The following is a 72,089-nucleotide window of genomic DNA, read 5'->3' as shown; positions in this document are numbered from 1 at the left end:
CAGCACCAACATAACCTGGTGTTAATTCACTTAATCTATCCAAACTGACAGTTGGATCAATTCGTAAATGTTTACACATGAGACCTAACATTGCTCTGCGAGACTGTCTATCAGGGATACCAAGGCAGACTTCACGATCGAACCGGCCAGCTCGTCTTAGTGCTGGATCTAAACTGTCAGGGCGATTTGTAGCACCAATCACAATTACTTTGTCGTCATCTTTTAAATCTAAAATACAATTCATAAACAATTATAAATTATAATAATAATGATATAATAAATTAGTAATCTCACTATCTAAAGATGATAGTAATTGAGCAACAATTCTACGTTCCATATCGCGTGAGGTAGTTTCTCTGTGTGGAGAAATTGAGTCTACTTCATCAATGAACAGAACACAAGGTGCTGATTTAACAGCAGTTTCAAACAGTTTTCTTACTCGTTTTTCTGACTCTCCACTTATACCGACAACTAGTTGTGGAGCAGCAATACTTATTAATGGAATCTTTAGTTCCTAAAATAAAATTATTGTAATACAATAAAATATTAGTGAAAAATAAAATATAAATGTACATACTCCTGCCACTGCCTGAGCTAAGAGTGTTTTACCACATCCCGGTGGTCCGTGTAGTAAGAATCCTTTTGGAGGAGATACACCTAATGTCTTATAAACTTCTGGGTGTTTAATATGCATAATTAGTTGACATATTTCCTAAACAAAATAAAGTATAATAAAATATAGTAAAATTGATAAAACAATACAAGGATTATTATAATTGATTCGGTTTAATACCAATAACACGGAATCACAGCCAGCTAAATCATCAAATGTTAAAGACACTTCTTCTGTAGTACCTAATTGTTGGCAAACTTTTTTCAAAGGTGTTGGCATTCCATCAATAGTTTTGTCTAAATTATTTTTTCTTTTTACACTTTTTAATGGCATCTTGTCTACTATCCAACCAGGCTATAAATGATAAATTAAATAATAGTTTTAATTCTAAATATTAATACTTCATTAAAAAAAATACCATATTTTCAAAGTTGTTAGGAGGACAAATGGCTGACTTATTGCTACCACCGTTAGAAGTTATATCACAGGCAAAAGAATTTGAACCAACTCTAAAATTACATAATTACATTATCATAATATATTATAAATACTTTTAAACAAATTTATGTTCTGGGTTACATAAATAACAATTTAACATATTAAAATGAATTATTTTGTAAGATTATGGTCCCTTAAACATGATTTAGTGGCCTATTGAATTACATATTAGTGAATCGTTAAATTAATCAATTGTGTATGTAACCCTTCAAAATAAAATAAAATAGACATAATACTTACTCTTGAGCCATTTCAGAAGCTGAACTGTTTACATCGGTAATGTAATGGTTTGGATTTTCTGGAGGATCCAAATCGTTCGTTATGTCAATATGCTCATCTCCAGAAGACATTATGTCAATTGTTGAGCCTTCCGATGATACATCTTCTACCAGTTTTCCATCTTTTATAGTGTCGAGTACAGCTAACGCTAAGGGAAATACAATATTATGAGGAGTTAAGACTTTAAGTGCATGATTAACAAAGTACAAACCTCTAGCAATTAAATTTGACATAACACCCCAAGGTTTCCTATTATACTCTGGATATTCTGACCGTAAGGCATTAACAATTAGTTCTTTATCCAAAAATCTTCGTTTTCTTGAAGATTGCATAAAACGGTTCAAATACTAAAATAAATAAATATAATTTGATGAACTCAAATATGTATTTTATACAAATAAATTACCTCTTCAACGCGGGGTATGATAAATCTATCCGAGTATTGAACATCCTGCAATGATGTTTTAGTCAAATATTTTAAACTGAAATTTGTCTGCAGGTCGAAATGTTGCAAACGCAACATTTTGAGAACAATTTTAATCACGAAACGATGTTTATGTTTTAATAATTATTGATAGTAATTAAATCAATAATCCCACGCTTGTAAAACAAAAATTTGAAAATTGTTTGGAAAAAATTCGAAACGTGAAATGTCTAAACAAAAATATATGATAACGATAAGCGTTGCAACATGAACACATAACCTAACAAAACACACAAATACACAATAATATGTATTATCATTTTGTGTAACGACTATTCAATTTTGCATCGAGATAAAGAAAAATATAGTTTTCTTTTTTTATTGATCTTGAAAAAATAATATTGAATTATCGACATTCGACAACAGTCGCCAGTCAGCTGAGTCAGCATTGTCAGCAAGATCTATTAACATTGTCCTTTAGTAATGATGTGGTTTATGCTTTATTGCAATGGTAATTTGTCAATTTTTAATCATAAATCTTATTATGTTCTCTACTCCATACCTACTTATGTGTTGCGATTCTCCCCGGCCGTGTTTTTTTTTTTTCAAAATCGAACCACAGACATAAATTTCTAATTTAAACATATATCTGTTTTTCTCTAAATTAGAAAGCGTATAAGCACAGAATAGATAAAATATAAGCCTGGCATTTTGAATGGGTAGTGGTTCCTCTAATTCTGTTCACATATATTACTTCTTCAGCGGTGTACATACGATTTTTTTCTGGGGGGAAGGGTTTAAAATATATTTATGACACAAATTACAAGTTATTACAAGTTAAACTAAACGTCATTTTTATTTTGTTTCAAATTGGTATTAATTCCATAATCGAAAAATGCAAAAAAAAGATTACTTTGAAAATAATCAGTATCACAGAAGATAAAATACCAATATAAAAAGTTTTTACTTCCCCCCGGTCCCCCCGTAACTACGCCACTGTACTTCTTACATGGACTGTACTGGCTGTTGCTCATCGCCGTATCTATCTGACAACATGCTAAAACGTAGGATCGGGTAATACCTACCTAAACTTGTTTAATATTTAATTATATGTATTTACTATTTAAATTAATTAAATAGTTGTGAAATTAACAAAGAACAATTTTTTGACCTTTAATTTAACTTGCAAAACATTTAACACGTCCTCATGTATAATATTTTAAATTAGTTGGTTCGAAAATTTAATCAAATACAAAAAATAGGTAAAACTGTAAAACTATCTCCAAATAATAAAAACCTAAGAGTTATCTACTGCCGATATCTCTTGAACAGGTATAGGGTATAGCTTTCTTCATAATAATAATTAAACCTATTTTATTGAGGATGATATGCCCAAAATCTGTTGCAATCATCCGACATACATTTTGACATTTTCCATATGATGGCTCACGTTAACCTATGTCTTACAACATACTTGAAGCATTCTCTTAAAAAAAAATAATATACTGTTCAAAAAATATTTCATAACTTTAATCACTATACATTATGATTTTTATAATAATAATTTGTAATTTTAAATATATAAGTTTATGTAATATGTATGTAAAAATAGAAAAAAAAAAATGTATATATATACAGAGTGATTCTTTTAAGTGGGTACACTAATTTTTTTTTTTTTTTCCGTTTTAACCGACGACGCCGCGGGATCTGCTTTCGCATTGCTTCCGCGGCGCCGCCATCGTTTATTGACATTATCAAATATTAATTACATTACAAGTTTTACTTGACTTCTTCCTGTTCTTCTCGGTCTGATCGTAGTCCGCCGCCCTTGAATTCGCGTGCCTGTCATCCGATTGGCGAGCCGACCGGAGTCCACCACTCTGGATGTTTCGTTCTCCATCAGGGCGGTCGCACGTTCCCCTATGCCCTTCGCAAGGCCTCTTCCTCGCGTTCATCCTTTTCCTTGGTCGACGGAATCGTCTCGACCATGCGGATGAACTCCAGGTGATTAGTTTCGAACTGTTTAATAATTCTTCTTCGGGCTTGGGCGTCTTCTGGCAAGTCATGTGACAGGGGACCACACAGGATTTCCTCAACGTCACCCGCGTTCGGAGGTCGCCTCATAATCTCAGTCATCCGAACGTGGTCGTCAATCCATCTCGGGCAGGTAAAAACTGTGTGCTCAGCAGAGTCGTCGGGGTTGACGCAGTATACGCAATAACTGTCGTCCGCCCGATTAAACCTCTTCAGGTAGCTCCGGAAGCACCCGTGCCCCGAAAGCACCTGCGTCAGTCGGAAAGTCAGGGTTAGCGGTGGCTTTGTTAACCAGCGCCCAACGTCAGGGAAGAGCCGGTATGTCCATCTGCCTTTATCAGACCGGTCCCACCGAGCTTGCCAAGCTGCAATACTGATTGTTCTCTAAGTGGGTACACTAATTATCTCGAAAAGTATTTACTTTTTTCAAAATATTTTTTTACATGGTTTCAAGTTGTTAAAAAAACCAACGTTTTTATTAAAAAATTATTAAATATATTAAATATATTTAATTAAATATATTTTATCCTTATCATTTTTTAAGTTTTTTACTTTTTTGAATGAGAACATAGAGTTTTAATTTCATATTCCAAAGCAGAATATTTTTCTAAGTATTTTGATACGTAAAAATCGAATTTAAGACGAGTAGTTTATGAGTTATATGTATTTAAAGGATAGACAAGCGGAGTAGTGGACCCCGTACCACTCCACTCCGCTCATCAAAACTATAAATACCTATATATCGTAAGCTATTTGCCCTAAATTCAATTTTTATATAACAAATGACTTAGAAAAATATTCGGTTTTGGAATATCAAATTAAAACTACATGTTGTCATTCAAAAAAGTAAAATACTTAAAAAATTTTAAGGATAAAATAATGTTAAAAATATAATTTTTTAATAAAAACGTTGGTTTTTTAACAACTTGAAACCATGTAAAAAATATTTTGAAAAAAGTAAATACTTTTCAAGAGAATTAGTGTACTAACCCACTTAAAAGAATCACCCTGTATAACTTATTTTAGTGTGATTCAACATATTTCACAAAACAATAAACATACAGGTATATTAATAATTAATGTATTATTTTTTCAATGAAAATAAGATTTAAATAATAAATTATAGCATACATATTATATATTTTCCAATATTAATTATCTTATGACTTATATAATCCTGCACAGCTTTAATCTGTGAAAAATTAAATACCTGTGAATTTTCCTCTTAGATTTTATACCTCATTAAACTTAAGCTGCTCCGATTTTTACACAGATATATCAGTTGTTCTGATAAAAAATTTAATTAAAGTACAAAATTATACCAAAACAACTGAATACTATCAATACAATGATTCAAGATAAATTAATATGAAGGTGAGTAATAATTTGATAAAAATAAATAATTAATTAAATAATAATAATTAACCTCTTTTAAATAAAAAATTTTAAAAATTGAACTATACGCATTTATGCACTGATGCGCTCATAAAGACATTATGAAACACATGTTTCATGATATATAATAAAAAATGTGCAGTATTTCACCTGACAACAGTGCCAACCTGTGTTATACCTTTACTATTCACTTCGATTAACATATTTTTTGAGAAAAATCTTTTTTTTCATTAAAACCTTTCCGTGACACTTGTTGATACCAATATCAATTGAAATTTAACATTTACAGAATTTTGAGGTGGAAAAGATTTCGATATGTTTCCACACCTGTTATAGAAACTTAAAGCCTTCGCTAAGCTACATTTTGGTAATAAAATATTTGGAAAATATTCAAGTTGAACTAAGGTTTTGATCGAAAATAGTTTTTTATGTTACAATTATGTTTCTTGATATATAAAGTAGAATATGCGGTATTTCACCTGCCAAACGGTGTTATACCTTTACTATTCACTTCGATTAACATATTTTTTGAGAAAAAATCTTTTTTTTCATTAAAACCTTTCCGTGACACTTGTTGATACCAATATCAATTGAAATTTAACATTTATAGAATTTTGAGGTGGAAAAGATTTCGATATGTTTCCACACCTGTTATAGAAACTTAAAGCCTTCGCTAAGCTACATTTTGGTAATAAAATATTTGGAAAATATTCAAGTTGAACTAAGGTTTTGATCGAAAATAGTTTTTTATGTTACATTTATGTTTCCAAATTTGCTATACATAATTAAAACCTTCGCTAAGCTACATTTTGGTAATAAAAGAATTGGAAAAAATTCAAGTTGAACTAAGGTTTTGATCGAAAACAGTTTTTATGTTATAAATATGTTTCTTGATATATAATGTAGAATGTGCGGTATTTCACCTGCCAAACGGTGTTATACCTTTACTATACACTTCGAATTAACATATTTTTTAGCAAAAAAAAAATAATCTATTAACTTTTTCTTCATTAAAACCTTGCCGTGACACTTGTTGATACCAATATCAATAGAAGTTTAACATTTATAGAGTTTTGAGGTGGAAATGATTTCGATATGTTTCCACATTTGTTATACATAATTAAAGCCTTCGCTAAGCTACATTTTGGTAATAAAATATTTGGAAAATATTCAAGTTGAACTAAGGTTTTGATCGAAAACAGTTTTTTATGTTATAAATATGTTTCTTGATATATAATGTAGAATTTGCGGAATTTCACCTGCCAAACGGTGTAATACCTTTGTTCTTTACTATTCACTTCGATTAACATATTTTTTAGAAAAAAAAAATAATCTATTAACTTTTTCTTCAATAAAACCTTGCCGTGACACTTGTTGATATCAATATCAATAGAAATTTAACATTTATAGAATTTTGAGGTGGAAGAGATTTCGATATGTTTCCACATTTGTTATAGATAAATAAAGCCATCGCTAAGCTACATTTTGGTAATAAAATATTTGGAAAAAATTCAAGTTGAACTAAGGTTTTAATCGAAAATAGTTTTTTATGTTACAATTATGTTTCTTGATATATAATGTAGAATGTGCGGTATTTCACCTGCCAAACGGTGTTATACATTTACTATTCACTTCGATTAACATATTTTTGAGAAAAAAATAGTTTTTTTTCATTAAAACCTTGCCGGGACACTTGTTGATACCAATATCAATTGAAATTTAACATTTATAGAATTTTGAGGTGGAAAAGATTTCGATATGTTTCCACACCTGTTATAGAAACTATTAAAACCTTCGCTAAGCTACATTTTGGTAAAAAAATATTTGGAAAAAATTCAGTTTGAACTAAGGTTGTGATCGAAAATAGTATTTTAAGTTACAAATATGTTTCTTGATATATAATGTAGAATGTGCGGAATTTCACCTGCCAAACGGTGTTATACCTTTACTATTCACTTCGATTAACATATTTTTTAGAAAAAAAAAATAATCTATTAACTTTTTCTTCATTAAAACCTTGCTGTGACACTTGTTGATATCAATATCAATAGAAATTTAACATTTATAGAATTTTGAGGTGGAAAAGATTTCGATATGTTTCCACATTTGTTATAGATAAATAAAGTCATCGCTAAGCTACATTTTGGTAAAAAAATATTTGGAAAAAATTCAGTTTGAACTAAGGTTGTGATCGAAAATAGTTTTTTATGTTACAAATATGTTTCTTGATATATAATGTAGAATGTGTGGAATTTCACCTACCAAACGGTGTTATACCTTTACTATTCACTTCGATTAACATATTGATTAAAAAAAAACGATTAAATTATTAACTATTTTTCCTATAAATTCTTGCCGTGACACTTGTTGATACCAATATCAATAGAAGTTTAACATTTATAGAGTTTTGAGGTGGAAATGATTTCGATATGTTTCCACATTTGTTATAGATAATTAAAGCCTTCGCTAAGCTACATTTTGGTAATAAAATATTTGGAAAATATTCAAGTTGAACTAAGGTTTTGATCGAAAACAGTTTTTTATGTTATAAATATGTTTCTTGATATATAATGTAGAATTTGCGGAATTTCACCTGCCAAACGGTGTAATACCTTTGTCCTTTACTATTCACTTCGATTAACATATTTTTTAGAAAAAAAAAATAATCTATTAACCTTTTCTTCAATAAAACCTTGCCGTGACACTTGTTGATATCAATATCAATAGAAATTTAACATTTATAGAATTTTGAGGTGGAAGAGATTTCGATATGTTTCCACATTTGTTATAGATAAATAAAGCCATCGCTAAGCTACATTTTGGTAATAAAATATTTGGAAAAAATTTAAGTTGAACTAAGGTTTTAATCGAAAATAGTTTTTTATGTTACAATTATGTTTCTTGATATATAATGTAGAATGTGCGGTATTTCACCTGCCAAACGGTGTTATACCTTTACTATTCACTTCGATTAACATATTGATTAAAAAAAAAACGATTAAATTATTAACTATTTTTTCTATATATTCTTGCCGTGACATTTGTTGATACCAATATCAATAGAAATTTAACATTTATAGAATTTTGAGGTGGAAAAGATTTCGATATGTTTCCACATTTGTTATATATAAATAAAGCCTTCGCTAAGCTTCATTTTGGTAAAAAAATATTTGGAAAAATTTCAGTTTGAACTAAGGTTGTGATCGAAATCAGTTTTTTATGTTATAAATATGTTTCTTGATATATAATGTAGAATGTGCGGAATTTCACCTGCCAAACGGTGTTATACCTTTACTATTCACTTCGATTAACATATTTTTGAGAAAAAAAAAATAATCTATTAACTTTTTCTTCATTAAAACCTTGCTGTGACACTTGTTGATATCAATATCAATAAAAAATTTAACATTTATAGAATTTTGAGGTGGAAAAGATTTCGATATGTTTCCACATTTGTTATAGATAAATAAAGTCATCGCTAAGCTACATTTTGGTAAAAAAATATTTGGAAAAAATTCAGTTTGAACTAAGGTTGTGATCGAAAATAGTTTTTTATGTTACAAATATGTTTCTTGATATATAATGTAGAATTTGCGGAATTTCACCTACCAAACGGTGTTATACCTTTACTATTCACTTCGATTAACATATTTTTGAGAAAAAAAAAATAATCTATTAACTTTTTCTTCATTAAAACCTTGCTGTGACACTTGTTGATATCAATATCAATAAAAAATTTAACATTTATAGAATTTTGAGGTGGAAATGATTTCGATATGTTTCCACATTTGTTATAGATAATTAAAGCCTTCGCTAAGCTACATTTTGGTAATAAAATATTTGGAAAATATTCAAGTTGAACTAAGGTTTTGATCGAAAACAGTTTTTTATGTTATAAATATGTTTCTTGATATATAATGTAGAATTTGCGGAATTTCACCTGCCAAACGGTGTTATACCTTTGTCCTTTACTATTCACTTCGATTAATATATTTTTTAGAAAAAAAAAATAATCTATTAACTTTTTCTTCATTAAAACCTTGCCGTGACACTTGTTGATATCAATATCAATAGAAATTTAACATTTATAGAATTTTGAGGTGGAAGAGATTTCGATATGTTTCCACATTTGTTATAGATAAATAAAGCCATCGCTAAGCTACATTTTGGCAATAAAATATTTGGAAAAAATTCAAGTTGAACTAAGGTTTTAATCGAAAATAGTTTTTTATGTTACAATTATGTTTCTTGATATATAATGTAGAATATGCGGTATTTCACCTGCCAAACGGTGTTATACCTTTACTATTCACTTCGATTAACATATTGATTTAAAAAAAAACGATTAAATTATTATCTATTTTTTCTATAAATTCTTGCCGTGACACTTGTTGATACCAATATCAATAGAAATTTAACATTTATAGAATTTTGAGGTGGAAAAGATTTCGATATGTTTCCACATTTGTTATAGATAAATAAAGCCTTCGCTAAGCTTCATTTTGGTAAAAAAATATTTGGAAAAATTTCAGTTTGAACTAAGGTTGTGATCGAAATTAGTTTTTTATGTTACAAATATGTTTCTTAATTTATAATATAGAATCATCGGAATTTAAACTGCAAACCTCAGTAATACCTGTACTATTTACCTACTTCGATTATCATGTCGATGTTAGGTTAGGTGCCTAAATACTTACATGATGCTATCGCTCTAAATAACGATAAATCTCATGAATTTATAAATTTAATTTATTGACAATTATAATTTGTACAATTTAAGTCAACCTTGAAAAATATGACACTGGCTATACGACTTAGATGACGTTATGTTTATTAATTTGAAATTATGATTGTATCATTACCTATCCATAAATAATCGTATTCTTATTAAATTGGTAATTAATTATAAACTAATTTTTTGGTACCCTCTTTTGTAGATTCTAACGGAGTGATGAATGATTTTACAATGATGTGTGTGTTTATTTTTTTTGTTTTTGTGTCTGTGTAGAGCATAACTAGTCAAAATAATGCTTTAATTTCAAACTTTGGGGGTGGTTTCCGATGGAAAAGTGAATATCCTTGGTTCATTTTAGTGATAATAAGTAAACATTTTCCAACAGTTTTCAAAAAAATCGAGAAAAACAAAAAAAGTGACAGAAGAACGGGGTTTTTAGGCAAAACCAGTTTTCGACCAAGTCGATTTTTTTATATGGTTGTAATTCAAAAACTAATCACTGTAAATACATGAAATTTTCACCGAATTTTTAGATTAGTACCTATGTTCTATTCACCATGAAATTTTTAAAAAAATTTGACTTTAATTGAACTATTCATAGTGTTATGCAATTTTCAATCATTATTAGTTTTTTTTTAAATTAAAATCGATAAAAATTTATTTTTTGGGTAAAAAATCTTGAAAATTTAATACAAGGCTCTTAACATATTATTACAATAGCAGTTGTAAAATAAAATAAATTCATAGTTACAATTTTTTTTTATATGCATTCAAAGTTTGAATTTTGACAAAAAACGTAAAAATCACAACAATTCACAAATTATTTTAAGCTAGAAATTAATAAAAAATTTTCTTTTTTAAACTAAGATTTAAAAATTTAATATAAGATTCCTTACAAGTTTTTCAATCTTTATCACAAAAAACATGTCCACCGGAAATGCAAATTAAATTTTTATTAGCATTTGAATTTTAAATATTGACAAAAATTCGTCAAACCTTGAATATTTGCGAATTATTTTGTAGTTCAAAATTCATAATATTGTTTGTAATTTTATCTAAGGTTATAAAATTCAACACTAAGTTTTCCATAAGTTTTGCTTCAAATAGCTATAGAGAAAATTTGAAGCGTCATTATAGGAAAAATGTTTTGAGCGTTTGAGTTTTAAATTTTTATGAAATCGCGTAATGATAACGATTTATCCTCAAAAAGTCAAAACAGGTTAGGTGTATCTCTATGTATATCTATGATAATATAAGGTATTATGAATTATGATAACTACACTAATTGATTAACCATGCCTTATGCAAAATGCGTCTTATTTGAAAAATAAAATATTTGTTTCAAAATAGAATATATGACAATATTTAAATATAATATATCCTAGACTGACAAATCATCTCCGTTCAGAATCGTTTTTCGTATACAATGATACTTATCATTGCATTCAAATTTAATCCCATCCATTACAGTAACCTACTGTACAGCAGAGCGACATCCACGACTTACCCGCTTTTTTTTTTTTATAATTATCCCACGGCAACTAAGGCCATTGGGATGGGGGTAGTACTGTAGGTTCTTATGGAACTGTAGGTTCGTCTTACATGTGGGTGAGAGTTTTGGCAGAATTTCTATTGGGGCACCCGTAGGTTTCTGCCATGCCCCGGAGTGGGGGATGGCGGCACTTGTCCTCCGGACACCGTGACTTGCCCGGAGAAAAATGCCGCCCGATGGTCGAGGATCGAACCCGGTCTGGCTGAGCCACAGCCGACGCGGTAGACCACTCTGCCACCTCGTCACCCCTCTTTTTTTATTTACTTCATTATATATATACATAAGTCTAGCATAATATTAATATACCAATACCTTACAATTTATTTTAACAATGTCTCTCGTTTTTTGTCATCATAATACAACATATATTCTTTAATTCTTCTGAAAATTAGTCCAAATTATAAATTAATCACACAGATGCACAAAATTACTTGATAAATAGGTATTTATCATTTAATTATTTTAAGAAATATTACAACATAGTATTTCACCGTCATAGTTACCCAGTTGCAGTCCATAATATTATATACCAGTGTATGTTCTAGCTAGGTATATATATTTAATGGACACCTATAGTGATACCATTGAATTTAGGTGTATGGGACTATGCATTTTAGACGTGAATAATGTGTTATCAATTAACTGATAGTTTAAAATATTCTGTAAAAACACATTGTTTTTTTATTTGATTAGTCTTCGATTTCTTTGCAATAGTTGTTCAATAATATGCTATTATATTATAAGTCATAACTGTAAAATAAATATATATTTTATCAGCTTTTCTTTAAGCTGTGTGTATGTACGCGGTAAATTATTTTTTGTTTTAATAATATTTAAAGGTTAAATAAATTATATTAAGCCTGCTTACAACAAAATAATTTTTTTTTGTAAGTATCTTGTACAATATTGTATTTTGGAATTTTAGTAGTTTATTATTTTTAAAAATGTTTAAAAAAGCCAATATATTATCAACTATTTAAAAACTGAATTAATAGGCAATATTTAATTTTTTTTATAGTATCGCTAGGTATGATAATATTGTAAAAACTTATTTTTTTTTGTTAATTTTTCAAAAATGTCTTTTTATTTATTAAAATGATTATCTTCTGTACTTAAGTTGATAAATTGGTACATCATATATTATCGATAAATTTCTCATCATAATTTATTAGTGAAGTTGTTTGAAAAAATTTAATGTTACCTAAAGTTTGATGTCAAAAACCATTTAGATTAAGTTGAAAATGAATTTTTTATAACAGATGTTAAAATCGTCCTGCCTTATGCCATATGATGGTAATTTACTTTATACATATAAATATATATCATGTATGTATAATGTATATTATAGTTTATATATATAGTATACTCTATAGTTTACATTTTGATATCTTAATAGTTAATAGGTATTTATATGCATAAATGCTTAGATATGGCGGACGACGGTAAGTAGTAAACATTATGTGTAAAGCTGTAAAATATAAAATAAATATAAATTAAAATTTTATATAACATATTATAAATTAACAATTGAACATTAACATATTTTGAATATATGAACTAAATCCATATCACCTATTTCATTCCATATCTATTCAATTTCAATATAACTTAATGAATAAAGGATTACATATATGTTATTAGTATTATTTTAAACCTTGAATGTAGAAATAAAATTTAAAAGAAACATAGTAGGCACAAACTGGATAATGTGGAAAAGCTTATGTTAGATGTTTTAATTAATTATTAAAATCGAAATTGCTAGCTAACAATTTAATTCTACAGCCAATGTTTGGATGGAATTCCGTAAAAAATAATAATTGATTATCATGCAAAAAAAAATTATTAAAATCTTATTTCATTATAGTAACATAGTATGGAAATTAGGAAATTTAAAAATATAAATACAAATTGAATTTTTCGTGAATATATAAGCAACTAATTAAAAATTAACAAAAACTATAATGATTAATAACACGCCATAGCGTTTAAATATTAAAATAAGTTATATTATAAGTCTATATTAACTATAATAACGCCTATATATCTTACAAGATGAGAAAAACCGAGAGAATACCTACTATTTTAAAATTAAAATTGTAAAAATATGATTATTCAAGTAGATTGTATCAGCATAATTAATTAGTATTTAGTTTTAGTATCATACAAAACTATTTATGATAGATAAGAAAATATTTGGGAAAAAGTTAACAATTTGATATCAGCGATGCAATTAACTACAAGGAAATTATACCTTTTATACCTATATATCCTTAACAATAGGCTATATCATATATATAGGTGGTACTGCACGCACAGATTACTACGTCTATAGCAATAGCTTCGATTTTAAAGAGGCAACTACTTAATGATAACCTTTTCTCTAATGTATACTGCCAACGTAGTTGAATAATAGAATAACACATTACGTAATCTTGTGTTAAAGTCCATCAAAAATACGATTAATGAAATTTATTATAACATGGTAACTATTATAAAATATACATGGGGCATCGGTGTGTGTTCATAACTTGCGATAAGTGCACTTTATAGTAGGTACTAGCCACTAGGTAGGTCTTCATAATCCTATACAGTTAAAACTTAAGTACATATTATTTTACCTTTAGGGTGATAATACACTATAATATTATTTCTACAGAAACTGACGAAAAATAATTTGGAGAAAATCGTGGTTGAAGCCTTCGAGATAGGTAGCAGAAACAAGAATAAAAATCTTCAATAATAAAGCATCAAAATTTAATTATTATAAAACACATAACAAAAAATATAAAATAAAGACCATTACACTTTGTTCACGTGGAATAAAATCAAAACAATAAAATATACACATTAAAAACAATATAATATCATGTGTGTTCTTAGCCCAAACTAATAAATACTGTATTTTCTTTTAAATATTTATTTGTTGTTTTTATGCACGAATTATGAATTTATTATAATATACAGTATTATTGTAAAAGTAATAATTTATTGTATTAAACATAATAATATTTACGAATTGCAATAAAAAAATCATATAATATTTATGTCTAGTGACTAACTTTATATAATATCATAATAATTAAGCATAATAATTAATGTATTGTTCAATAATATATATATATATAGAGTGTGAAACGCCGTGAATTCTCGTCGCGTTGGTCGAAAGATTCGATCGCACCTAAATCGATCTACCAAACTCGAAGTATAAATCATAACGAGGATGGATCTCTGTACTCTGACTTAAGCAAGAATCACTACATTTCCAGCTAACCTGCAGTATGGTATCTATACGTCCTAATTCTACAGCTATATTATTACCCATACTGTATAATAAAGTCATGCTAAATAAAACTATTACGGAAACAAAGTTACGCGTTGACCCAAACGCGTTTACCAAGCTATACCCGAAGGGATCCGAAAATCTCCGGCGCTTAAAGGAGATCATTAATGATTTTATTATTATTATTTTTTTTTTTAAATACATTTTCTATATAATTTATCATTGTGTGTAGGTATAATAATATGGATAATGATTGACTAATGATGCATAATACATAATATTGTGGCGTGAGATTATATTAACTGAGGTATATTACACGCAAATGTAAATTATTATATTGCAATCATATTAATATGATACCCTTCTATCTTTTTAAAATACCTATATTTATATATAAAACAAAACGAAAATAATAAGATAAACATTTCAGATATATAATATATACAATGACGTATGTGTATATTATACGCGGGCAGCATTATTTTACATAAGACACGATGCAGGTAAAATTTGTTAAAAAAAAAAAATAAAAACACAGGAAAAATCGGACGATTTCACGCGGCCGACGATAAGAGCGCGGCCGGTTCGGTTTTATTGTTGCCGGCCGAGTCGTTGTGGGCTACTTTGGCGTCGGACGGCGGCGGCGATTGGGCGCTCTGCACTTTGTTGGCGTTGCCACGGCGGCCTCTTCTCCGGCGGCGGCGCATGCACACGCAAAGCGCCAACAGCACGGCCACGGCGATAACGACACCAGAGGCGATGGCCCAGTAGGGCGTGTTGCGGTGTTCCCACTCGGCCATGCACTCCTTGAACGCGGCCAGGGCCTGTTCCGGGATTCTGGCGCAGGCCTCGCTGTTCGGGTCGTCGTGGATGTCGAGCTCGCCGTCTCCGGCCAGCGGGTCCGGGCAATGGCCCAAACCGAACACGGTTATCTTGTACGTGTTGGCCCACTGGACGACGCGCCGGCACCTGCAGTGAGCGCCCGGCGTGCCGGGTCGGAACAAATTGGTAGCGCCCGTCACGTTGAGCCGGGCCAAGCGGCACGTGACGGCCAACTGGGCGGGGTCTAGATCCACGATATCTCCGTTTTCAGACACGTCCAGGCTGACCAGGTTGGGCATGATGCCTAGTTCCGGGTAAGTTCTCAGGTCGCAGCCCCTGAGCTGCAACACCCGCAGTCCGACGGCGGTCTCCAACTGGCGCATATCCGACACCGGATTTCCGTTTAGCCTTAGCTGAGTCAGCGATTTGGGTAGTCCGGCTGGCACCTCCTTGATGGCGTTTTGTGACAGGTCTAGCATCTCCAGCTCGCCAAGCGACCCTAGCGCCCCGGGCTCAATGGTGTGCACCTTGTTGAACGATAGCATCAGATTCTTGATGTTAGGATACTCGGTGAAACTGTTGTTGAATAGCTTGCCGATGTAGTTGTGCTCTAGGTTTAACGTCTGTAACATACATATCACAATACCAAACATAAAAATTTACTTAAATTATGTAAAAAAATTACTTAGGTATTTTGAATACGTTCAAATTTCAAGGGCTAAGATATTATTATAATATTTATAAGCATAAGCGTGCGCACGGGGGAGGCAGGGGAGGCGGTTGCCTCCCCTGCGAGATTTTCCTCTATACCAAAATATAATATTATACCTACCAATTGGAGAAAATTGGGTGGGGGGATTGGAGTCTGGACCTCCTTAGCTAAAGTATTGCCTCCCCTGCCAAGAATACCTACGCACGCTTATGTTTATAAGTAAATTTCGTGAATTTCTAAGCATATATAGTATATTATAGTGCGCTGAGCGTTCAGAGTGTATAAGAGTATTGTACGCGAGTAAAATGTTCTATTATTTTTTTTTTCAAAATATTTCATCAAATATCACACATAAGGTGCAAGTCTACGGACATTGACATTTTATACTCTATGAATCATCAGTGATTTCCTGCTGGACACTCCCAAGAAAAAAAAACAAATATAGATTTATGAATACCGACTAATTTTACGAATGCGTCTAATTATCTTCCTATTGTTTTGTAGGTCACGAGAAAAGTTTAGTATGATATATTTTATATTTTAAATCTTTTTAGCATCTGATTTTTTGTTTACTTCATCATGGCAGGGCTAAAAAAGCGCATGCGAGTATATTTTCGTGTTCCGAAATCGATGAATATACGCATTAACGAAATGTACAATATGTATAATGGACAAAATGGCGCGTCTGATGTTTTACACACACTTAAACACACAGACCATAAACGCGTATGCGGAACAAACTTTAAGTAATCAGTTTTTCGTGAGAAAAAAATAGCCAACTATTATTAATATTTATTACGACATCGACAACGAAACGCACTTCGGGTGATCTATTTACAAGATTACTTACAAGACCGCTATATATTTTTTCTTATTTTAGAAGTTGGCTCGATTTTCGCGACAATTAAAGCATACGCCATACGGAAATATCATAATAAATAAATGCAATATAACAGACCGTCATGTTTTACCAAACGTCAATAACAACAATAACGAATATAATTCAATTTTACAAACTATGATCTTTACATAAAATCGACACAAAATCCGTTATTTATGTATTATTAGTTATTAGTTATTACTTTATCAATCGTAGTTGAATAAATTGATTAATTACTATTTACTACGTTCTACTATGTACGAGACACATTCATCAATTCTTTGTACTCTTGTCAAATGTCAATCATTTAATTTATTTATTTTTGTCTTGTATTAACAAACCTCGACATCCTTTAAAACGTCAGTAGTTGGTACAAATAGAAATTCTTGATAGGCACAGTTGACCACCACGTACCTTTCCGAATCTTTTGAGTTAAGACATTTTGCCCCATCCACGACAATGGCAGACATGCCAAAAACAAGGATCGCTAAAACATATTTAAAATAGTTATTAATTTTAATATTCTGTACGTTAACTAAAAAACAAACAAACAAAAATACAAAATGAATATTATGTTTATCGATAACGTTATTACAACACGTACAAGAAATTATTACTTCAAGATATCGTTGTTACCATTCAACGCAAATCTCAATAATTGCTGTAAATTGCTCAGTGTTGGAACCAAATCGACAAATGATCACGTTTTATTCTCATATTATGGTGAATAGGTATTATTAATTTAAATATTATGTATATTGAGTATGTCTATTTAACACAAAATATAACAATACATTATTTAAAATTGGTAACACTGTCTATTTCGGACGTTGATTTATTCATCAAAATGCGTATAATATGTACATAAATACATAATTAATGATCAATGGTTATTGGTTTCATTAGTATAACATAATTAGTAGTAAACATACCTATTATTAAGGTTCGATCATGTAGTTTTACATGCTTTTCTTGAAATTAAAATTGAAATTGTATTTACGAGTATTCGTAAATTCACATAAGTATAATCATTTGTAGACCATACATAAATTAATATTTAGTCATTTATTTTTATTAACTGTGATAAACTCGAATACTCATCTATAGTTACTACTAAAAATCGAAAATTTAAAAGAAAATAATGAAGTCCAAATAGCGATTGTATATTAATTATGAATGGTTAGATTAAATATTTAAATGATAGCTACCGGATTAATGTATTTAGTATTATTTTATTTATATTACGTATAATAACCTAGATGAGGGATATTCAATAATTATTATAATACAATTATTCATAGTTTAATGTCTATTAATATCAATATCCATTGTCTATCAGTTTTTACAGGCCATGAAATTTAAAAATAATTGTTTTAACTTCGTGGGATAAACTCAAAGTACTATACTCGATCAATCTGAAAATTTTATCGACTATATTTTAAGTAGACAATATTTAGTAATTAACAACTTAGTATATTGTATTTCATTTAATTTTAAATTTGCATAATGTATATAAAACATAGGTACACCCGTACACCACAATCAAAACCATTACGATTGTTATTTATAATACTCATAAGTTTTAGAATATGACTTAATTTATTATATTTAATTTTTTCATCGGTTTAGGTGACTAACTAATGTCACTATGGTTACCAGCACGAAACCATAGCAAACATTGCTGGGCATCATGTTATTATGATGTCATCATAGGCTTATTTCCAAGAGTTTACGTAACCACTAACCATAAGTGGTATAGTAGGATTGTGTTATTAGGTAAGATAATGACGACTTTGGTAAAATAAATGACTATTTAATATTTACTAAGTAACCATAAAAAGTTTAGTTAATAAGTAATATTATAATTAACATTAAATATATAGACAAATTTAAATACAAATTGGATTAATATATTAAATATCAACAATTTCGGAAATATGGTACATATATATATATATATGATAATAAATAATAATAATTCATTATTACTGCTATTGCTACGAAGTACGAGGAGAAACATTTTGAACGACCCTGAGTGCATATTAATACGTATTTTATTAACCACGTGTGCTTACAATTTACAACCTGTAATTTTATTTTTATTTTAATGTATATTGTCCAAAGGTATTAGATCCCCAAAACCAAAGCTATTCATTTTCCCATCGTTATCCTTTAACAACATTCGATTTTCTATTCGAATTTATTTTAGATTGTGGTCACTCCACACTGACAGTATCAATTCATGTTATTGTTATGCACGGTAAATAACTGGCAAGTTCCAAGGTAATTTGAACCAGTTGCGGCTTTTTCTTCTGATAAATAATTTGTGTTATAGAAATATGATGTTAGGATATCGGTCGAATTGTGGCGTTTTCTATAAGTACATTAAATACCAGACTTATAATTATTCAATTTTCATTTTTTTTTTATCGTTCTTCAACGGTATAATACAATATAGGAGCTCCGGTTAGGTAGTCGTATTAGTCGTAACGACCTTAGTAAATGTTCAAGTAGGTATCGTAATTTTTTCAATGATTCTTTTCATGTGTTATTTTAAATGTATAATATTGTATTTAAAATTTTAAAAGCATACTATAGTTACCTACTTCTGTAACGATTAGGGACGGTTAAACTCCTTTTTTTAATTACCTATACGACACCGATAAATAATTGTTATTGGCCTATCATAATAACGATTTATAAATTGACCATAAACACGTATTTTTAAATTTAATTGGTGTGATCTATCTAACACGTCATTCCAGCAATCTAAAAAGTAAAAACCCATTTATATTCAAAACTGAACTAGTGTGACACTCATTATACCACTGAACTAATAATTCAAATATGACCTTCGATAATGATTTATAACCATGAGAATAAAAAATTCATTCCTAGGTATACGCGTGGTCTAACAAGCATGCAAATATAGAAATTTGTTTGATAACATTTTTAATTAATAAGTATAGTTTATAGTAAACATAATATTAATTATTATTACGTTAAGTATAGATAAGGTACCTACCCTATATAATTTGACGAGGCTTTAAGATTAGTGAGGAAGTTCATAAAAAAGGAGGGAGAACGTACGTTAATTCGTATTTCTAAAAGTATACCAATACAAATAATTAATATATTTCGATTAATACGTTAATAATAATTTTTGTTATTAAAAGGATATAATAATAGTCAATATTCAATCAAAAATTATTATATTCACACTATTCTATTATCAATATGATAATCGTAAAAACATAACTTTTCACTAAGATTACCTACCACGTGGATTCCCTTGTGATTTTTTAATTTAAGACATATAGAAACACAGTTTTCATCAAGCGTCAGAAAATACCAAACAGAATTTTATTTTATTTTTTTAAATTCAAGCAACATTCAAATAGAATTGTTTGTTGTTTATATGCGATGATTACTTTCAATAAACACTCACTGTTCTTTGTGCACACTGTCCACATTTTTGATAATAATTACTCCACATTGTTCGATTCATAAAGATATATGTTTGAACAAAGCAGAAGAACGTCAAATCATAATCTAAATAACATTGAGAATAGCATATATCGATGGTGAATCGTATTAATAATTACATAACTAGATATATTATGATAAAAATAGGTACCTATATATAAATTAATATCAGTAAATATATACATTATACATACATGATATATATATATATAATTATTATTACTTTTTTTTTGTACATAAATGTGTCATAGAATATTGGTCATTGGATTCGGATTTGTAATATAATACTGTAGCATTGTATCAAATTGCATATTATTGAATTAAATATCCTCTTCGTAAGAAAGGTAAATATATCTGATAGTTTGTAAATCACAGTATTCGAATACGATTTAAATAATCGAAACAATTTAAAGAATAAAAATATGCATATTATAATAGTTAATTTGTTACGATGGAACTATGCTGCTATATAGTGCTACACTATAAAAACATACTACCTATTATAGGTAATTTGGATGACAATTTTTTAAAAAAACTAAAAGGCCATAAGTACCTACAGATTTGTTCAGCTTCATCTAGATTTTTTTATTTGCGAAATTTTTACGTCCAATTATTGAAAAAATAAACTCAAATTTGGTAAGAAAAAATATTATCATTATGTCTATTATAATGATAAAATATCAACTAAAAAAATTCACGAATTCAGTATCAATAGATTATATTCGGACGCATGTACTAATCTCCATCAAAATTACTCGCATATATGCTTATGCCAATTTTCTTCAAACTTTTCATAAAACACCTCAATCAGCATGTAAAATTTAAATATAGGTAAGTACCAATTATAATATACAGTATTTATATAGATATTTACATATTTATATAAACTTTAGTATTATTCGTATTATATTATATTATCACTGATAATTTATCAGTTATTACTTATTCATATTTTGTAAAAAGAATTATTTAAAATTAACCAGAAATAGGTATTATGTTTGTTATTTATTTCTAAAATCTTTAATTTTTGATTTCCTACGTAGTTGGCTTGTCACAGCAACTAATACGAACTATAGCTATTGTTTGAAATTTTGAATACCTTTCAGAATATCTACAAAAACGAAAAGTTGGACAGTGAACGGATTAATATAAATAGCTGTTGTGTCGCACTCGAGATGGAAGGGGGTGGAATAAGCATATCAGTCTTTTACGAATTAAATGTGACATGGTTATTGGTAAAAAACTATTGTCTATTATTTGCCGATACAATTAATGCAGTAGACAGTCATCGCTTAAATTGTAAGTTGATACTTTTTACATAATATTATAATATTATAATATATAAGTGGATAAGTATAAATTAGTATTTATTTATTTGGGTAGACACAAGCTCATATTATTATGCCTCATCGAGTAGATAGTAGAGAGTATACCGGCTACATTATTGTAGTGGATACCACTTGTTGTGCGCGAGAAAGTCGTTACACATATTATTGTTATATTACCTATATTGTATATTGATAATCATTATAATTCGTCTATATATATATATATATATATGTATAAATAGCGATGTTTGATACAATAAAAAAAGATATTTTAATAAACAAAATATAATATGTAGGTAATATATAATGAAGAAAAAGTTAACAAACAATTTGAATGTAATAATTATGTATAAATATATCACTATTATAGTGTTATTAATCGGTTACGGTGAAAATACATATTATAGGTATACGATATATAATTACCTATAGCAATAGAATAGTATTATATTGTTGCCTACAATTTTTGGTGTTATTATTTAGTTCGCGTGACGCTCCATGAGAAACAAAACAAAAAAAATAATAATAATAGTTTTAACCAATTTTCCAAAGAAAAATAATGATGGTGGCGATGATGACGATGATAGAACGTTCGTGTCGAATTTGCGATTTCACGAGATCAACGGGTTCGTCCGCACTGCAGCCACTACCCATGAGCGGATGATTTTTCGAATCGAAAATGGTCGGCGTAGCGGCAGATGAGGCACGTTATAAGTATGGAAAACCGTTTTTGGTCATCAACCATGCCAACCGCTACCGCATGCGGTAATCGTTTTTCCTTACACGGTTCACCGAGTAATAACTCGAAAAGAGCGTACAGCAGAGTGGGAACTATATACAAGTTTGTTATTATACATTTTTTTTCTACTCTAAAGAAAAGAAAACAGCAATCGATTTGTGTCATCGGTAGCCAGTGGACTGTGAAGGACATCCGTAGGTTCCACAACAGTAGAAGACAAGTATATAAATTTTATTTTTTACTTATGTTTTATGTATAAATATAGTCCATATTAAAATATTAAGAGACATAATCACGATCACAGACAGAATTCGGCATTCGGTTGTTCATTATCAAACCTATATACAATATATTATAAAATGCAAAACCACAACATTGTAGGTATCTTCCATTTACAGTTAAATGTACAAAAATATAATATTATTATACAATGTACATAATAAGACACATTTGTATATCTAATATTATGTATTTTTTTTTTTACCAACATTTAGAAAGTATTCGTACCTACATTACGAATTTATTTTATTAGTTTAATTAACTTTAATTTACATATTATATTATTAGTTAGTCCAAATATATAAATTACAATATACTTACAATTCATGATATACTATGTATCACACAGTTTCTGATAAGAATATTCTTGAAATTTAAGTGCACATTTTTATACATAGTTAAAAAAAATGATTTTAAAAAGTAATATGATATATGGTATTATTATGAGCATAATCCAGAATATACTTCCACGATATTATTCAAAAAGTAAAATTACAACCATGCACATTGAATTACAATAGATATCTTTTTTTTAATTTTTTTTTTTTGAGAAACTGACTCATAATAATTATTGTACAAATTTGTATTTAGAACACAATAAGTAAAATTTAACATCATCACAATTTCCAATAAATGAATTGTTTGATTAATTTAAAAGACATACGATGCATTTTTAAATCTATGTACTACGCATATTATGACGTAAGAATATGATGCAAAATACAAATTTGATAATTTAACTATTTTATAAGTATAACCTATTCTGTGCATATAAACTATAAAATAAATATTGTATACAACACATTATATGTACATATAGATGTATAACTTACGCATTACTCTAATCATAATTTATATAGTACCTATATATGGCTATATGGATGTATGCACTATACGCTAAGCAAAAACATATCTTTACATCATTATACATCACTGCAAATTGATTATTCAAAACACAATTAGTACTTACATAATATGCGAAACAATCTACAATTGATTATTTATCATTCAAATTTATAAGCATCACGTAAGTGTCAATATCAAGTCGGCAAGTCATATATGGTACAAATCTTTATTAAAAAATAAATAAAACAAAATATAGAAAATGTGAAAATTCTGATACAATTTGAATAGAGGTTGGTATATTAATTATATAAGTTCAGCATACTGATGGATAAAAGTTGATTATTAACAAATATTTATTTAGAAGCCACACACACGGTTATAATGATTAATGACTAATTTCTAGTGCTATTTAATGATATTTTCTAATGATTTATAAACTATAAGTAAGTTTGAAAAATATCGAAAAATTCTACCAGAGAATAGAAATACTGTAGTTATATTTAAATTTAATAATAGGTGAATTTACTTAACGCACGAAACAGAACGTTAACTTCCGAATATAAATCTACATTTTACTATGCTACTCGTTTGTAAATAAGTGACTACAAAACAAATGTGGCGTCCTCTTAACGATTAATAAGATTCAAAAACGAATTAATTTAAAATTATAAGCATTTCATTTCATTTTTTATTATTTATATTTATAAAGAAACAAATTGACTTTCTAAATATTAGTTTTGTATCACTTTACCAATCAATTAGGCTCATACTAAGGTTAATCTTCAGGGAAACATAATGTGTATCATAATTTATTATGTCAAAAATATTCTGATAGTTTGGTTTTGAATACTTAAAATATCCATTAAAGATCAGTACAATTCTATAATTAAGAAATATTATAAACCATATTCTTGATTAACGGAATTATATTATAATTATGGTAATATTACGGTAATGACAGTAAATGTATTAAAAATTAATTCTATATAGTACGAAAAAAACTATTAAATATTTTTATCATAAGTTAAGTAAACAGTCAGATAACTTATCAAAGGTTATAATAAACATAATATCTAAGTCATTTATAAAATTCACTACATTAATAATATACATAATAAACTCTTTCAAAAATAAATCCTTAATTTTCAGCTGAATATGTAAACACATTTATTAACTGCTATAATGACCTAAACATATTTTTTCTATTATTTGATACGCTGATTATACAGACATCTACATACATACACAATATTTTTAAATTTTGACATTTAAACTGATGGATAGTAAAAAGTTTCGGTTGATTATATTCAATTAAACGTGGCATATTTTTTTGGTTTTCAATTGCAATGGATAGTTTACGCTGACACGCACATCTATAGGCCTAGCCGTGATTTAGCATAGATGAAGGAAAACACGGGCGTTACACTATAATTCATGGAAATCATCAGGAAATAAGGAAATCTATTCTCGGCCATTGTCAAGCCGTTACAATACTGTTGCTATTATTATTATGTTTCCTATTGATAAACAACATAGATTCTATGGACCATTTCCTCGTCCAGCGGGAGTGTGATGCAAAAGAAAGTGGAGAAAATACAGCAAAGCGATGGAAATATTCGAATATATAATGTTATAAAAATGAAAAAAGTTAATAGCACTTTCTATTTGAATTCATTATCAAAGCACTTATAGTTTCCAAGTCATTATTATAAAATCTATATAGATCTAGTTTTACAGCCTTAGCTATATAAGTACAAGTACCTAATAATGATATAAGTAATACGTACATACTATTATTGTAAGCATAATAAACAGTGTATTCTCTTAAGAGATATACGATATACGATAGGTAGGTACTTCGAGTTTTTAGATTCTTTTTAAATATAAAATAATTCAACAAACCACAAAAATTAGTACAATTATACCTATTTAACTACTCTAGATATTTTATTATAATTTGGAAATCATACAGTTAGATATAGGTAAACTATTAACGATATTATATGCGTGTTTTTCTTTTTATCTTTACTTTTAATACATTTCTAATAATGATTAAGGTACCTACTTAAAAATTAACTAAAGATGCTCATAAGCTATACATAACTGTAATATATAATACATACGAGCACTATGTAATTTTATCTAAAACTTCTCAGAAACCTTGACTACCTACAACCTACACTTAACGCAATTTTTAATAAAAGAATCATATTATAATACATTTTGACAATATTTTAAGATTTTATAATGTATTAAAACGTATCACAAGGTTAGGTTTACCAATGTGCTACTAAATTTTATTATTATAGATAAATTATGTAGGAATATCTAACACCTATTGGCTATTAATAATTATAAACAGGAAACAAATTTGTATAATATTTAGTGATCATTAATTTTATTATTATTATTTTTTTTCTTTTAATAAACACCTTTTTTAGTTTATAGCCATTTTAAATTAAAAAGTCAATGATCGATGAATACTATAAATTTATGATAAATATTATAATTATTACTTTCGAATTCAAAATAATAATTTGAATCAGAGTGCGTAGTGATGAGGATATAATACGGCAAGAGTAACTATTATAATACTCAGTACCTAGTTTTTACGTCTTATCAGTAGGTACATTTTTTTTTTTAAATGTTAAAAACTTATTTTCATTATGATCACCAGAGGACTGAAATTATTGTTTGTCACGTGCGCATATGCCGTATTTTAGAAAATATAAACGTAAAGCAGTGTATAATACTCACTTAAAATTCCAATTGTCATCATATTGTGTTCTTGTATTTCAAGACTTTGTTCTGTTATTGTAAATGTATATTTCCAGTCATGTTACTGTAATGCACCATTACGTAAAGCCAGCGTTCGATAAAATTCCAAATTACTGGGCGATAAGTATATCCTTTGAAAATAACACAACTCGTAGCCCTGAAATAAAATAAATTATATTATCAGCCAGGTTCATATTTTTTATTGTATTTATTCAATTACTTAATTAATATATCTTATAGTAGTATTATCTCATAAATTCTAACAAAGTAAAATTAGTTGGACCGGGCCTGCCTATATATATATATATATATTGTATGGTCAAGAAGTGGCTGTAATGTCGTGTACGTTATCTACCAAACTTCATTTTAAGCAGTACACAATCTACCCAAAAATATTTCTTTTTGATTTATGACTAAATGATTTTTGTAATTTCTTGAATATTTCTTCGATCAGCACAAGATACAATTATAGACAGTATTATTACTTATACCTACATGTTTTTCTATGTAACACAATAATGTAATGTTCTATCACTTATCAATAATATTTTACCTTTTCAAAAATTAATGGTTAGGTGTAAAGAACGAATTATTTAAAACTGTGACGAAAGCGTAAGAAAATAGACGTTTTATGTTGCTTGGTAATTCTTCTAGCTAACAGTTTATTTTGTAATTTAAAAGTTTGGACAATAGGTAACTTTTTTACAGCCTGTATTTGAGGAAGCGAGGACCAACAAACAAGTGTAGAAAAAAAATAAATAGTTATTACAACATATACCTATTTTATTTATATTTGAATTTTTAATGTATATTAAATATCAATTTTCTCATACATTAAACATAATTAATTGATACGCCCATTAATTTGGTAATAAACCAGACACCCGATTAGTTATGGAGTGCAAACTTTATAATTGAGAAGTATATTCAAGATTATTTAAATAGTTCTAATTTTAACAAGTAGTACACTACCACTAGTTTCAGTCAGCCAGTTCACTAAAAATAACCTACTGGAGTATTTTTTGGCCAGCGATGTGGCTCAATTCCAAAGATATGTTATAAGTTTGGATAAATTACGAAGAGAAAAAATTTATTTGAATTATATCTATACCAATAACTATATATTTTAAAAGGTACCGCTTTTTATGTAAAAACATTTTTCCTCTAAATTGTCTCCCTTCATCAAGACCATTTTATTTAAAAATTAGTTGAGGCTTTTATTATTTTATTTAGCTACATGATTTTATTTTGATTACCTACACAATGGACGATGTTGTTGAAGTGTTTAACGTCGTTCTTTTTGCATAAAATCAGTTGAAATAAACAGCATTGCCCCAGATAAGTAAAGTAAACAATTCCAAATCTTTATACTATGCTAATAACAGCGATGCACAAAAAACTGGACTTAACTAAATAAATAAAATAGAGAAATATAACAAATAAATGAATTTCAAAATACTTTAAAAATTGTTTGTTTTCTATAAACTATTAAGACGCACGACAGTCATTTAAACGTTATTAATTAAATACACTTTAACAATTTATAATAGTTGAATGAAATTACATTATCCACTTATCAGGTATGAATTAATTAAATACATACCTATAATATAACTTAACTATACACTCTTTAGGTAATAATATTATTATTTTATACATGTTTCGGAAGTTCTTGATTAATATGCTTAAATAACGCTAAATAATTAGTGGAGTCTAAAGTCTGATTGAAATAGGTAGTAGATACCTATGTACTATGTTTATAATAATAATAATAATAATAATAATAGTAACAACATGATACAAATTAATATATAAAAAATCTTAATGAGTTTTTGATTCTCCCTTATAAAGCTGGGCTTGTACTAAAGAGAAATAGTTCAAAAAATATATACGTATCTACGTATTTATTAAAGCATTTATTATGTAAATTAAAATTTTATAAATACATAATAAATGCAATATTTCTACCTATCCTTTGTAAACCATCAAAAATATCACTGATAATAGATATTAAGACATTATAGGTAAGTAATAATTAAATAGTGGATAAATTTAAGTATGAATTAACTAATTTAACACAAATAACATTTTTTGTTTTGTTTTATGTATTGAATAAATGCGCTTTCTATATTCTACATTAGTTTATTAACAGTAATAATAAATTTAATTATTAAAACAATAAATATAATAATAATTGATTCGTTGCAGCAGAATACTAACGATCTAAAATAAATTAAATAGATTCTGCAGTACCTATATGTTATTGAAAAATAAAAACGAATTGAATTGCAGAATAATTTTAGTGGTTAAAATACTAAATTAATATTTTATTACTAACAAAATAAATAAGTGCATGGATTTCAGTCAATTTTGTTCAGTTGCCTAAGATGGTATATACAATATTTTAAACGCATCCAGGCGCTTAGTATTACCTTGTCATTTGACACGCGTATACTAGTGGACCGTTAAGTAAAAATGAGTAAATAATTGAGCAGGTACGAATTTTTTTAACATGGTACTCTGATTCTTTCGTAACATTTGAATACACTTCCCATGAAGTATGAACAGATATATTACTGTAAGCCATTGCTACACTTTTAACTGTTGAAACCAAATTATCGCTGATGTATTTTATTTCGATTGAATGGGATATCAGTGGTAACAAAAAAAAAAAAAAAAATAATAATATATACATGATATAATTGTATTCTCTTTTTGTCTTATACTTCTATATTTAATCTTCTGATATTAAATGCATTTTTATATTAATATTTCTAAAACGAGTAAATTATCATTCTGCTATCAAAGGTTTAACGCAGTTTACTGTAAATTGTTCTATAATGATAGTACCTATTTAGTTAACTGGCTCACGTGCATGTTTTTTAAATATATAGATTCCTGCAAAGATTTTTTCATGGATTTCTATTGCAGTTGTATGTTATAACATTGATTATAATTTATAAATACTTATAATGAATGTTTAATGTTTATTATACGTATTAGCCATTAAGTACATAATATACCTACGGTTCATTAATACAATGATAGCGTGTGGAATAGAACTTTGCGCTGGCCTGATTTTTAAAGCTTTAAAGCCCAAGCCCGTCAAATATTTTTTTTTCATACATTTAGCTCAGCTCGACCTGATTTATTTTAGTTAAATAAGTGGTTCGACCCAACCTTACCTTGTTTTCACTTAAAATTCCCGGTCCAGGCCAGACTAAGTGCATATACCGAGGCCCAGGCCACGCAGCAGCGCTCTAGTGTGGAATCAAACTGCAGAAACTAGTGTCCCGTCAAGTTATATTTATCGCGATCACGTAAATAATTTACAAATAAATTATACAGGTTAACCTATAAGCTATAACATTGAACTTAACAGAGGCCTCTTAATTTAAAAAAAAAGTTTTATGTTAAGGAAGTGTAATTGGAAATTATGGGCTGCTCCGCATAAATAGTTGTCGATTGGTATATTATTATTTATTATCTAAAACCATTACAGCGTTTTTAATAAAATTGTACACTTCGTTGTTAAGTTTTCGTAAAAGCAAAATTCAGTTAGAATAAGCCTCACATTTATAGGTGAACTCCGCATGTAAACATATTATTGATCCATTTTTAATCATTATAGGAAAATGTGTAAGAAACTGAAACTGAAGGTATGACCGATATGTAACCTAAAACAAATTTACTAACGCTGGGCTTTAATTTAATATTTTTTATCGGGTGAACCTTGCCATATATAATATAATTATTACTTTATTGATAGTTTTCTTGATGAAAATCTAATGATGTGATATGTGAAGCTTGAACAGACATAAAACGCTATCTCATTTATCCCATTTTTTTCATTTTTTAAATAATAATGGGTATCTATATTTTTATAATAATAAAAATAATATATAGACCACCTATTGTATTGAAAATATATTGGGTACTACGCGTCCAAGCGACCTTGAAAATACATGATCCACTATAAAAATACGTAAAAAATATTAACTTTGAAGATTACATATTTGTCATTGAGTACAGGCATAGAGGCAGAATTAATTTTAGTTCTTTAAGTTTGACAGGAAACAAAACAGTGGAATATTAATTCAGGAAATTTATCTATAGACAATAAAATGACGAATGACGGTATTTATTATACTGTCTAGAGACCGTATTAGTAGGTAATATAGGTATTTATCATATAATGCAATAAATACCTATAATATTGTAATATGTTATTTTTACTCGATATACACTACAGAACATCAAATAGAATAAGTGTGCCAAACACATGAAAACTAAATAAAATTTTAGATAGGTAGGTGCTGTATGCGTTAATAGGCACGGGAAGTAAAACATACAAAATACAAACATCTATAAAAAAAACTTCCCAGAAAAAAAGTTATTCACTGGTTCTATACTAAACATTTTTTTACTTAAAAATCAATTTATCAATTCCCAGTGACTAGAAATCGAGATGCATTATTGGTTAAAAAAATAGGGCAATGCCTATATATCTAGGTGCAATGGTGCAATGATTTTTTTTATTATTGATAAAAAACAAGAGAAACCATATTTCTTAATTTTACAATATATAGATAGAATTGTATTATTTGTTGATTTATACAACTATTTTTAAATACTATTAAGCGGGCTCAACCTTCAACGAATCACTTAATATTCAATATATAATATAAAATAATAAATATACACCCGTAATTTCTGTTAAAATCATTTATTTTTTAACAATTTGAACTATATAGTATAGTTTGTTATATTTACATATACACATAACAATATGTCCATAATTTCAAATACAAATTTTAATTAACCAAGAAGCTAAAATTAGTATAAGTATGCATCATAAGTACTTACGATCATTTATATTATACCTATAAGTATAAATGTATATTAATATATTTTTACCTACCTAAAATATTTCGGATTACTAAGTTATAAATTTAAATTTATAATAAACAATTTAAAAATAATTGTAAACAAACACATAATAATTTATCACATCTGGTATCAACTGCAATATTTTATTAAATATAATACAAAATAGGTATATTATTGGTACCTATGTATAAAAATATAAAAGTCATTGACCTTGTACTTGCAGAATGCAGACGCTAACAAAAAATACGAGCCTAAAAGGCTATAGTAGTACTGTAGTATAATGTTGGGTGGGGGTTGGCACAACGGAAATTTGCGACCACTTTTGCCAAATGGACAACAGAATGATTTTAATCGACAAAAACAGCTGCTGCAGAAAAAGGAAAAAGATATGCCTCTTGTCCATTATGGCCGTTTGCAATGAACACACACAATATTATTATTATAATATACCTGGTGGTTGGAAAGCGAGAGGGACAGATGGTCGGAAATCGCGTGTGTCTATACAGTGAGAAGTACAACAGCCGAGGGCACACAAAAGAGTTCCCCACGTCACACCAGCATACCACTACCCGAGTTATTATAATACACGAAATCCAAACGTCCCTTCGACTCTCACTCTTATATTATTAAACTCCCGCGATGGTGGCAAACATCGTGTTTGTAATAATATAATACACGTCATGTTTTTTAAAGCACAAAGACGCGGGGGAATAAATAAGACGTTTATTATAATATCGTCTTATCGATTATAGAGTTTAAAAAACTTAATGAAATTTATTCCGTTGAGCATGTGATGTGATGTTTAAGATATATTTTTTATTTACCCACTGGGAAACTGTGCCGCCGATACAGAAATAAGCTGACGATGTCACCACCATGCATAATAGCTTAGAATTATATATTTATATAGGACATCATAGGGTATATTTTGTAATGTGTCTATATATTTATTATTTAATAAACACTTAACAATATACCTCATAATATTCAACATTTAAATCAATACCATTAACTCTCATTTAAATATGAATAATGATTAAAATGCAGAATTGACTAGATGAATAAAAATTATACCTAAATAGAAAATGTTTAAAATAATGAAATATTATTTTTTTTTTTAAGAAATATGGCTTCAACAACTTAGGTTATTAGCCTGACAATGAAATATTCTGTTTTTATTTTTATTTAAAGAAAAACAATACCTCTAGTATAAAATTTAAGCTACAAAATTACCATCGTAAAAGAAAGGAATCGATTACTTAATGATTGTTAAGCAGTTTTTATAGTTATAAAGTAAATTGAATTCAATATTCAGATGAATATTCGACATTTTAATACTAAATAATACCTACTGGCTACTTATAATTTGTATTGCTTTAGTTTCGCTGAGGCTTGATGATTCGAGATTTTATATTCACAAAATAACTAACGGCAGTTAATGAATTCAAAATAAACTAGTATTTTATTGTCTATAACTTGTTATGAATTGTAAGTCATAGAACGACAGTTGACAAATAAAAATAATAATTCAATTATTTTAATAAATATTTATTTTAAAATCTACAAATATTTATAGCCACAGCCACCGAAAAATCTTCATTAATTGTTGATGTTAACTCAACATGATAATTTAATAATATACAATAATGTAACAGTCTAACACATAGGATTAAACATTAAATAAATATATTTAAATACAAATCTTGTTTATTAGTTCATATTAAGCTTCGATTAAATTAAAAAGTAATCGATTATAATGAATTAAACCCCTAATTAAACCTTAATTATGTTGTAATTGTTATAATTAGTATGAAAATTAAACACTAAATAGGTATACCATAGTACCAGGTCCTATACAATATGTCTTATAAATTTACCAGTTACCCACGCTCCATTTACTTGTAAAATGATTCTAGCTTTTCAAATATATCAAATATAAAACAAAATGATTCTAGTATAACTTATTAAGTAGGTAATAAGTACCTATGTGACTAAAGTAAACGTCCACATTTTACGAGAATTTATGTCTCGTAGATTAAGATTATAGTTCACAAATATCCGTGATAGTGGGTACGTAATGCCCGAAACCCTCATTAATTGGTTGACACAAGGGTAACCCTTATGGTTTAAATTGATTTAAAAATTTTCAATGAAAATAAGCCTTTTTAAATAATTCATCCGGTATGAAATCATTTTTATAATAAACATAATAAGGAGTTTCGAGAGGTGATTTTCCGCCTTTATCTAACACTCGCATCGTAGGAATTTAGATATGATTTCATTAAACATATCAACTAATTTGGTAGACTAATAAGAATTCTGAAAATAGTTTTCAATTTTTTACAAGTCTACTTGTAAACAGGCACGTGTTTATAATTTTGACGCTTTAGGTGAAGAATCCTATTTATATTAACACTCACCTCGAACGTAAAAAAAATTATCACCAGTAATTACTTATTTGTATACAAAAAGTTTGCAACAACTAACAAACAGCATTTAATATATTCTTATCAAACCACTGAAATATTCAGCTTTTTTCTTCATGAAATAATTAACAAATTTAAAACTTTAGAGATAAGAAGTACATTTTCAAATGGTTTTTAACGGCTTATTTTCTAGAAGCTTATTTACACCTGTACCACTACGCTTAATTTTTGGTCTACTCATTTTAATATGCTATTTATAATACATATTCAAATATTATAAGATTGTATCAAATAAAGTTCAACTGAATAGGTATTTTTTATATTGTATATTGAATTGTAGTTAATTGTTTGAAACCGGAAATTTAGCACGTTTGCAGAATGGGCTTTCCTAACTTGTTTTATAAATAAAATAATCTTGATTTTTAATGAAAACGTAAGTCTCTTGATTAACGAATATAGAAATAGGATTGCAGCCAGTAGATTGAGGACAGACACAGAATGCAGTCGCCTATAAATGTTCCCTAAAATGTATAATTACTTGAGATCGTCTTTATCGCAGTTTTGATTGTATTCCTCTATAATAAATTAATAACACGATCAACCAGATTTCAAGTCTATAAGTTAAAGGTTAATCCGAAAAGTGATATAAATATAAACCTATTAATATTATTATTACGTTGTATGTACCTGTGGGCTGTGACTTGTGAGGGTTACGGTCTCCGGACACGTGTGGTGTTCAGGTAAACGAGCAATTTGATAGTAGATATCATCCAGTGACTTATTGGGTTATGACGACAAAATCTACAGTGGTATTATCAATAACGGATCTCGATCGATAAGAGAATAAATTTTGAACAAAATAACCGTTAAGACGCATAGACGATAAAGAAATTACAAAAGAACGATTAACAAAACGAACGAAACGGACGCACGTTGTGAACTGATGTTTATTATTGTTTTGGCAAACCGGCGGCGGCCGGCGAGTGGAGACCGTCCAATAAAGGGTAGGGAGGGATACGCGACGAATGATTGACGGTAGTGGCGGCGACTACGAACACGAAGGCGGCAGAGCGCTACCTATATAATATTTTAACTGTAGGTAAAAATCCGTAGATTACTTTTCAGTTTTCGAATAAAAAATAACAATTAACAACGACAATATTAAATTTATAGTCGATAGGCTTACAAGTATAGGTATATAATATCAGTTCCTGAATTATTACCTACGCTTTACTATCATGTTAAACCTAATTAATAAATTCACAGTGTGGACATTAGAATATAAGACTTAATAATAATATATTCATAATAATTATATTTTCAGAACATGTTCATAAACATCTAATAGATAATGAAATAACTGATAAGTAAAACCGAAAAATCACAGCAAAATCGTCAAAATCAAATATCAAAACATATATATTTCTAACACTTTACAAAACATCAAAATCGCAAAATATTAAATAACTCTAAAAAATATATACTCAAATAGTCACATATCATATTTATTACATTAATGTATTAATTAATGTCTATAATGTTCTTTATTTTCTAGCTAACAATGTAAAAGGCAGTATAGATGCTTCTAATTTTTTTGTTTTTAAAATCAGTATAATAAGTAGATAATATAAATAGTGTATACAAAATTACAAAATTACATATATGATAATATTTTATTTCTAAATATTCTAAAATTTTATTTCAGTTGATTTCGCATGATATAATATAATGTCATCATTCGACTGGGATGAAAGAAGACACACATCATTTACACAAATTATACTTTTTAGTATTTGGTATTTACATTTTACAATATTGTTAATTTCGTAACTCGGACCCCACAATTTATAACATTTCAAACATCAAACGTATACTACTATTTATCACTACTATATGGTCTATAGTTTAATACACTAATACATAGCATGTATATAATTTATTTTAAAACCAAAAAATACTTAGATTGCTTGCCCAAATATTTGTGAAATATCGTAATTTTAATTGATATTTTTTATGAGTGATTTTCTAAAAAGTACTCGCTGTTAACAACATTAACTAAAAAAATGCTATTTTGATAAAAGTATTTTAATGTTATACCCCCATGTGCTGTTTCGTCTTATAATATAAAACAAAGCAAAAACTGTTTTATGTGGGAAAGAACCAAGAAGGCTACAGAAATAACTAAGAAACGAATTTTCCACACTATAAAGAGGAAATCATTTTCTGTGCAACATTGTTTTTATATTTTTGATATCACAAATACAAAAAACAGTTATTCAAGTTCATAAAACTCAAAAGATATAGCGTCCTTTTAATGAATCGAGAATTATTAACTCTTCATAAAAATTTAAGTCTTATATGTTTAATCCATTTTAAACACTGTTAGACTAATCTAAAAAGCATAATATGTTTATTGACTCGGATAAATTGGTTAATGTAGGTAGTTATAAATTTATTATTCCGGTCAACTAATAAAATTATTCTGTAAAGAAAATCTATTGTAGGTCGAATGTACGATTTGAATCACTACAAAATATTAAGCTATATCTATATTAAGTAGGTATCATAATATATATGTATATTAGTGTAAGTTTTAACTAAAACGGTATATAAATATGTATTTAAATAGAATAATAATTTAAAAAAAAAATTTTTTAATGTATATTATTTAATATTTATATTGTAAAATAAATATAAATAATAAGTTACTATGTAGTTTGTAATCTCATAATATTTGTTGTGTATATTTTAAAAAGATACCTACTTATTTTTTCTAAAAAATCTTTTTGGGGACCAATTGCAACCGGGGCCTTTTAAGTGCCAGAACAACAACTGTTAGACACTTAAGCAGTGTAAATTATAAATTTATGAATTATGAGTTATGACGAGTGAAATGATATCTAATATTTTTATGACTTAAGTACTTTACTCTAAAATTATTGTAGGTAGGTTGATATGCTAGTGCAATATTCCTGATTCAAGTAAAATATTTTGAAACAAATTGAATAAAAAAAACTTATTAACCAAAAAAAAAAAAGTAAAATATAGCTTATAACAACTAATAAACAATAATAGTATAGGTACTACTATAGTAGGTAACCCACCTAATATCGCACAGGTATATAATGTATTTATGTATTCAAATATTGCTTACATATTATAATTTAATATAGTACGGTACTAGGTAGTAAACACACACAATACATAACTAAACAAAATTATTATATTCTTTCATATTCAACGCATTAAAAACTATGCAGTTCTCCTAATATTAAAAACATACAATGTTGACATGACAGTTACTATTTATAAAATGTTTTTGTTCTTTTAAAATTTCAGTATATTTGTATTTTTAATGATTATGCATTTTATATTTTGACTGATTAGACCATAAGCATAATAATTTTAGTATATTATACATATTATACATATTATACATATTATACTATACATAGCTTTATGATTATATGATATTATTAACATTATGATTTATATTTATACAATTCATAGAATTCTAAAGGATTAGTAATTGTCATATGCAGCAAATGTAATAAATAAACGAGCCAATAATAATTAACATGATGATATAAAACTTTTTAACTAGTTTAAAATTGTATTAACTATTTCAAGCCATAACCTCTTAAATTATAATATTATTGTGTTTCAATAATTTGAAAAATCTGTAAAATTTATTATTTAATTTGATATTAAATTGCACTTAAATAATTTTCAAATTTGAATATTAATTGTATATTTTATTAATATAAAAAATCTAAGCTTTATGAATTATAAATTATAATATGTAAGCAATATTTTAATACATAAATACATTATATACCTGTGCGATATTAGGTGGGTATTAACATCTAATTTAGTAGACAAAACTTAAAAGTATAAACCTAAATACTTTTGAAAAAAAGTATGTGAATGACGCGTGGAAATGATTTTAAATTATTATTTATTCATATTTATGAATCTAAAAATACCTAGTTTATAGTTATAAACAATAATCTATAAATTATATATAATCAATCTAGTTTAATACCAATTTCATTATCATTTAAATTAAAATAATGTACCTACAATTTTCAATTTGATTTTTTTGTCTCAATTAGGCGAGTAACGTAATTATATGTAACATCAAGTGTTAATAATTAATTACTTTGAATACAAAATAAAGTTATTTATGAACTATTATTTTGTTGCACTAGGTACAAGATTCACGTGGGTTTAATAATTTAGTATAAATCGTTTTGTTATATTTTCATGCGTGGGTATATAATCAACACTGAATATAATTTACTAGTATAATGTATAGATATTAGGAAAGTACATAAATATTCAACAAGTTAGTAAAATGTATAAATACTAAAATCTTATTTTTTATTAATAATAATGTGAATAAATGCATAAAATACAAAGTGCGATCCATTTAAGGTCCATTGGTTACTTCGAAATTTTTTTTTTTTTTAATATTATTCCTATAGGTAGTAATTTCATTGCTAAAAAACTTTTTAGAAAAAATATTATACATTTTAGAACTTCTTATCAACATCATTTGTAAGCTTTTACTTTTTCGAATAACAACGTACATTTTTAATTACATAATTTGAAGCGAAATATTTTTCAGAATACCTACTTCCATATATAAAAATCGAGATTCAAACGAGTGGTTAATACTCAATTACTTACTACTATTTAAATTGTAGATGGCCAGAATACTTTACGAACATTTAACTGGGTATACCCCTTGCGACCTTGCCACACTACTCCGTTCATCAGGACTGGAACAAATAGTATAATTTGTCAATGATTCTATAATACTAAATTATTACCCAATATGAATATGTGAGAAATTGAAAATAATAATAAAGTTTACACACATAATTCATATGAAAACATCGAGTATAAAAGTGTAAAAGTGTTTATTTTATTAGGGGTGGTAAATTATACTTTTGCCCCTTAAGGATAATATCTGGGTGGTCAATTGCTCCTCCTCCTATTTTTCCAATATCGTTGGTGCAAAGTAATGTTAATTTAATCTGAAGGTTATATTAAAATATCACGCAAATTAAAAGGTACCTACATGAGAACGCACAATATTGTGAATACATATAGGTCGTCAATAGTGTTGGTTTTCAACACTAAGGGAGTTACTGTAATCATCCGCGGAAGCCTTGATACGGTTTTTTTGATATTTAAAATAATTAATAAACCGAAGTTCTTATTATTCCTTAAAGCCTATACAGCTATATACCCTTGTCAAAGATTAAAAGACGTCTTGGCAGCCGCCAGGTGTATATGATAGAATATTTCAAGGTGACATATTTTACTGAGGAACTATTTTTTTAAGCCCTTAGCTAGTAAAATGTATGGTGTTATAGAAATCATTTCCTATCTTGTATAATACAAATAAAACTCTTTTCATACAAATAGCCTTGTGATAATGTGATATACAAAATTCTAGATATCAATTGAATATTTACTGGTATTTAAAAATTGAATATGTACCAGATCATTCAGGCGATTGATACAATAATATTCACTGTTAATGATAGTTTCTAAAATTCTATATTATATTATATTTAAATATAAATGTTGTTTAATGTATAATGTAGAATATTAGGGTGATATATTATTATATTTAAAAAGAAATTATTATTAATTGTGTCGTAATCGTAATTTTAGTTTTTATAATTATGTCATGCATCATATGTAAAATATAATATTATATATATAAGTACTAAGTACTATAATTTGTAAGATATATAATATTTTAAAAGTCAAATAGTATTATAATTACCAATTAATATAATATAATATATTATTAAATTATAATATAGTAAGAATCTATCTGAAAAGATAAGTTTATATTTTTCCAAACAACGAAAATATTCATTGTAAAAATAATCATTGACAATTCTATATAATTTTAAAGATGATTTGAAAATGTCAATGCATCTACTATTATCGATGATAATAGCCGATTACTTACTCAATTTCGCTAAAAGAAACGTTTTTGAATATAATATTATATTATACACTGGTACCTATACCTATAACAACAATTGTTTATATATATATTACATTACACACGTTATTGCATTGGAGTACAATGAATTTTGGCACTTTTTTACTTTCAAAAAAACGTCAGAAATAATATTATTAATTCAAGACACCCCTAAATATAGAAATATTTCACATTTATTTTTGGATTCTGAGTAAAGCAGAGAATTTCAAAAATATATAATGACAAAATAACGGCAATTTTTTACTATTCATAATAGAATATTAAATTTTAACTATGAGTTGGAATTGAAAAAAAATATTAATAAAAACAACTTTTTTTTTATTTTAACAACTTGATGTTATTTATCTATTTGTAAGTTTGTAACTAAGAACATCATTATTAAATAATTTTTAGATAGTAACATCAAAATAACTTTTTAATGTGGCTTGGCGTGGTGCGTTGGCCGCTACTAGTCGCGGAATGCGACTGGGAGTAAGTACCGAGCTCCCGGATGGGTGACCACCCGGATTCATAGTAGTTAAAAACCTTGCCACACATAAACGTGTCAACCGTAAAAACAATTTACCGTAGCAAAACCATATACCCCTATCACAGCTCATAATCCCTACAACAGCTAATAGCCTTAATCGCCGGGCTTAAAATCAAAAAAAAAAAAAAATTGCATAACCTTAAATCTTTGTTCTTAAATGTGTATCAGCGCTCTCCCGTCTCCAGAAACTCCGGCACCCTGGTGTAGCTGCCCAGGATGCTTTGTATATGTATATAGACACATCATTAGTCACTGAGATTACATTGCCCTTAAGCCTCGACTGCAACCGCAAACAGATGACAGTTTTCGTAGTAAAGTTTATGAGACGAACTCCGATGAAACCATACATTAGTGGGCGTGCAGTGTGTTTATTGCAGATGGTCAGTTAACACAATTCCACCACGTTCACGCCATCGTATTAAATTTGATCACGGGCAATCAGCAAACCGGTCTACATATACGGACACGGTGCATTTGACCGGACAATTTCTGATGCGTGGTTGAATGTTATATTACCGTGTATATTTTAAGTAACACTGGTATATTATGTGTAAAAAAAAAAATTCGAACTCATGGATGCATTATGCATTGTGATCTCGCTACTCTACTGCACGTATATACACGTTATAACAATACGAATAGGTATAGGTATATAATAGGCCGATTGACATTATTGTGTTGAAAGAAAATTATATCGAAATGGAATTTAGAAATAAAAACAACTCGATAATAATGTTATAATATTTTATAAAAATACAATATAAGACTATAATATTATAATTTATAATATAGCTGTATACATAATACACGGGATCGGCCAGCGATCGCAAAAGCGGGGAAGGAACTGCTTGGGTCCTAGTCGTGTTATTGTTTTTGTTGCCGTTGTTCTCTAATGACACAAATACACAATATAACTATATATATATCAGTATATAACTATATTAAATTATAGATGTCTACAAAAGGATTAATATTATAAAAATTTGGACTACCTATTCAATAACCTATAATACCTATATTGTTTTTAAATGTGTTATGATACCAACCCAAGGATCCAGTGCAAGAGTTTTTTCCAAATTATAAATTATTAAAAATAGACTCAGGTCAAATCACTCTCAAAATATTCACTCACCATTTGTGTTAGTTCAATTGAAAAAGGTATAGCTGAGAGTGCAGTGAACAAATAAAAAAATAAAAAATATTGGGTATACCGGTATATTGTATACGTGATAAGTGCGTTCTTGTCCAAGTCTTGATCATCGTATTATATAAGAATTTATTTTCCAGTGGCAATGCCTAATTACATGGCACATACGACCATGCGGTTGCCGGTTGTACATTATTATCTTATTGTAGGAAGTAGGTAGGTATCTGGTATGTGAACAGCATGAAGTGCAGCCAACAAGTAATTAATATCAACGCATTATCATTGCATTTATAAAGGTTTCAATGTCAAACTAAATTTATATTTGAAATAGCTTCTTAATAAAATTTACATTGTCAACATATATACTGTAGGTAAACCTAAGTCTTAGAATATTATGAGTAGTATTCATCAAAAAATATTAACTTTTTTCATCAATGCTTTAAAATGTAAATATTTATTTACTTAATATCATGATATTAATTTTTTTCATACAAATTAATTCAAAAAATACAGTTATTTAATTTAATCTATTATTGATGTACCGATTCAGTATTGCAGTAGATTATAATATTTCTAAAAGGTAGGTAACAGGTAAGTACTTATTGTCTTATTATTTAAGAGAATATCAACTTTGTATTGTCTCTCTCCACGTAGTGTGATATAGACAAAACGCATTCATGAAAAATTATTATTTTTAAGTTTTTGAAAAACACATTATAAAAAAGAGCGCGGGTAACTCGTGGATGTCGCTCTGCTGTACAGTTAGTAGGTTACAAGTGGGTTACTATAATGGATGGAATTAAACGATTCTAATTCTAAGCGGAGACGGTTTATCACTTTATCAGTTAAGGATGTATTATAGATTATTAAAAAATTTCATATCTAAGATTTAAATAGAAAAACTTTTATGAATTTCTATCTAAGATAATTTGAATATTGCCGCAATTTTTACGTATTTAGTCAAAATTTGAACATAATTAAATGTTTATAAAAAAAAATTGTGACAATGTATTTTTAATATTTTTCAACTACCACTGAAACAATATGTTGGAAGCCTTATATTAAATTTTGAAGCTTTTTGACCCAATCAATAAAATTTTTATCGATATTAATTTAAAAAAAACTAATCATCATCTAAAATTACATAGGTATGCTAATAAATAGTTCAACTTAAATCTAAATTTTTCGAAAGTTACGTGGTGGATAGAATATACTTATCTAAGGTCATTTATTTTAAAGTTACATCAAAAACCAAAATTTATTTTGTAGAAAACTGATTGTGCGTACAAATTCCCGTTTTTCCCTTAATTTTTAGTTTGTTTATCCCAATTATTTAGAAAAATATTGAGAATTTTTTACTTTTGACCCCCCAAAGTACCAAGTAGATTCACTTTCCACCCAGCAGGCACTGAAGTCAAAAATCGAAACATTTTTACTGCCTCAAAATTTTTAATTTAAAATTAAAAAAAAAATCATCACTGGTTAGTGATTTTGGTTCCGCAATTCTTTTTCTTAAATAACTACAGATTAAAGGTTTCGGTTCCGAAAAATATCGATATTTAGAGGTACATATTTTTTAAGGTAAAAGAATTCAAATAAATTTAAATTTCATATTATATCATCTGAAATGATAAAATTATAATTGTCTTAAATTAAGGCTTTTAGTAGGTTGAAGAAACATTGGTATTTTTACTGTGTTGGTTTAAAAATCACAAAAAATAATCAAGATTAATATTACATAGCTACGTAATTACTATAATTATATAGGTACGTATTAGGTACTTAATAAACATTATTTTATTTTACCATTACATACTGATCATATTTTTAATATACTCACTTTTAGTTTCTTTATCTTAATATGTATAATATGTAAAAATTGATAATAATTCGATCAAACAACTTAAAATCGACCAATTGCTCACGTAGTCACGTGCACCCTGCAGCCACAACATAACACGAACAGAAAAAATATTATGTCAACATTCAACTGTATTATTACTTATTTGTATTTTGGTTAAATATGCTATTTGATTTTTATAAGAAACTATTCATAATTTATTAAGCTTGTACTAATAAATATTACATAATCACTTATCCCAATCAAAAACCAAAGTCATAATCGTTAAATTTGAAAAGCTAAAGACCAAAAAACTTAGTCTATCAAAGTAGATATATCAGCAATGAGACCTAGTTTACTCTTCCTTTAGATTTTAGTTCAATACTGCACCATGCTTCTACTTGAACAACAATGCACTTTTATATTTGTATTGATTAACACTTGACCAGTAAATTTTCGTGTATTTATCATTGATTATAACATCAATACATTCATAAAAATGACCTAATAAAACTCAATTGCGAGGTAGATACATATGAATTCAGAAACCTACAGTAGATCGAATACCTTGATATGTTTTATTCTTTTTGAAAAACATGAATCAAAATATTGATGATTTATATTGTATTTTAAGAATTGTAAATAAATAAAATTATATAGTGATAAGTAAGTACTGATTTATTAGAAACCCGTCTTCACATTATTGTATAATAAAATGATTGGTATCATATATATTCATATTTATCTCATTTTGAAATGGCATATGGTGGTTGAATCTTCCCCATACAACAGTTTCTTAAGTGACTGGTGTCAGATTCATAACAAACGTAAATAATTAACTTTTATTACCTATAAGAAATAATAGACTTGAATATTAAAGTAGTGTTATGATATTGCTTTTTACATATGCAAAATAATGTATTAATAACTATTTCATAAAAAATATTTGCTAAGAAAAAATGCTAATAATTTATAAGCCACAGCTTTGAACTATATGGAACTATACTTGCATCCTATGTTTTATTGTTTAATCTTATTAAGCGGATTTTGCGATGATCCTTATACGTCAAAAGTATTATTGCCTATTTTTTTCCACCAAATCAAGTTATCTCGTGATCCCATACAACAACTTTGATAATATATTTTAATTTTTTAGTAACTAAACTTAACTTATAATTAACTTTTTTTTCTTTTTTTATATTTCTCGCTCTTTTTTTATAGCAATATTTAAATTACAAAATAATAAATATTTCTTGGCCAAGCATTGAATTAGTTATTTAGGTAAAGAAATTTTAAAAACAAAAAAGTGAATATAAAGTTAAGTTGTCAGGAAACAAATGAAAATCTATTCTTAGGAGTCTTTTTTACGTTATTGATTATTTATTTATATTATTTATCATCACCCACATATTCATTAATTCATAATGTTCGCAGATAATCTGTAAATATCGTTTTAATTATTTTAAATTTAAACTTTTTAAACGCTTATAAAAAAATTATGCGTATTGTTGATGATTTTAAATTAATATAAAAACTATTATGACTTCCAAAGAACTTTATACCTTCAACATTTTCAAGCTTTTTGACCATGAAAAAATGATGTCCCACATCCACGACTTCCTAAACCAAAATCCTAATTACAGTGTTGGTAAGTAGATAGGTATAGGTATTGAAAGCGTATTATTTCTATGATACCAGGTTATTGTATAGTGTATACCTATATAAATTATACTTACTGGTTAAATTAATTAACTTATTGTGTACACTTAATGTTCACAAATCACGATAGGAAAACGCCATATTATCTACATTATGTACAGCCGTTAAACCAAATCGAAAAAAAATCTTCTTATCTTTTTACGCTAAAAACGATAATATATGTTTATAGTCTTTACTACTAAATAGTAAATACTTCACAAAATCATATGTATCTAAAGTTTTGAATTAATTGACGATCGTATAATATAAATATAACATGATATATATTATATGTACTTAATATAGGAACGATTTTGTTTTTCTATAAACTATAACACCATTATTATTGTTATTGTTATTATTATTTTTTAACATTCAACTAGTTCAATAATAGGAACAATAGGTTTTTTTTACTCATACATTAGAATATTGGACATTGGCCTCGTTTGGAATTCTTCACGGATTCGATTATTGACGGTCGAACATCACGCTAACGCTGCATTTTTACTAAACACGAGATAAAAAAAAACCGACTGGAGTTTTTTTAAACTAATGTATTGTTATTTGTTTACATAGAACCGCTAACAAGATAAATACAATATTCAAACAATGATTGAAAATCATGAGGGGTGTATATTTGTATTCAATTTTTGGAATGTAAAAAAATGTGATTTTGAATGGGTGTCGGAATATATTGTATACTAGATTGTCAAAAATTAGTTTCAAATCACTACGAAAAAAATATTGAAAGTTTATAATGGTTATTTATTATTTTTATTGTACATCTATTTCTTAATTTAACTATTTTTCATATCAAATTTGTAACTTATGATTATTCGATTAAAAAAATCATATACTAAAATATGAAAATATGTATACATTAATTTTAATAAATCTAAGCTTTTTCTGTAGATTGTATCGTGTTTTTGGAAATACCTAGTTGGTATAAAAGTAACAACATTAATTGTAAGTTATTTACTTTATATTATCATGGTCCACCTCCAATTTCTTATTGCATATTATAAAACTATACAAGTATGTACAGATGTTTAGTTATAATATTTTATCCAAGAAAAAATGTTTAAGCTTTTGATCTATTATTATAGTTATTTTAGAAATAATATAATATTTTTATTTAATAATTTATGTAATATTAGGAGTATAAAATCACTTCATATTAATTTTACTTTCCTAAGAATAGAAACTATGGGTTTGATTGTTTATATTTGTATAAGATATTTATACTTTAACGAAAAAATATTAATTTGTATTGAAAGAATAAATTATACTTCATATTTATTATTTTTAATTTAATATTTGAGAATTAAATCAGGATATTAATTGCGATATTATATACGAGTACAAGCCCAGATTAAAGATCCCCTATAGGCCTCGAAACAATCGAACCATACACTATTAGTGTGCCCCTTTTAGTCTTTTCAACTCTCAAGCTTTAACACTTCTGACATCAAAAACATTTTAATTAATATTTAATTACTACTTTTAATAGTTGTATATTTTTGTGTTATTTAAATAAAAATAATAAAAATGACTGACGAAATAGCTATGTAATAGTATATAAAATTATTATTAATTAATAATTATGAAAACAAAGATTCTAATGGCGCTACCTACTCGGTAATTCGATACAATTACCTCAGTTTATTACTTGTAAATTTATGTATTATATGTATATGCTGTATTATACTTTTATAAGTATTTATATTTTAAGTGTTAGAGATAGAGACTAATATGAAATATTGTTATTTCACGTGAATAGGTACTATGTTTTACAGTTCAATATAGGTTTAAACACCTAATATAAATTTAATAATAATTTTAATTACTACAAAATTTAAATTATATTTATTGAATTATATGGTAGGTAATACCGCAATTTTACATTTGACTATATCGTTCAGAACTTCCAATATTACTCATTATTTATACATCTTATCCTATTGTTATCAAATATAAATAAATTATTTTTGTAGTATGAACACATTGAACACTACATTGATTTTATTTTTTGAAAATTATTTTAATTGTGTGCATGAAAAAATATTTTATAAAAACTTAACAGCCTTATTCTAAGTCAATAGGCCCCAGAACTACAAAGGCCCAAACCGAATCGCCACAGCCTTTAAACGCAGACTTGATTATTGTTGACTATACATATTTACATGATATAATATCATTACTAGTAATTGATATAATCGATGATAATATATACTATACAATGTACATAGGTAATAACTAGTAATAATAATAAACTGTGAATTTTTAAAAACAAAATATAAATGACTGCGATTAGTTTAAGCATTTTTTTAAGGCAGTCACCGGGCCGTGACATACTATATGATTGACTATTGTATCTAAATTATTTTTAAAGGTATCAGATGCAACTGTTCATTTTTTATGTTTTTGAACCGCTGTATTTAATGCAAGATTAACCACAATCCGTTCCATGATTTTGCTTTTTTTCTTCAACATTTAAACGCTATGAATTTGATTTACTCATGTAGAAATCAATCATTTAAACGAATCTATATTTTTTTTTTCTAACAATTCAAAATTTTCTATCAAATGTTAAAAATATATTACAGTTGAGTTCTATAGACCCATATTTAGGAACACCTAATTGAGTCCAAACATTTTTTTTGAAAAAGAAAATAACAATACACAATATATATTTTACTGGCTAATATGAATTTCAGTATACCTATACTGCATTTTATCAAAAATTTATACATTTTGTCAACATTTGAATTTAGAATGCCTTTAAAAAAATCATGCCCATTTTCCATAGTATTTTTCAATTGGTGTTGTAATAATGTATCAGAAACATTGCATACAATTTTTGGAAGCTTTACTTATTTACTAATGAAAGATTGACTAAGTGAAAATGTTTTTATCGTAAATAATTAAAAAAATAACTAATAATATTCGAAAATTTTATATGCCTATAAATGACATGAGTCAAAATATTTTTAAATTATATGCTGTATAGAAAATACTCATATAAACATTCAGTGAAAACGTCATGTATCTGTAATTTGTTTAGAATACACCCAAAATCAAAATCTATTTGGTCAATAACCGATTGGCGATTTTACATGCAAATTCCCGTTTTTTCTGCATTCTTTTTTTTTTCCAGGTGCTTATTAAAGCTACTAAGAATTTTGACCTCCCGAATGCACCAACTAGATTCACTTTATCAGCGGAAAAGATACTGAAGTTTAAAATTGAAGCATTTTCGACTACTTATCGTCTACACAGAAAAAAACATATATTACGCATCATTGTAAAATCAATACATTTATCACTTTGTCAGAATCTAAAATTAAAGACATAAATATAATTCAAAACTATGACTGAACTCTTAACTGTATAATTCCCAATGTTAAATATTAGAAGAAAAGTCGATGATTAAGATTAATTAATTTATGATATAATTATAGTCTATACAGCAAAAACAACGAGAGGAAATAAATACATTGTATAAATTAGTGTTATTCTAATTTGTTTTTCATATAGGATATTTCTAATATTTATATTGAAAATGTGTAGTTATATAGGTACATACTTTTGAATAATTTATTTACTGACGTGCATAATGGTTTGTGTATCATAACGCCTGAGCTTTGCATACGTTTCTAACCTATTATGCAGTCCGTGCAATATAAATATATTGTACAACAACTCCGTCTTCCTATAATAACATTTCGTATTCAATACGAACAAAATTAAATATTAATATTCAAGGCTATTGAATTAACCCATATAAATATAAGAAACTATTAAAGAATTATAGTTTTATTTAAAATTGTCGCAAATTACAAAAACTAGTCCTCAAATTATTAATAGGTACTTTCAGTCTTTAGACAAACTTCGTAACTACGATATATAACCACCAAGTATTTACAGTTTTTTATTAATTTTTAGATAGCAATGTAAGGACTTACTTTAACTTACTTCACTGTACTTGAACCATGAAAATTATTAGATTTTTATTTTCATTCCAACTGTTAATTTAATAATATTTTGATTTAAATCGAAAAAAATGGCAGAAAACAGAAAAAGATCGTTATTTGCGTTTGAAAATAGGGTGTATATGGTTAAACTCTAGTAAAAGGGTCTTCAATATTTTTAGGCAGTGGGCCATCTAGTATTTTTTTTAAATCTCGCAAGTCGCGAGATTCGTGTCAAAAAAATCTATTAAATGAATAAAAGTGGTCCTAGGCCTTAACTAACAACAAGGCTGTAAGCTGTGGGTTAAAGACCCTTGCTCTAGAAGATTAAATAACGTTAGAAAATATTCAGGAAGAGAAAAAGAAATAAAAAAAGAAACCGTAACAGATTATTCGGTCGCTTCAATTTGTTCATGACGAAATGTGACTAAAGTGCGTAATGAATAACAAAAAAACGGTCCGTTATTCTAAGATTATGATGATACTCTGCACGTTATTATACACTTGATTGATTTGCAGCCCGCCATGTAATTAAATTAGTCAGTCACGGACTAATGAGTAACAGATTCATTTGCTATCGTTTTTTCATTATTTATAGACTGTTTTAAATTTTTTACACCTTGTTAAAAAACTGTGACCTACTATACCTACGTATATATAATATATTCACAATTTATATAAACCTGTATAACTTAATATAATTTTAGTCAAAATTGAAAATATTATTAATTGATTAAACTATATAATACCTATATATTTATACACACACAATAGCTCCGTTCCTATATTCTAGTGGCCAAGTAAACAAAAAAAATGCATGACCAAAATAAAATAATAATAAGATATGGTTTCTACATAGGTGATGTAATATGGGGGGAGGGGGACTCGGAGGAGTTTACCCATTCCAAAGTTAAAACAACGATTCACTATTCGTGTATTTTCTAACATCGACAGCAAAGGCCATTAGTTACAGATAGTTAAAAGATATACAGTAATAAGTGTTTACAACGATATTTAGAAAGATGAGTTACAAATAAAATGGGATGTTTTTTACATATTTGGATCGAGTGCGGAGTCCAGGTTCTTTGATATCCTGTGCTCCACTCATTCTTGGGTGTACAATAAACAGTCGGCAATTATGTGTTTGACGGTTAACATATAGTTCCACAGGTTTGACAAATGGGAGGCTCCTCTCTTGCCATCAGTAATCCGTGTGTGATTTTGGTGTGTCTCCAATGCGAAGTCTATTGAGTACTGTATCTTCTTTTTGGTTAAGCCTTGGATTTACCCAACGATAGGTATCTCTTTTGATTTCATTTAGTTTGGTATTCTGCGTATTCCAGATACTTAACCCTTTATTTATTGTATATGCATTTATGACATTTTTCGTGTCGTCGTAAGACATTTGGTTTATTAAAACGGTTTCGTTATCGTTAACGCCTAATGACGCTTGTTCGTCGGTAGTTTCGTTTCCTAGTATACAGCTGAATGTCCGGGAATCCACATGATGATGACACTTTTACCCAAAAAGGAAACTTTATTGAGCGCATTCTATATATTATTTATTGTCCGCAGTCTACGATTGTTCTTATATCATATTATATCTTTATAACTACTTATTAAGCATTAATTATAACTGACAACTGCTCTGTTCAAATTAAATTCGTACAAGTCAATATTAAACAGATACGTACTTAAATATACAGGTTACCAAATTCTTTTTAAAATTGTACATGCCTATATGAAATTAATAGGTTATATTAAAAGACGTTTAGAAATCGGAAATTTAGCACGCTCAGAGTGATTTTTCTAACTTGTTTAAATCCTTATTACAATTTTTTTTTAATTTCAAATTAATATTTAATAATAATTAATAAATTAGTAAATTTATTCCCGAGATAACCTATATAGTGTTTGAATTTGAAATGTTTGTAACACGTTTCTATGCATAGGTATTATTATTACAACGACTGTATTATACCAATAATTCATTACACGCTAAATTCTATAATGCACTTTCCTTATCTATAATTGTAATCAGGACCGTATTTAAGAGGTGGTTTGGAGGGGCGATAGCCTTGGAATATATTAAGGGGCGCCAATATTTTTACGGATACCTTTTTTAATAATTCAAATTTAACTGAAATAAATATTATAAATAACATGTTTAATAATAATATGTTATATTATATTTCATGTATGTACCTATGTATTAGGATATTATCTTCTGTCATTTGTTACCTATTATAATATATTATTATTATTTACAAATCACTGCATTTTCTTGTTTTTAAATTCTATTTAACTAAATACTAAACTGGATTCCACAAATCCCTATAATTAGTATATTACTTACTAAGTATAGTTCTACAATTAATAATAAGCAAAGTCGAGGTTGCCAAAATGATGTTGCCGACGTGCGCCAAAATCTAAAATACGACCCTGTGTAGTGTGTATAATAGTTAGTATGTCAATATAGTGTTGATTGGATTATATCTATATGAATCTATTACTACGTTTATATGATGGCGTTAAAACGCTTGCTCCATTATGTATTTAAGAATTTAAAACCGGTTTGATTTCAAACCGTTTTAACGCCATCATAATAATATCATATATATAAACGCAGTATAATATGATCATGTTGAATATATCGTTGCACTTGCACTATGTATGTCTATACTTATTTGCAGCCGAATAGAATGCATCGTCCAAAGTCGAGATTCGCTCGCCGTCCGCCAAACCGATCTCGAAGCAGTCGAAGTACATAGTTGTCAACGAGCTAAAAAATTGTCTGACCGGAAAAATCGTGTTGGCAAGGTCACGGTAATTTGAACGGTGCCGCGTACAGGCGACACAGGTTCAATGCTGAACATTGCTGTGCAGACGGGTCATGCGGGTGATGCATCACCGATATCGTCTGCCGATTCAATGCAAGAACCGGTGAGGATCGATCCACCGCGATGTAAACGGTTTCGGTCGAGCCGTTTAGTGGCCCGATCAAAATGATCGTGGCAAGCCATGCCGGTCCGAAGAAGTTCCGATAATTAATAATTATTATACATTTCGTTGGTAAACACGCAGAAATAATGACTCTGGCCGTTGACACCGAAGTCAAGATCGAGACGACGCGCTGCATGATGCTCGGCCGGCCGAAGCGGACGTGCAACAGTCCAGCCGCGATCTTGCGGATCCGCCGTTCAACGTCGACGCCGAACAACGGAATGCGGCTTATTTCGGTCGACATCGAGTAGGTGCGTCCCGGCGCAAGTCACGATCGGGACGTCTGAATTTGAACACAGCGGAACTAAAGCTAACGTGCAGACATCAGTGAAGCGCGTGAGTTTTTGCTGCATCGCAAGAGCCTGTCATCCGCCGGTGTGATGGGCCTAACCTGACCTAGCTAACCGTTGTGGTTATAAGCCCAGGCACTGCTCAATGTTGAAAACAGACGGAGAAATTCGTCCGACGGTAATAATGTTGCAGTGCTTTTTGTGTCAATGTAAAAAAAATGTACCTCATGAGGTTAGGTTAGAGTGCACTCATTCGAGTGTCAACGAATCGGGTTGCAGCCGTTCGAACGCTTTAGTTGAAAAAAAAGTTATGCCTAAATTATAAGATTATTATTATTATTATTCTGCGAATCCTATTATGATTTACAGTCCCAACCAGGGTACCGCGAAACTGTTTGAAATAAATATATGTATTTTTTTAAACGATTTCATTAAAAATATAGCATTATGAGTAATAAAACAGAATATGTGTATAGTATATACCTAAATACCTTACTATTTTTGTTTATATTTCTTATGCATTGACAAATAAAACCTAAGTAATATATAGGCCATAGGACATAGAGTGCCTCCGGAGCTTTAGAAAAAGATTAAAGATGCAGCAAGTCAAAAAAAGTTGGGAACCTCTGATTTACACAAATAAATATAACCATAACCGTATTATTGGCACGTTACTTATTTGTTATTTTTGGATATTATTATGTTATTGATTATTATTTATAAACACGTCAACAGACAACAAGCTAGTATAAACTTACTTTATGTAGCTAAAAATTGTAACTATATTGTACAACATATACTTTCGGTTTTTTTTTTTTGTAATTGGAGTAAAGATCTCTTTTTTATTTTTATAAAAAGTAATAAAAAATATAAAGTCAAAAGTCAATAATAATTACTTTAAAAAGTTTTAATATATTTTGAAAATTTTTATTGTGTTCGAAAAATAGGGCTTAGTCCCGCCAAAACTTTGTATTTTAAATATTAATAGTATTAAATCCTTCATTCATTATCTAATCTACAGAACTCGGTAAACGTTGTTTAAAAAAATTATTTACCTAATTTTATATAGGTACCTGTAACGATTTATTATTCATGTGTTGTCCATAGTATATATTGGAACCATGATCACAGACATTTCAGTTTATTTAAAATATAGTCTATACTCGTTAAGTATTAGTGTTTTTTCTATACACTTTCATTCGCTGCTTATGATTAAAATATAGGTATATAAGTAAGTACCTAATCATTGTAAATTGCTTAAAAAAATATTATAAATGTAGAAAAATGGGAGAAGAAAAAAATTATAAATATGTTAGGTAGGTATGTAATATTATACCGCATAAAGCAATACATTTTAAAGGAATTTGAACAAGGTGTGAGCAGAGCTCCACTGATCTGTTCCATATTTAAATGTGTAAATCCCCTCCAAGTCGAAAACTGATATTTTGCCTATGGGTAATTTCCTGAAATTTAGATCCATCTACTAGTCACACATGGAAATGAATGAACTCGGTAAATTCAAATTTAAAAATAGAAACATGGCAAATCAAAACATATTACTGCATTACAACCGTTAAAATTACATTAGATATTAGAACATATTTCTGACGGAGAGAAAATATTTGAGATATGTCAAATTGCCCTCATATCATCTGTTTACAAACATTCATATACACTTAGATAGCTATTAAATAAATAATTTTAAACTTTTAATTTATGAAGAGGTATCTTGTATTAAATTTTCAAGTTTTTAGACCCAGCAAAATCGTTTATCAACATTAAATTTATACAATTTAAACTAAAAGAATTTCAAATTTCAAATTATATGATATGCATAAAAAAAAGTATCTACAGTTGTTTGTTTATGATTTACCAAAAAACAATTAATATTGTTGAAAATTAGTTTTGTGTAAGCATTCTAGTATTTTTTTAAAAATTGCAATAGTTTGAAATTTATTATATAAACATAATAAATAAAAAGCATTTAAATTGATAATTTATCAGTAGTTTTACACCTCTAATAATTAATCAAATATAATTTAAATGCCTTTAATTATTCATGTAAATACAACCTAATTGTCAATCAACAGTTGTTTTTAGTGTTCTAGTTATTATTCTTATTTATTTATAACAATCACAGCAGTTTTTATCTTTTTAAATTTGATTCTTATTATTTTTAATGATTTCAATATATTAAATTATTAATTGCTAATTGTATTTACACTAACATAATTTTGACTTTTTACTGTCATATTATGTCATAGTTATAATAAAAGTTAAGACAACCATACAAATTTTATAAATTCAAATGTTAACATATTATTTTTAATGTTCAGTAGACATTAATCATTGATATACTGGCTATTGATTACATTGTAATAGATAAGCATAATATATATAGATTGCCTATAATTTATAACACACATACTTAAATAAGCAAAATTACAAAAAAAATGCTTCTAAGTAGAATGGTTAATTTGCAATTTATTATTTAAAGATAATTACTAAACACCTATTTACACTCTATTTGTTAAAGAGTTCAATAATTAGGAATAGCATTTTTTAAATTTGTATGGCATTTAATTGGTAGGTATTCATTGATTTGTGTGTACACATAATAATAAAAATAAATAAATATCTCACAATAATGATTAAACATATAATAAATGAAAAATAATTTAACTAATAATAATTTTAGATCCTTACAGAAATGTTTATAGGTATTACGGTTATTACATAGATATTTAAACCACTTGAAAACATTTCATTAGATAATCAGATTAAAAAAAAAATACATAATATTTTAATTTAAAGTCATTTCTTTATGTTTCTTAATGTCCTTTAAAAATCATGGCGTGTTTCTAATAGTTCTACCGCATACAATCTACTACTATGCAAGTCTAAAAGACAAAAGAATACACACTAACATTTTTAATTACAATTATATAAGGGTGTGGCAACCTAGATAATAAATATGGTAAATGAGTAATAATAGGTAATAAAAAAAGATACTTACAGAACTAACAGATTATAAGATGAATAGTTAATTTAAAATATAAACTTAAAATATTGAAATCCTTATATATTAAGATTTAGATCAGTTTTATGAAATAAAAAGCACCAATGATTATTGGTAGTACTCCAACAACAAGTGTATCTGATCCACTATGAGAAGTCTTGCAATCTTCAGGTTGCAATTCATGAGGAATTTGTTTACATATGGCATCCATAAAAGGTACTGTTGATGCAAAGTCTTGAGTAGAATTCTTGTATAATAAATAAACCACATTAGAGACAATAGTAGAAATTGTAATAATAATAGTCAATAAGTGTTTATTGTTTTTTATAAATTTAAATTTACCTTATTGATTAAAACTTTGGGTACAGTTGTCACATTGGCAGAAGAAGACTTATTCTTATAATCTTGCAACAATGGGTTAGATTCTGTATTATTGGTAGCGCAATTAGTGATTTCCGTAATGACAGAACTATCAATGTTACTATTTTTGCCGCACTATAACATTTTTAAATAGCGAGTTATTATCTAAAAACTAATAAGTAATAATGCAATTAAAAAAATTTATTTCAATATAAAAATATTTTGATAAGAGAAAATATAGAACAATATTACTTCAGTAAACTATGGCTATTTTGTACTATTTTAAAAATGATGCAACAAGTACACATTTGTGAAGGTTTTGGTATAAATATCAGATATTAAATCAATATGGGTACTAATGGATCAATACTTAGCAGTAGCAACTGCATTCTTTAAAAATCTTTGCATTTTAAAAAGGTAGGTAGGTAAACTACTTAAAACAAAGATTAATCAAATTATGAAATTTTGTATTACTAGAAACCAATTATTTAATCATACAAATGCATATACCAGGTCGATTGGCACTGTTTTATTTGGACTATTGTATCCTTCGGACAGAGAACAATTCACAAATTTTATTAAACGTTCACTGTCTTTTATTTTATTAATACCACAAGCATGTACTCTATCGGCGACACACTCTCCTTCACGCCTACATGTGAAATTTAAAGTTTGGTCAGCATTAACAGTGATCTGGAAACAATAACAATAATATTGTAAAAAATAATATAAATTAATAAACTAGTTATTGACTTTTTTTAAACTTACATTTCCTTGAGCAAAAGGAATAAATGTCACATTGATAAACTTGTTTAGTTTATTAAATGTAGGCATTAATTGGTTTGAGACAAACTTAACGCTGTCCGAGCACAAAGCTTCATAGTATACTTCAATATCCACAATATTTTTCTGCAATAAAAATATATTAGTAAATTACATAATATTAAAATAATATATAATAATTAGTTATTACTAATACAATATTAATACTATTACATATTCTGCATTCATTAGATTTTAACTTTAAATGCACCTATAACCTACACCTGTATTTTCTTTGTATACTCATTCTATAACAAAACAAAAGTTTGAAAATATCCATTGCCTTCATTAACCAATAATACAATACCTACCTATAGTTAATTGTTATAAACTTATAACTTATAACATTATAATATATTATATTTTCTAGATCACTTAAACTTTAATGTTAAATCATATATTCAATAACTCGCATAATAGCTTCGATGGGATTTTTATTTTATAAATATTTAAAATATTATTGTACATGTTGTAACTGGTTAAAATTTCAAACAAGAATACGCGTATCTTTATTGTATAACAATGATCATCGTATACAAGTTCGCCAAATGCGTGTCTATTGTGCACCAGAAACAAATTAACTCTGGCGGTATTTAATTCGAAAACATGTTAATTACCCGAGGTAATATTAAGAAAACAATATAAAAAACATAATACGGTTATATATTATATAAAAATGTTTTTTAATTTATTTTGTTTTGTTGTTTATTGTTTGTTTAGTATTATAAGACATGAATGTAGGAACAATTGAATGACGGAACTTTTTTACTCAAAATATAATTCTGTAAATTGTAATATTATAAAATTCAGCCGACTGTATTCAAATTTCAAATCAAATCATTTTTCTATATCATATACATTTAATAAAATACCATCAACAAATGACAAATATGGAATAAAAACCATATTTATAAATGTTTTAACATATATTTAGTAAATATTATTTACTGACAGAGATTATTATCGCTGTGTCATATCAGTGCGTATTACATCCAGACTAAAATCATTCGCTATTCATTTTCATTTCGCTGAGTAGCAGTAACTAGTAAGTGCTTTAACGAAACGTTTCGGGTGAAATGTTGGAACTAAAAACTGTGTGTCGTATATGTGTAGGAAGGTTGATTATATTATAGCCAATAGCCATACAGGTACCTACTTATGTTCCTACATCTACATTAAAATGTACAGAGTTATCGAATAATAAAGGTTTTGTTCAATTATTACGATTACAATCCAATCTTCACTCGATTACACCATTATTTACTACCCGTCTATTGAGCTCGAAAATCATAGAATTATTTTTGGGATACCATATTTTTCATTGTTCCATATCACAATGAAAAAAAAGTTCAATGCACTGAACTGTTCAAACATATTACATATGAGTCTGTTATAGAATTATGGCAGTAGCATTTAACTTGTAGATAAATTATATTTCAAACAACCATTTTGTAGTTTCGTGATTTTTTTACATCTAACATATTTATAAAACACAATTAGTATAATGACTAAGCGTAAAAAAAATATTTATAATGTATCCAAACATTAATTTAATTTATAAAATGTAACATGCAACGAGTTCATTAAAGTAGGTGAAAAGTTTACTTATAATTGATTATTTTAATAAATAATGGTTATAGTTTGTCATATGTCACCAATCCTATTAATAAATTTTTTTTTTTATAATGACCTACTTTAATGAAATTTTTGTAAAAAATGAATAATCAATTAGGTATACTTTGTACAAAACGTTGTGTTGGTAGTTAGTAGCTACCAATTTGTCGCACCTAGGACCTAGAATACCACAGGTATAAATACGAGTAGTATTGAGCAACATACACGCTTATATGCTTAAGGAGTTATCGCACTTCACACGTCGAACACCTTTATGAATAGAGGTAAACGTGTTTTATCTGTCGATACAAAACTTATCATTTGTAAATGCCCATCTAAATTATTTGAAAATACATGGTTTTAGGAAATCAGGGGCCGGTCGAGCAGGCCACACACCCATAATCTTGCACTTAAAGGGTCTAGTGCAGTCGCGCTACTCATGTTTATGTGATAAAATATGTCTGGATATTATATTATATACAGTTTGTTCATAATAACAAAAAATAAACTAGTTTATACAATATTTTTTACATATAATTTATTACTAACAAATTATAACATTATAAGATAAACAATATGAGTAAACGTGTTGACGTGTTATACATTATTATACTGTAAACTACTTTGTCTCAAGAGTTTCGTAAAAACCTAGTACCAGCACTTATGTTGGAAATCTAGTGGAGTTAGTACTTTTCAATTTTCTCAACAATGCCGAAAATGTTTAAAGAAATGTCACAAAGTGTGGTTTTCATCAGTGACCACCACCCGCTGAGTGTCTGGAGTGTCACGTAGGGTTTTGTAATGTTGTACAACTACAAAATATGCAGTATATTTGATAATCATCAATTTGTTCGGAACGTTGTATATCTAATGCTTTTATTAGCCACCGCGCCATCTTAGATTGAATCTTTAGTCAAGGAATTTACCGTTGGATTTAATCGTAATGCTAAAATAGTTCTTAAAACTATCTTTGTGTTATACCATAATATCCTATATACTATAATATATTAGTTATTGATACATATACTAAATATCGATTATCTTAAATGATGATATCTCGATAAATCGAAATAACAATAATACCAAGTACAATAAGACAACGATAATGATGATTGATAACACCATGTGATTCGATCATAGCGACCAGTCTAGATGTACCTGTAATGTATAGGTAGGGCATACATTTGTAGAGTAATACTAGGGTACAAAATGTAAATGGTATAATATAGGTACACAAGATTTAACTGACGATAGTTAGTGGCGCGGATAAAAGACATCGGCGGCCCAGACGCGCCTTTGGAATTCCCGATATACAATACGACTACCCCTCCCTTCAACAATACTCTACTCAGAAATCTGGCCATGCTGAGAGGCCTTATATATACATACAATTTATAAATATGTTGTATTCATGCAGTTCTCGTTTTGTCCGTTTACCTCTGTATAGAAATTCAATAGGGTTAACGTAGTTACCCGCGACCTGAGAGGGTGGAATGGTGAAGGGGTAGTATGGTCTAAGACGGGTGATGAGGGATGGGAGTGGGTGAGTCTCGGTTGTTTTTTTACCCCTTACACCGCGTACATACGACCAACCGCACGCCCCGTAGACCTGTCTGCGTAGCTACACAGACTGGTCGGCGGGTTATGTATATATAGTTATATATATTACATAATATATTATAGTGGAGAGGAGGGCCCGCACACCGTCTGGACCATTTTATTATTCGCGTGCGAAATCTCTCTGTCTCTCTACACATTACAACCCATTCCCGTTCTCTCCAAATCAACCCCTTCTCACTTGCCACACAAGCCCACAGTTTCCCACATCTCGTCACTGTATCGGCACAACGGCTAGCTTATGGCGCACCCCTTTTCCTGAGGCTAGTTACGAGAATACCGGGGGCCTTTACACGAAACAGACTCAAATTCGAAACAACTACTATAGCCACAACGTATTCAAACACAACATTTTGAAATAACGTACATTATAGCACTATACACTATATATACTACAATATACCATTATAATATGACAAATAAAACGTAATTTTTTACAACTCACTGTATTTCTGTTAAAAATAGTAACGATCTCTAAATACCTATATAATAATATGTGATTATAGATTTGTACGCAATACTTTTTTATTTAAAAATTGCAATAATGAAATATTATATAATTTTAGTACCTTTACGTATCTAATGTATAAAGTTATGAAGATTATTGAACTTATTTAATTACAAAAATATTCAATTATTATACGAGCACATTATGCTATATTATAATATTTATTTTAATCTTTAACTACCTACATATTATTTAAAAACTGTTATGTATTGAACTTTTGTTCAAGATTTATAAAATATAAAAATACAATCTATTATTATATTTATATAATTATTAAATAGGTACTTATAAAACATTCACCTAGCTTAAGATTACAAGTTACAACATCATTTATTTAAATTAAAATATAACTAGGCACTTTTGTTATTGTAAAATTTTAAATTTAAATTACGTTTATTATTTATGCTGTTTAAAATAGGTTTACTAATGAAAACTTTATGTTAAAATATTGATGTACTGTAACGGCATGTAGAACTATAAAAGTAAACACATTGATTTTGCATAGACGCATTATTAAGTAAATATTGTCTGTCAATTGTAATTTTTATCATAACTACGCGCAAGTGTTTCTATGATAATAGGATAATATGTTAGCAGCCGTTGGTCGGATAAATACAATATGAACAACTAAAACATTTTCACTGAGTAATCGTAATAAGTAGTATTAACAATTCATGTAAAAATTAAAATGTATATTAAACAAGCATTCACATTAAACAGTATCATCTAGGTCTTCGAAAAAACTCAAATGGAAAACACGAGCTGTTTAAAAATAAATAAAACTTATATATTGTTTTAATAATTAATACAACAAGAATATTTAAATTTAAATTTGTATAATTGTATGTAATAATAGGTATACACCCATATTTAAACTTAAAAAAAAAAAATATTATTATACTTTTTTTAGTTTATATAAAAACGTCTATATGTCAATAAATAATTCTGGTAAGGACGACGTTAACATAATATCACAATAACCATCTTTAAAAACGGCTATTTTATAAAACTACTATTAATATATGGTTTTTAATAATTAACGTTTTTAAATAATATTAATTTAACTCGTATTTAAAAAATGTCATATTAGTAAGAAAACAAACACAATTTAACTTTGTATTTTATCTACATTTGATAGTTTAGTGCATCATGGGTTCGTCATAACAAATAAAAAAAAAACCTTAACTCTTATCTTTTACCATATGGTTCTTTATTTCAATATTTGTGACAGGGGTTATTTTGACTGGTATATGTATCACAAAAACTATTTACAGTCACTATAACAGTATGAGATAATCATGACAAATATTACAGTGTCAAACATTAGTTTTAAATAATAACTATGAAAAAAAATCAATGGAATTCTTTAAAAGAGTATTATAAATTATGATTCGAAGCATAATAAAAATAATAACATGTACTAAATTTTATAGGTTACCATAATATATACAGCCCATAGTCTATACGATATAATGTAGTTATAATATTATATGACGTAATCATAAATTATAATTTATTTTATTTAGTTTTCAAATGTAAATAATCTGAAATGAGCGAGAAATTTAATGTCCATTTGGGTCATGATGTGCAATAATGTAATACAAATCTATCTACCCGTAAAGTTGTGCATGTGCGACTAATATTGTCTCGAACGACCATATTAGCTGTTATACTTATTATCTATATTATATTGAAGAGTGAATGGCGGATTATAGTGCATCTTCGTCAAAGATGTGACATTTTTATAGAAACGTTCGCAATCATGAATAATAGGTGGACGAGGATAAAATCAAAAAAATATGCAAAATACTAGGTTTAAATGAAAACAAGAGGATAATTTGCAATCAAATTCTTTTTAGAACATAAGTACTAAGCGAAAAGAAATGGTTTGTATTAATTTATGAAAGTGTATTTTCGATATTTTTAAGTTGCAATACGATCAACTTATGAGTAACATAAGTATTCAAGGTTGTATTCAATTTAATTTTTTTGATTGAGCATAACATTTTTTATCAATATTTATAAAAAAAAACTCCGAAAATGTAAATTTCTAAAAATAGGAAGGCAGTTCACGTATTTTTAAAAATTATTGTATTATCAATCATCGTGTCTATAAAATTCTAATATAAATATATAAATATTAGGTGACGATTTCAATTCTCTACAGTCTACCGTTCTTATATATACTTCCCAATTGACATCGAAAAACAAAATCTATTTTACCAAATACTGGTTTTGGGCAAATATTCCCGTTTTTAGTTTTTCTAGACTATGATGAAAAGTCTACTTCTATGAGACTATTTTAAATCCATTCACATAGTGAAACCACCTGAATACAATTATTTACCAGGAATTACTAAAAAATAAAATTAAAGCATTTTCAATATTCAAAAGGCTTATAAAAATTATCATACATACATGGTAGCATTTAGAAAATTCACATTAATGTAAAACCAAACTATGGCAAATAATTTTCTGAATCAAAAATTACAAAATAGTTTAATATATTAACTTAGAGAAAAACATTAGAGATTTTTTACTTTGAAGTACTTATCCGTGTACGTATAAAACTAAAATATAAGTACCTGTTAAGTATAGTATAGGTACCTATTAGTATATCGCAGTTAACTTAATATTATGCAAAAATCCTTTCGCTACAGAACGTAATAACGTGTTTCTTGAAGATTATATTATTTTGTAGGTAAACCAAATACCAATGAGTACCAACAGGTAAAAAATCTTTTATATCTTTAGAGTACATTGACTTGAACGGTTTTAAACATATTCATAAGAATCAATGAGAGTGTGTGTTGCTCATTAAATAGAAATAGCTAAAAAAAAACAATGTATTCAAAAATATGTACAATGATGTTAATTACACAGAGAAACCAGAGGATTCCGATGTGATGGGAACATTCCAGTTGATTTTTAACAATCTAATTCTGCTTATACGAGATCATTTAAACAATCTATCTTTTTAAGACACTTAAAAACTAAAGTAATTCAGTATAGTATCAAACTATTCCATAGAGAATTTTATCTAGCATGTAGGTTTATAAATGTAAATATAATATAATATAGACTGTATACGATAACATACGACTAAATATCAGCATGATATGATAAATAATTTGTTTGTACAGTCTCTTGAACAATTTTATCTCAAATAAAACGACATTAAATTATAAGCTTCTATAATATAATTGATTAGTTAAAAACAGATTTATGACATCTCACATCTACAATAATCTTTCTCTAGGAGTCATAATCAAAACAAAGCAGATAGAATAAATTAATATATGTATATATTTATTTATATATACATTATACCTAAATTACTTACCCCAAGAACTCGTAAAAATATACAATTATTATACAATATAAGTATACCTAATGACAAAAAAAAAAATCTAGGTTTAAAACTAGACTTAGTAAGGTTTCTGCTATTATTTCATGATTTTTAATAATCTAACTTAAGAATAAAAATTACCAATTCAGTTATAATACATTTTGAAAAACCAAAAGTACTCATTGAAATATTATTAGGTAATCTATCTTGCACATAGAACATTATAAATGAATGTATAAAAAAAATTATAGCACATCTTTTCTTTTTGAGTGTTTCACGTATATTCGAGATATAACCTTGGGGAAGACCAATGTAATTACTATATCTGCCCGGTGCGTTGTCCCCCGCCGATCATCTTCAATATTATTATTATATTGGTGCAAGCCGTGTGCAAGTTTAACGATCGAAAAGCAAGATACTTTCACGGCACAGTCTCATTGATGGCAAACCTGAAGCAATTTGACATACAATATAGTACATACTATTCCTTTCCTCCTTTACAGGGTTTTACTTTTTTTTGTAAATAAAATTGAAAATAATATGTGCTTTCACTTTTTTGGTTAGTAATATTATGTTTAGTTGGTCTGCTATAATATATAGTCGTGGACACTTGTGGTCAATTTGCGAAGAGTGTTTACGAAGAGAAATTATATTCAAATGAATTATTATAAAAACCAGAGGTCCTAGTGAATAATATTAAAATTCAGATTAATATAAATAAATTATTATTATCAAAGCTCACTAATATAAGGATGTATTTTTTTTTTTGAACACAAAAATACCTATTGGTAATTTAATTACCCAATACACCACCTATTATATTTATGTAAATATAAAAATTAAGAGTAAAAATAATGTTTTAACATAGTTTTTTATTTAGGCTATTAAGTATAAATTGTTACGTACATTGGACCATATGTAAAGGCTTAATTAATGGACAATATAATATACAATAATGACAAGAAGTATAGAGTGAAAAGACCTTTTCGTAAAACTACTTTGTCATAAAATATAAAAATACATAAATGTATTAATGTGATTCTTCTATTTGAAATAAACTTTAAAAATAATGATCCATTTTGAACCTTTTGGTAAAGTAAAATAACCTTGACCAAGAAAGATACTACAAGTAACGATGTTTAAAGAGATTATTTTACATAAATAAGTGTGTCAAAAATTGACAAGTATTGGATAGTAAAACTTTTGAAACGAATTGCGAGTTATAGTTTTTCTTTTTTTGGAAATAACGATGGTCAGTTGCAAGACATATTATGCTTGTTTGCCAATTATTTCTAAGATTGTTTACCAATCTACTTTAAAACTTTGACAGTATGACCTAATAAAATGAAAATGCTATTAAACTTAAAATGCATGTTTACTTGTTTACTACACACGTATTATTCATTGTCCATTCATTGTCTGCATATATGTCTTTTGTATGGAGTTTCAAACATCATCACAAAAGTTGACATTTGAAAAAATATATCGATTAGGTACGTTGATAGTAATGTATTAATGTGTATGAAATTATTAAAAAGGTATTTCCATTTGTAAAATGGAAATTTTAAACATTATATATTAGGCAATTGGGTCAAACGTCGAAACGTATATAAATGTTGACCCATTTATTAGGATACACAAAAATATGTTGGTTAAATTAATATTAGGAAAATAAACTACTTATTTTTAGAATATTCGCGTATAAAAGAAATGCTATTATATTACAATAAGGCAAAAAGGTAATACAATTGTCAATTGATCGAGAAATACCAAATAAAGTTTAACATTGTATCTAGATAAAAATTTGGGTTTCGAAGTACTAGAAAGATGTATAATTGTTTAATTGGAAAAAAACATACCTAGTGGAGAAAAAAAACAAAACGTTTTTTTATCTGGATTTTAGGTTTAACACAGATATATATACAATATATGTATTTAACGCGTATGTATAACGATTATTTTGCTAAGTATTAATATTTAGGTACTTATGACAACTGCGATGCCATACTTTAACACCTGTACATTTGCGTTAATTTTAAATTTAACACTAGCGTACCGTTGTATGCTACAAAACACTGTTGTTACCAACAATCATATCGATCAAGTTAATGTATTTTACTCATTACGTGAGAGCGTATTTTAACTATAAATCAGAAAATATTTTTAAACATTTAATATATGATGTTGGTAGATTTTTATTGTTTAATAATGTATATGTATAGTATACAATTGAACCCATTTATAAAGTGCTTAAGTATCATTAGTTTTTTATAGCCAAATGGTAACTTATATAAATCTTCTAAAGCAAAATTTAAATATATTTTAACATTTTCTTTTATAACTAAACCGCATGTTTCAATTTTAAAAGTATTCATAAGTAAAACATACTATAATTATTCTTTTATACAGTGCTATTTATGATGGTAGTTTTTAATAAGTACGACTAATACGAGTATAATTTATAAATGTAAGATTAATATAAATAAAAACTACTCAAAAAGAAAATAAAGATTAACACTCAACAAATTTATATAAGAGTCATTATTTTTCACTAGGTTAAAACATATTGGGTGTGTATATATTTCACAAAGTTCGTGACTCATGAAAGATGACTAACATAAAATAAAAAAACATACTTTTGGGGTAAATACAGCTTTTAATAATTAAATTACTATTAAGTATTTATATATACCTAACTGTTAATTTTTCTCTAAAAGTGCTGAAATGTCTGTATTTAAGTATGTAACTGACAACAACTGTTTAAGTTTTATAGATTGCCTTTTATAAATTCCATAATAACTAATACCTTTTGACATAACATAAGGATTAAATGTCGCGATAAAAATATTCAGTAACTTATATGTTTTAATATTAATTATTATAATTAGGTAGAAATACAACTAGTTAGGCACTGCAATATAATATTATAATGTATATAATGTAGCAACTAGCAGATGTATATTGAAGTATGTGTATTTATTTAAGTACGCAATAAATAAGTAAATTATGACTTCAATATTTTAAGACCTGAACAATTTAATGAATTTTATTTTTATAAGCCAAAAGTATCACCAACAATATATAATATTTTAATTCACTATAAAAATATCCTAAAAATGTATTATAAAATGTTAAATAACCTTTATTATGCAAGATATATTTAAGCAATATACAATATACCTATCTGCAAATATAATAGTTGTCTTAACAACTTTAGAAGATCTTATTATATCAGGACAGCAATAGTAAAATACCGAACTACAGAAATATTTTAATGAATACTATAGGTACTACTTAAGTCAGACGTATTTAAGAATTTTAAAATGTGTTCGTTATTTGGTAAAACTGACACAAATTCATAAAACAAAATTGTGTAGTTGAACCGTGTAAACAGATGTTATAATATAGTTGGTTACCATGTATTTACATTCAGTGAATCATCAACTAAATGAATCTAAATGTTGCTAAATAGTAGAGCATAATATTGTAAGCCTTAATAATCAAATATTGAAATATGTATATATATACATAATGATATATTATTTAATTATTGAAAGATTATTTAAACGTCAATTTTGGTAAAGAATTTTAATTATAATTACTTAAAACCAAATCAATACAAAATGTCGGTAGAGAATTTAATGACTTAAGATATGAAAAAGATATGTTAAAACTATATTATTTTAATTGATTCAATTATACCAATATGTATATGATATGCATATATTTGGTTTTCGTATTTTTAATAACTATGTTATTTATTTACAAGACGTGTATAAATAATATGATACAAATAATGAATTAAGAGCGTGTGACAATGAATGTGAGATGAATTTATTTATATTTAATTAATTTAACTTAAAAGAAAATGATGAGTGATATAAACTATAGTTAAACTCATTTCAATTCAAGAAATAAAAATAGTATCGTATATCAGTTCGACATATTGTATTTTTAATATTTTTCAACTACCACTGAAACAATATGTTGGTAGCCTTTGAAACTTTTTGACCCAACCAATACAATTTTTATCAATATTAATTTTAAAAAAACTAATCATCATCGAAAATTGCAGCTATGGGGAAATGCTAAAAAGTCAAACCTGAATAAGATTCAAGCTTCCCAAAATATGACCTTAAGGAAATTATTTAACGCCCCTCCATACATATCAAACAATATACCCTACATTTAGATTGTAACTTAAATACTATTCATGACGAAGCTAAACGTTTTTATAAAAAATTTCATAACTGTCTATCATCTAATTCAAATCCACTCATTAAAAACTTATCATCCCTCACAATCCCAGGTAGCCCTCCAAGGCGACTTAAACGTAAATGGTTCAGAGATTTATTACTTTAAATAACAACATATAAGATATAATAACTAAATATTTAATATGATAAACCAAGACGAAAGTGTCATCAGTGCCTCAGTGGGTGGCTTCTTTCCTCAAATTTATGTAAATCACCCTATTGTTTGTTTCCCTTATCGCACATATAATTATTATGCCTAAAATATAGATTGTATATTTTCTTCTAAAAATAAAAAAAATCATCGAAAATTGCATAGGTGTGCTTATAAATAGTTCAACTTAAGTCAAAATTTTTTGAAAGTTACGTGGTACATAGAATATACTTATATAAACATTTGGTGAAAATTTCATGTACCTATCTAAGATTATTTGATTTAAAGTCATATCAAAAACCAAAATTTATTTTGTAGAAAACTGATTGTGCGTAAAAATTCCCGTTTTTCCCCTAATGTTTAGTTTGTTTATCCCGATTATTTAGAAAAATATTGAGAATTTTTTACTTTTAACCCCCCAAAGTACCAACTATATTCACTTTCCACCCAACAGGTACTGAATTCGAAAATCGAAACATTTTTATTACCCCAAAACGTGAGGACATTAAAAAAAAACACACATCATGATAAAATCAACACATTCTTCGCTCCGCTCAAAATCTATAAGTTATTTAAAATTGTCACAAAGATTGAAGTTTCAATCTATATTATAGAAACATCATGGAAAACTAAAAAATCCAAAACACGCTTTTAAGATATTTGAAACTGTTTTTTGTCGGTTAAATCATAAAAATTAAAACTTGTTTGCAATTTCACTGTAAAAACAGAGACTTCAATTTCCACTTACCTACTTTAGTTATATAAATTATAATACAAAGCAATTATGCTTCGTGTATTTCGTACACCGATAAAAACAACCTATTCACAACAATATGCTAACAAACAATGGTACAATACCAATATATAAAAATATAAAGTATTCTTATAACAAATAAAATAAAAAATATAAATTTATAAATTAACGTTAAGTACATTGGCAAAAAGTTAAATTTTATATTATTATAATAATACATATATATTATATTAATACTGTAAAAGTAGTGCATGTGTGATATGTTAACATTAAACACGATTAAGTATGAAATGCATAAGACTGGCTATGACCTTTCAATGTTCAAGTTTAAAACTTACTTTAAGCTTCAAATAGTTACAAATGTATTTATTCAAACGTTTAGAAATATAGAAATATAACCATTAGATGTGTTTTCAAAACTTTCAGGTATACATTAATATTTATTAGTTTTATAAATTATTTTAAAAATTATTTAACCATTGCCTGTGTCGGTTTTGATACTATAATAATAACGTTCAATATGATAGGAATCGGGAATATAGAATATTGTACCTACGTTATGAATTATTTACCAAGTTAGTTTACACATATGAGTAAACATATGGCTGAAAACTTAGGTAGGTAATGCAATTTGAAAATCATAAAAATATTCACCTATTTACTAAAAGTAGTTATAACACAAATGATCATAATAATGTACAATGGAAATAATAATTAAAACAATAGCAATTTTAGACTTCAGTCTACTTTGATCTTGAGGACTACCTATATAGTATATACTATATAATCTATAGTATTCGTGTACCTACTACATATATCATATCATTATATGCTTTACTATATAATTTATAGATCAACATTTTTCATAGTTTAAAATTATAATAATTACATTTTTTATTAATACAATCAATATTCCATATATTTCCATAACAGTGTAAAGTGATTTAATACTGTCACAGAATGTCGGCTTAACTATTTCTTTCATAAACCATACGTACTTCCCGGTGAATTATCGAAGTTTAAAACCGGTCGTTTTCTTAGTTTTAACTGTTATTCAACAATCTTCGATAATGTTTTTGTTTTACGATATCGTTTTTGTTATTATTACATTATATTCATTGAACACGCGAAGGAAATTTATCTTTCACACGAACTCGGGTCTCGCGGAAGTATTAAAAGACCCGTTGATATGAATCCAAAGACCAAAGTAGGTATAAATATTGGAAACACCGGCTTGACTATTTTAAACGACCTACAATCTACATATTTTTTACACGATGAGTTAATATATCTACAAGCTATACTCTATCGTCTCTATCGATATAGTGATATCTGTAGTAGGTAAGTAATAAAAACGGTTATAATTAATGATAATCTATCCTGGTTTATGTACATATTTTCTTTTCCATAATCATTACGTTTACTTACCGAGACGCTGTTATTCGTCAACGAAGCTGTTTCTGTCTTGTCGATATTCTCTGCCGGTGACAATACAACAGTGGGTGCAGGGTTGGCGGGCATAGGGTTAGCGGGCGCAGGGTTGACGGGTGCAGGGTTGACGGGTGCAGGGTTGACGGGTGCAGGGGCTCCGGATGCAGCAGAACTGGCAATATTGGTGTTCGCTTCAACCGAAACGCATTGCAACGCGAAAGCAAATACAATTGTCAGCAGCACGAACGTAGTCCTTGCCCGGTTTTCCATTTTCTTCCAATTATATTCGTCCTGTGCAGTTCAAAATTAATGAACGTAAATTTATTTACCGTAACTGTAGGTATATGATGTCTGCTGAGAAGAAGAAATCCACTTGAAGGTGTATCAAACGACGACAACAAATAACAACAACTTCGGCGTCCGTTATGTCTGAGCGCTTCGAAAACCGGCGTCTGTCTGCATAAACGCATATGAGAAAGCCAGCCACCGGGCATACGGCATCATATTATACGGTGGCGGTTGCCAGTTGGTGGGTACGCTGCGTTTTTCGGATGCCTTGTCAGGTGGGGGAAACATAGGCCGTCGCCGCGACAACGCGACGTCTGGTGACCAAAACCGGTACAAACCGTCATTGCTCTGGCCCAAAACTGTATGAGTGTAAAATAAAACGTCTAAATGTAGTATAATACATATACATACTACCTATTTTAAATTTAAATTTTATACAATCATGTTTCGTTTCTATTCAGATCATAATGTAATTAATGATATAATATTATTGATTTCCATGAGTTATTACTGAGTGTTTGTTGGTTTTAAAACACCTACCATGTGTATAAAAATAATTACATAATTACGATAAAAGTATTATGTTATATAATATTTATAACGAGTTATCGTAAATTGCAGTTACTTATGAATTATAAGGAAAATACTAAATAGACTGATATTATATTTAACTTAATTTAACATATTAGGTACCTGCAGGTATCTAATACCTACATACTAGTAGCCAGTAGGTAATAAAATACAGTTAAGTTACTGAAGTATAATAGGTAGAAATACTTTTTTCAATTTGATTTTAATTCACTCTGTTGATTGATTCTTTTTAGTGTTACATCAACTAAATATATTACTGTAATAGGTAGTATAATGCAAATTAGTTAATTATTACCTACCTATTTGATATTATCATTGCTTCAATTTATATTAGTTTCCTTGTAATGTATTTTATTTACATAATGATACATACAGATTTAATGTCAGGTATGTGATAATAAAAAAATGTATTAACTTTTATAACAAAAATTTCAAATATCTATAAATACTTTAAAAAAATCAAAATATTTTTTAAATTATTCCACCTTTAGATAATGATCATCTAAATATTTATTAATAATTTCATATTGTTTTTATGGTGAGATTTGTTTTTGAATTGCAACAAAACAACAAATCGATTTTGAAAAAAATTGTGTTTTGTAAATTTAATATTCTAGTTGTTTAGTACCTAATTTATTTTTTTTTTCGATTATTAAGAGCATTAAGTGAAATACAAATTATAAATAATTTGTTATCAAAAAACTAATTAGCCAACTTTAAAGTTGAAGACTTAAGTATTTTTAATGATCTAAAAGGCGACGACAGTTACAAAAATTTAAAAAAAACCTTTATTGCTCTGCTCCGAATTTTAAAAATGTTATAAT

General features: G+C 27.6%; 3 protein-coding genes across 5 annotated transcripts in view; all 3 read right to left on the bottom strand.

Moving 5' to 3' along the window:
* Nucleotides 1-2,056, bottom strand: part of smid (nuclear valosin-containing protein-like smid) — a 6,679-nt gene extending 4,623 nt beyond the window's left edge. Inside the window, exons 1-8 of the mRNA XM_015513957.2 lie at nucleotides 1,797-2,056; nucleotides 1,602-1,737; nucleotides 1,352-1,538; nucleotides 1,032-1,122; nucleotides 794-967; nucleotides 578-712; nucleotides 295-514; nucleotides 1-228 (exon numbers count right to left, since the gene is read on the bottom strand). The exon at nucleotides 1-228 is cut by the window's left edge and continues 46 nt beyond it. Of these exons, the coding sequence (XP_015369443.2) occupies nucleotides 1-228; nucleotides 295-514; nucleotides 578-712; nucleotides 794-967; nucleotides 1,032-1,122; nucleotides 1,352-1,538; nucleotides 1,602-1,737; nucleotides 1,797-1,913 (1,288 nt within the window). The 5' untranslated portion in view covers nucleotides 1,914-2,056. The remainder of the gene's footprint in view (nucleotides 229-294; nucleotides 515-577; nucleotides 713-793; nucleotides 968-1,031; nucleotides 1,123-1,351; nucleotides 1,539-1,601; nucleotides 1,738-1,796) is intronic.
* A 12,211-nt stretch (nucleotides 2,057-14,267) lies between these two features.
* LOC107165626 (uncharacterized) lies at nucleotides 14,268-34,954 on the bottom strand. Of its 3 annotated transcripts, none has more exons than XM_015513958.2 (4): nucleotides 34,684-34,954; nucleotides 26,660-26,837; nucleotides 17,566-17,711; nucleotides 14,268-16,255 (listed from the first exon to the last, which is right to left on the bottom strand). In XM_015513958.2, exons 2-4 carry the CDS (start codon nucleotides 26,679-26,681, stop codon nucleotides 15,365-15,367), a joined length of 1,059 nt encoding a protein of 352 aa, XP_015369444.2. In that variant the 5' UTR covers nucleotides 26,682-26,837; nucleotides 34,684-34,954; the 3' UTR covers nucleotides 14,268-15,364. The 3 variants fall into 3 exon arrangements, with proteins under 3 accessions (XP_015369444.2, XP_089083052.1, XP_089083053.1); XM_089226926.1 differs by lacking the exon at nucleotides 34,684-34,954 and adding an exon at nucleotides 27,937-28,060; XM_089226927.1 differs by lacking the exon at nucleotides 34,684-34,954 and adding an exon at nucleotides 27,941-27,963.
* Nucleotides 34,955-55,142: 20,188 nt separating this feature from the next.
* Nucleotides 55,143-70,870, bottom strand: LOC107165627 (GILT-like protein 1). The gene is made up of 5 exons (XM_015513959.2): nucleotides 70,384-70,870; nucleotides 56,653-56,793; nucleotides 56,395-56,577; nucleotides 55,867-56,019; nucleotides 55,143-55,771 (listed from the first exon to the last, which is right to left on the bottom strand). Exons 1-5 carry the CDS (start codon nucleotides 70,654-70,656, stop codon nucleotides 55,598-55,600), a joined length of 924 nt encoding a protein of 307 aa, XP_015369445.1. The 5' UTR covers nucleotides 70,657-70,870; the 3' UTR covers nucleotides 55,143-55,597.
* Nucleotides 70,871-72,089: the final 1,219 nt, after the last annotated feature.

Source organism: Diuraphis noxia, unplaced genomic scaffold, assembly GCF_037042655.1.
Source record: "Diuraphis noxia isolate RWA-SAM2 unplaced genomic scaffold, SU_Dnox_SAM2 contig0004, whole genome shotgun sequence".
Lineage (NCBI taxonomy): Eukaryota > Metazoa > Arthropoda > Insecta > Hemiptera > Aphididae > Diuraphis > Diuraphis noxia.
The sequence above is the reverse complement of the archived record's forward strand: the minus strand, read 5'-3'. Positions and strand labels throughout refer to the sequence as shown.

Excerpts from the sequence above, each read along its gene's own strand:
- LOC107165627 (XM_015513959.2), bottom strand. The coding sequence starts at position 70,656 with ATGGAAAACCGGGCAAGGACTACGTTCGTGCTGCTGACAATTGTATTT. Across the intron at positions 56,020-56,394 it reads AAACAGTGCCAATCGACCTG|TGCGGCAAAAATAGTAACAT; the intron begins GTATATGCATTT and ends AAAATGTTATAG. Across the intron at positions 55,772-55,866 it reads CCAAAGTTTTAATCAATAAG|AATTCTACTCAAGACTTTGC; the intron begins GTAAATTTAAAT and ends TTATTATACAAG.
- LOC107165626 (XM_015513958.2), bottom strand. The coding sequence starts at position 26,681 with ATGATGACAATTGGAATTTTAA. Across the intron at positions 17,712-26,659 it reads GATGACAATTGGAATTTTAA|CGATCCTTGTTTTTGGCATG; the intron begins GTGAGTATTATA and ends AATATGTTTTAG. Across the intron at positions 16,256-17,565 it reads ACGTTTTAAAGGATGTCGAG|ACGTTAAACCTAGAGCACAA; the intron begins GTTTGTTAATAC and ends TGTATGTTACAG.